Source organism: Coenobita brevimanus, chromosome 53 (genome assembly GCF_032717465.1).
Source record: "Coenobita brevimanus isolate Jiangsu-jjx chromosome 53, ASM3271746v2, whole genome shotgun sequence".
Lineage (NCBI taxonomy): Eukaryota > Metazoa > Arthropoda > Malacostraca > Decapoda > Coenobitidae > Coenobita > Coenobita brevimanus.
Genome location: NC_137006.1, coordinates 43,279,241 through 43,346,740, shown reverse-complemented (window position 1 = coordinate 43,346,740; position 67,500 = coordinate 43,279,241). Strand labels below are relative to the sequence as shown.

At 41.9% G+C, this 67,500-nt stretch overlaps 2 protein-coding genes across 2 annotated transcripts; both read right to left on the bottom strand.

Moving 5' to 3' along the window:
- Window positions 1–1,542: 1,542 nt before the first annotated feature.
- LOC145400821 (endocuticle structural glycoprotein SgAbd-8-like) lies at window positions 1,543–4,436 on the bottom strand. Its single transcript, XM_080273257.1, has 3 exons — window positions 4,419–4,436; window positions 2,000–2,181; window positions 1,543–1,672 (listed from the first exon to the last, which is right to left on the bottom strand). The coding sequence occupies exons 1-3, from the start codon at window positions 4,434–4,436 to the stop codon at window positions 1,543–1,545; spliced, it is 330 nt and encodes a 109-aa protein (XP_080129383.1).
- A 45,771-nt stretch (window positions 4,437–50,207) lies between these two features.
- LOC145400672 (delta(3,5)-Delta(2,4)-dienoyl-CoA isomerase, mitochondrial) lies at window positions 50,208–61,009 on the bottom strand. Its single transcript, XM_080273109.1, has 7 exons — window positions 60,941–61,009; window positions 59,014–59,200; window positions 58,030–58,246; window positions 56,832–56,958; window positions 54,687–54,840; window positions 52,753–52,879; window positions 50,208–51,785 (listed from the first exon to the last, which is right to left on the bottom strand). The coding sequence occupies exons 1-7, from the start codon at window positions 60,963–60,965 to the stop codon at window positions 51,690–51,692; spliced, it is 933 nt and encodes a 310-aa protein (XP_080129235.1). The 5' UTR covers window positions 60,966–61,009; the 3' UTR covers window positions 50,208–51,689.
- Window positions 61,010–67,500: the final 6,491 nt, after the last annotated feature.

Below are 67,500 nucleotides of genomic sequence, written 5' to 3'. Positions count from 1 at the left end.
AATGAGGAGAAAAGAATATGCAGAGAGAGAAAGGGAGAGGAGAGAGGAAGGAAAGGATGTGTTTTCAGAGTTCAAAATCTTATATTCTCTCCATTAAGTTTTCTCTCACCAGTAACATCTAAGAAGCCGAAATAAGATGTAATGGTTCAGTATACGTCAGCTGGTGTGGTTGGTGGATGGGTGTGAAGTGTGATTACAGCTGATCAATTACGGTCCCCTTCAAACGTTGACCATAAAATAGGCTGGAATTTTCCGTGTTTGTATAAGGTTCAGTTTTGAGAGTGAACCAGAGTGTGGCGTGGGGGTTCAGAGGAGGGTTCAAGGTGGTTATTAATGCAGAGTATGATTTGAATATTAATTTTGATGGTAACAAGGACCATTGTAATTTTGGACAAGGTGTTCGGAGGAACCCTGGTACCAGTAATGTCATTGTTGGTGATTTGAATGTACGGAAGTTTGTCAGGGCGTTTAAAGCAAGGCATTTAGAGGGATGAAGAATAAGAATTTGATAGATGAGTATGTCAGTGAATTGTTCCAGTCAGTTTTAGATATTAAGAAGACATTAGAAGGTATTTTGATGGATGAGTATTTTGGTAAAGTATTTTGATAGATGAGTATTTTGGTAAGGTATTTTGATAGATGAGTATTTTGGTAAGGTATTTTGATAAATGAGTATTTTGATCAGGTATTTTGATAGATGAGTATTTGGTAAGGTACTCTGATAGACGAGTGTGTTAGTGAAATGTTCCAGTTAGTTTAGATACCAAGATGTTCAAGGCATACCAGTATCAAAGAATAGACACATAAATCAGTGTATATTGAGTTGTAGATATAGGTATGAGTCACAGTTTCAGAAATCAAGCGTGTTTTGATGTGGAGAGAAGCTGTGAGAGATATAGAAGGCAAAAAGACAGACAAAATTCACAGTTTTCAGAAATCAAGCGTGTTTTTGATGTGGGGAGACGTGAGAGATGTGGAAGGCAAAGAGTTAGATAAAAGTCACAGTTATCAGAATTCCAGTGTGTGTTTTTATATATAGGGAGAAGATATGAGAGATGTGGAAGGCAAAGAGACATATAAAAGTCACTGTTTTCAGAAATCAAGCGTGTTTTTGATGTGGGGAGAAGATGCAAGAGATGTGGAGGGCAAGAATGCATCCCAGTAGATCATCAAACTGGTGCTAGGATGAGTTGTTTTGGGCTGGTCGTGGGCGCAGTGGTGGGATGGCGCGGTATATATCCTGCAAGTCTTGGTGGTTGGCTGTGTGGTGTTGTATTCAGTGGACGGGGTATGCAGGGTTAATGACAGAATCTGGTAGGTAGGAAAGGTAGGTGCATACTGTTTCTGTCTTGGTGGTTTGTTGTGTTGTGATGGGTTTTATGCTAAGGGTAAACAGAGGTCACTAGAAAGGGGTAGAGATCAGTAACAGGTAGAAATCATTAACAGGTAGATGTCGGTAACAGAATCAGGTAGGCGGAGCAGGAAAGGTTGGTGCGTAGTGTTTCCGTCTTGGTCCATTGGTGTGTATTGCTGTTGCTGTGTTTAGTGGACGGGGTAGGTGCGTTCGTAGAGGTCAGAGGGGGAGACAGGCAGGTGGGCTCCTTCAGGCTGGTAACCCCCGGCATCAGCGACGAAGCTCAGTTCAATCTTGTCTCCCTCGGGGGCCGTGTAGCTAGGAGGGAGGGGAGGGAAAGAGTTAAAAATAAGTGTACAGATTCTACCAATAATTCCGGATCGTACTCACAAACTTTCCTAACCCAAAGCTGTTTGTAAGATTGCTTGTGTACTCTTTTCACTCATACACCTGCCACACACTTCAGAGTCAAGTTAGAGCGTATATTAAAGAGAACAAAAAGGTCTGTGATAATAATTAATTGTTATGAAGCATTAACTACGATTCAATCTCATTCCTGACCATACTTTACCCTGCCCTACCCTAGCTACCCTTCCCTTTCCTCCCCTCCCATCTCTTCTCCTCCCTTTCCCTTCCTTCACTCACCTCCATCCTCCCTGTGAGTTCTGTCCATCGTTCTGTGTGCCCGCCTCGTTCCTGGAGATGCCGTTGCCAGTCTCGTAGTGGAAGCTGTACTCCCCGTAGGCGTTCTGGGTGCGATCGTCCTTCAGGATGGGGATGGGAGTCTTGTAGCTGTCACCCACCACCACACACACCACCACGGCGAGCTGGGGTGGAGTGGGGGATGGGTGAGTGGGTGGGTGGGTGGGAAAGTTGGTAGATACATAGATACCGGTAGATAGACAGTAGTTGAGAAAGTGGGAATGGGAGTCTTGTAGCTAAAATAAATGAACTGGTAGGGAGGTGGAGAGGTGGGGTGATGGTGGGTAGGTGTGTGGTTTGTTATTTGTGTTAGTGACGGGGATGAACAGAACATAAAGGAGGATAACAGTACGAGAATTTACTCATACTAGGCAGCTCTTATCTAGGGAGTGATTACGAGAATAGGACAAGGATAGTAAAACGAAGAGGGGTAGGTGTGTGGATGAGTGGATTGATATGTGAACGGGTGGATAGGTTAGATAGGTACTGTGTGTGATGGCTGGCTAGGAGAATATATTGGTAAGCGTAGCAGAAAAAGACTAGACAGGAGGTGGAGAGACGAGATGGGGAAATTTGCAGGGAAGACGTGGCAAAGATTGGCTCAGTCAAGGAATTCGTGGAGAAGGTTGAGGGAGGCCTTTGTTCAGCAGTGGACTTGTAATGGCTGATGATGATGATGATATTGATGGGAGGTTTAGTTGGTATGTAGGTGAATAGGTGGGTGTGTGGATAGGGAGGGGGAAGGTATGTGACAGGTAATGTGGTAGGTATGTGTATTGACCATTTACGTGAAAAGGTTTGTGGTTATATATGTGAGTGTGGTTAGGTAGGTGGGTGGGTGAATTATTTTTTGCGCAGAACATAAGGCTGGAATAATGAAAGAAATGGGGGGTATTGTATTCCCAGAGAAAATTGAACAAAAGAGAGCCAAAATCAAGCTCCGTTCATTTCTAAGTACCTGGACACGTTGCATTTAAAAGACTGGAGGACATAGGCAGAGGGAAAAAGACAGAATTAAGAAGTCAGTTTTAGCATTGACCAGTTGCATATATGAAAAACTAAGAGTATGGAGTCGGTTCAGCACATCCAGTCTCTGGGAAGTGGATTTTCAAAGGAATTCCGGTGCTCCTCCCATAGGTCACTAGAGAAAGATATCCCGTACATATTGAGAGATGATGAAGGACAAGCCAAGAGACATTTACAGCGCTGGGTGGTAACCATATAACTAACCCATACGTGTTCCTTACGTGTCAATAAGTGGGTTGGCAGAGGGTTAGTGCCCCTCCCTGCAAAACAACTCTAAGACAAACGGCCACCTTATACGGGATTATGGCGTCTGGCTGCAGATAGATGAAGGAGTGAATCATGTTTTGTTGAATGCCTTAGGGTGGGAAAAGGAGGTCCGGATGACGATGATGATGATGATGAATATTAAGGGAGATATTTGCAAAAGAATGGAGGGTTGAAAGATGATGCAATTGAGTTTTTGATGCTTGAAAAATAACAAGGATTATTTGACCGCAATCACAAGTAATAAGATTAGAAGCCAGGTGTGTACTAGATCCATCCCACGAATATTGAAGCAACTGCTGTGATGGACGCTGAGAAGGGAGGGGAAAGGTGAAGACGAGGCATCAGTACATGTGTGGAAAGGACTAGATGTGCAGGAAGGGAGTGGAAAGGTGAAGACGAGGCATCAGTACGTGTGTGGAAAGGACTAGATGTGCAGGAAGGGAGAGGAAAGGTGAAGACGAGGCACCAGTGCGTGTGTGGAAAGGACTAGATGTGCAGGAAGGGAGAGGAAAGGTGAAGACGAGGCGCCAGTGCGTGTGTGGAAAGGACTAGATGTGCAGGGAGTGGAATTAAAGGTGAGGACGAGGCATCAGTACTTGTGTGGAAAGGACTAGATGTGCAGGAAGGGAGTGGAAAGGTGAAGACGAGGCGCCAGTGCGTGTGTGGGAAGGACTAGATGTGCAGGTTAGAAGGTTATTGAATATAGGAAGACGAGAGGTGGTGGCAGGACGTAACCCTGAGGAACGCCACTAATATCTGATTAAAAAGAACGATGCCTGACTTCAAAAGCAGGTGTAGAACGGCCAGAAGGGAAACGAAAGATGAAGGCATAGAAAAGAAGAATATTAAAAGTAAGAGGGCAGTTTGGAAGTTAAAGATTTGTGCTGGACTTATAAGAACATGCGAGGATAACTAGTAGGTCAATTGGCCCTACAAGAGTGACTAAACGAATAGAATAAGACAAGGATAGTAAATAAGGCTTGGTCGAAACCCTTGGAGATCAAGTGCACCGAAAGGAGGATGACCAAGAATCTGAGAGAGAGAGAGATTTCAGTGGTCATTTACTTACAACGAAGAGACGGTACATGATGGAGGGAGAGTGTGTATCTGTACTCCTTGCAAGCTGGAGGTAACTGATGGTGAGTGGTAGGCTTTGTGGTTTATATACTCCTCAGCTCACCCTTCCTCCCCCTCCCCCCCATCTTCCTTGGACCCGCCCTCCCCCTAAACACCGTCTCTTCGTTTTTATGTGTTTGGAAAGCCACAAAACAAACATATTGTTAAAGATTTGATTTTCTTAGAATATTCTTGGGAGAATAGTTTGGTTGGTGATGGTGGTGATATTATTATCATTATTATTATTATTATTATTATTATTATTGCTATTATCATTATTATTATTATTATTATTGTTATTACTATTATTGTTATTATTATTATTATTATTATTATTGTTATTACTATTATTGTTATTATTATTATTACTATTATTATTATTATTATTTTTACTACTTTTACTACTACTACTGCTGCTGCTGCTATTATTATTATTATGAACTCGTCAGAGGGTTTGGTGGTAGGTACATAGGTAGGTAGGCAGGTAAATAGGTAGGTAGGTAAGTAGACAGGTAAACCTATTGGTTGGTGGATTGGTAAGTATGTAAGTATAGAGGGCGGTAGATGACCTGATTTGTAGGTAGGTTGGTAAGTAGACAAGTATAAAGGATTGCAGAGTAGGTAGGTAGGTAGGTAGGTAGGCGGGTGGGTAGATAGATGGGTAGGTAAGAGGGTTGGTTTGTAGGTAGGTAGGTAGGTGGGCAGATAGGTAGGTAAGAGGGTTGGTTTGTAGGTAGGTAGGTAGGTGGGCAGATAGGTAGGTAGGTAATCATTTAATAACTGGAGAGAGAGAGAGAGAGAGAGAAAGGAAACGTCATATGGTAAGTAGGGAGAAAGTTATGGTTAGACTTTTACCTACACACACACACACACACACACACACACACACTGATAACCACCGTCCATACCATATAGTACTAGAAGTCTGTATATCTGTGTGTGTGTGGAGACAGCCCTATCATTTATTCAGTATGGACGGTGGGTATTGGTGCTGAAGTGGTGACAGGTGAAGGTCCATGGCATTTAGGACTTCAGGGAACGAACTGTCGAGCCTATGCGCAGAGTTGGATACATAAAGAAAAATATGTAGTTTATAATAATAATAATAATAATGATAATAAAAATGACTGATGGTAATAATAATAATAATAATAATGATAATAATAATGATGATGATAATAATAATAATGATAATAATAATAATAATGACGATGATGATAATAATAATAATAATGATGATGATTGATAATAATAATAATAATAGTAATAATAATAATGATAATAATAATAATAATAATGACAATGATGTTAATGATAATAATAATAATAGTAATAATAATAATAATAACTAATAATAATTATAGCAATAATAATAATAATAAATAATTTTCATTATATCTAGTATTTGCTGGCCAGTATTATGCTTCCTTTGGCGTAAATAAGGAAAGCACATTGTCGAGAGTGAGAGACTAACTAGGAGAGTATGAGTGGGGGGGGAGGGGAAGACCGAAGATGAGATGGAGGGATGGAGTGTGAGAGACTAACTAGGAGAGTATGTGAGTCTGGTGGAGGGGGGAGAGGGAGGGGGAGAACCAGGATGAGATGGAGGGATGAAGTGAGAGACTAACTAGGAGAGTATGTGAGTGAGGTGGAGGGGGAGAAGGAGGGGGAGATCAAGGATGCGATGGAGGGATGGAATAGAGGGGGGTGTAAGTTGGGGGGAGTGCCGCGAAATGGCAGGGGACAGGGCGACATGGAGGCGATTTGTTTGTGGCCACTCCTTACGGGATGAAGGCGTTTGGCAATAGATAGATAGATAAATAGACAGTATCGAAGACCGCCATTGTTCAGTGTTTGAGAGAAGTACCGTCCTTATTTCCGGCTAAATCGAAAGCAAAACGGTGTTCAGGAAGTGCTTGACATTAGCCAGTATTCCCGTCAAGTAAGGAAGCTCCCTAACACCTTTTCCTAAGCGATTTATTTTGTTTATTACACCTTACTGTCCTGTGTTACATAAATCCATCCAATATCGTCATACTCTGCATAAATAACCTAAAAAAAAATATATTAATCAGCCGTGTCAAAAAATAAATCGCTAAGGGAGAGATGTTAGGGAGCTTTAATCGACGCAAAAAAAAAAAAACATTGTAGCCCCGTATTCTCGTAGGTAAGGAGGCTCCCTAGCACCTCTTCCTTAGCGATTTATTTTTTGGATGTGGCTGGGTAATACACTTTTGTACACACATACATAAATATATAAACACACACACACACACACACACACACACACACACACACACACACACACACACACACAGAGAGCTGTCACACACACACACACACACAGAGCTGTCACACACACACACACACACACACACACACAGCTGTCACACACACACACACTCTCTCTGTGGTTAGTGACAGTTGAGTATGCTTTGAACAGCTGCTTTGAATGTCGCTTTGCATAACTTAGAGACTTTGACAAAACGCTTCTTCGTGACTATCCCTTTCACATGAGGGTAAGGAGAAAGAGAGAGAGAGAGAGAGATATGGACAGATACAGTAGATAGATTGATTGATAGATAGATAAACATTCTTTTGATAGATTGGTAGATAGATGGGAAGACAGACAGATAGATAGACAGAGAGAGAGAGATGTAGGGCCCCGAGGCTAGGCTAGGACATTATAATATAAATTTAAGGGTAGATGACCAGGCTCTTCCCGTGGTGACTCCCTAACACCTCTTCCTTAGCGATTTATTTTTGGATACGGCTGACTGATATCCCATTGTCCATTATACATACAGAAAATGGTGATATTAGAGTTATTTAAAGTAACAAAAAAAGACGGGAAGGCATAAAAAGCAAAAATAAATCGCTTAGGAAAAGGTGTTAGGGAGCTTCTGTAACCGGGACGCCTTATTTCAAACCCTTTCAGTACGAGTTCGAATATTGTTATTTTTGTTATTATTATTATTGTTATTATTATTATTATCATTATTATTATTACTGTTATTATTATTATTATTTATTTTAACTTGACCTAAAATTGCCTTCTCTCCATCGTGAATTCTGAGTTGTAATAACAGACTAACAGAATATAATGCTATAGTAGGACTCGCCTACGTTTGCGGCTGTGGTGTAGCCCGCACCTGTGTACAGTGTTGCCACGTTTTCTATACCGTTATCTCTCTCTCTCTCTCTCTCTCTCTCTCTCTCTCTCTCTCCTGGCGGGAAATGTGAGCCACCCTGAGTACTTTTGATTCTTTTATAAGTTATTTATAATTGTGCTTTCATTTGTTAATTTGGTTTTGTTATATTTAGTGATGCCGACAATGCATTCAATGCATGCCCCTCTCCTGCCTCTCTCTCTCTCTCTCTCTCTCTCTCTCTCTCTCTCTCTCGCCGACTGGGTGTGGAAGTGTTGCCGCTCGCGAGTGAATAATTTTTTTTTTTTACTTCGGTATTGGCATATGCCTACTATTTTGTCCTACATATTAGCTTATGATTATAAATGTGATTATTCCTCGCCCTTAAAATTATGGTAAAAGCCAGTAAATGTGAGCATTTTTCCCTAGCAACACCTGTACAAGCTATGCTTGGGTATACGAAGGTACTTTACCGTAGGCCAGACTGGTAAGTGTTGCCACTCAGAAGAATTACATGAATTATTTCTTTTACTTTGGATATTGGCATATTTCTTCTTTTTTCAGGCTCATTATCTTATATCCATAACTGTAATATTATTATCCACCCTAAAACTACGCTAAAAACCATTAAAAGTGACTACAATTTCTTTTAGCAACACTGTACAATATGTATGCCATGTTTCTGTGTTACTGTATAAATATTTTATGCATAATAAGATTACTGTTGATTCATCCATCAAAATACACAAGTGTAAGTTTTATTCATCTGAATTTATCGAATTTGTGATGCCTTGTACATAAATAGCTTCCGTTTCACATCGCAAGTTGGGGAAACATGGCACCATCGTACACAGTTGCGAGCCACACCACAGCCGCAAAAGTGCGCGAGTCCTACTATAGTCACGAAGAAGTGTTGTGAGATGTAGAGCCGTTGTATATTCTCTCTCTCTCTCTCTCTCTCTCCTTCGGCGCTGCGTGTACCGTCGGCTCATTTGCATATGTACCGTACTTTTCCAAACACCGAAATCGCTAAGGGCAGCAGATCCATTCATTCATTCATTTCTTTCATTTTTATTCATTTCTAGACTATACAGCGTCCATTATTATTATTATTATTATTATTATTATTATTGTTGTTGTTGTAATGGTGGTTTCTTTTATTATTATTATTATTATTATTATTGTTGTTGTTGTAATGGTGGTTTCTTTTATTATTATTATTATTATTATTATTATTATTGCCATTACTGTTACTATTACTATTATTGTTGTTGTAGTAGTAGTAGTAGTAGAAGTTCAGAATCATGTGCTACCCTACCTCAACGCGCCATGATTCCAATCCCAGAGTTCACCAGAGGCGTTAGTATCATTTAAATACCGACAGGGACGTAGAGTGGTCGCCTAGTACTATATGGCAGTGTGTGTGTGTGTGTGTGTGTGTGTGTGTGTGTGTGTGTGTGTACTGAAGTGGTCTGCATTGCCTACCCCGGGGCTCTCTTCTGGGGTCTGAGAGGGAGATGGCCATGTTTATTATTATTATTATTATTATTATTATTATTATTGTTGTTATTATTATTAGTATTGTTATTAGTTTTATTAGTATTATTTCTTATTATTATTATTATTATTATTTTTATTGCTATTATTATTACTATTATTATTTATTATTTTTATTATTTATTATTACTGTTATTAATATTAGCAGTAGTACTCGTCGTCGTAGTAGTAGTAGTAGTAGTAACAGCAGTAGCGGCACTCGTAATATTAATAATAGGAGTAGCAGCATCAGCAGTAGTAGTAGTAGTAGTAGTATTCGTAGCAGTAGTAGTAATAGTAATGGAGTAGTAGTAGTGTCAATATTATTTTTATTACCGTACTCTTGACATTATTGCCTTTCCGTAGACCACAGTTACCAGAGAGAGAGAGAGAGAGAGAGAGGCAAGTTCCCACACCCACAAGTGACCTTCCCTTATGGAATCCTAGAAACCAATGAGGCAAGGAAAAAGGAGTGAGTGAGAGAGAGAGAGAGAAATAATAAAACCTCTCCTAACAGCCCACACATCACCCAACGTAACCTAACCCATAGCAACTTAACCCAGACCCAACCTAACCCAACCCATCCTAACCTAACCACATCTCAACCCATCTAACCCCACCAAACCAAACCACATCCATCCTAACCCCACCTACCCTACCCTACCCTACCCTATCCCAAACCACATTCCACTACCCTACCCTACCCCCACCTAACCCAAAGCACATCCAACTTCCCTACCCTACCCCAACCTAATCCAAACCACATCCCACTACCCTACCCTACCCCAGCCTAACCCAAACCACATCCCACTACCCTATCCTACCCCAACCTAACCCAAACCACATCCCATCCATCCTGCGCCAGTCTAGCCCCATCCAGCCTATCCCAGCGCTGCAGTATGGGTGTGGCCGACTATGGGTGTCTGCCTTCACTGCCTTAAGCAAGTGTTGCTGTGAAGGCCCTTGTTACCCGCCCCAGTGGTTAGTGGGGTTGCAGAAGGGAAGGCCGCTCTCCCTCCCTCCCTCCCTCCCTCCCTCCCTCCCCCCTCTCTCTCTCTCTCTCAAAATCGCATAGAGAAAGGATGGAGCCACATTTCTTATGCCTCCTCTCATAACCTTACTTAACCAAAACTAACCTAAGCAAATCTAATCTATCCTCTAACTTAGCCCTCCCTCCCCTTCCTAACCCCATCTAACCCTAATCTAATCTAATCTAACCTGCCCTTAGCAAATTTCGCCTAACCTAACCACACCTAACCCAATCTGATCGTTATAATTCGCTGAGAGAGAGAGAGAGGGAGAGGCCTATAGCTTGCAACATACCTATCATTTTCCACTTAACCTGTGAGAGAGAGAGAGAGAGAGAGTTAGCTTACAACATCCCTATTACTGAACCACTCATTACAAGACCTGAAGGACAGTTGTGGTCGCCTTCTGGTTGCTTGGTTGATTGGTTAATGGTTGTGTGGTTCATGTATGGTGATGAGGAGGATTGTGGTAGTAGTTGTAGTGGTGGTAGTAGTGATGGTGGTTGTAGTAGTAGGGAGGAGGAGGAGTGGTAGTAGTTGTAGTAGTGGTAGTGGTTGTTGTAGTAGTAGGAGGAGGAGGAGTGGTAGTAGTTGCAGTAGTTGTGGTAGTGGTTGTAGGCCTAATAGTTGTAGTTGTAATAATAAGGGTAGTGGTTGTAGTAGTAGTAGTAGTAGTGGTGGTGGTTGTAGTAGTAGGAGGAGTGGTAGTTGCAGTAGTGGTAGTGGTTGTAGTAGTAGTAGTAGTGGTAGTGGTTGTAGTAGTAGTAGTAGGAGTGGTAGTAGTAGTAGTTGTTGCAGTAGTTGTAGTAGTGGTAGTGGTTGTAGGCCTAATAGTTGTAGTTGTAGTAGTAAGGGTAATGTTTGTAGTAGTAGTAGTAGTGGTTGTAGTAGTTGTTGTTACCTTAAATTTCCCCTCCAGTGTCCGCCAGCTTCCTTTTGGTGGATAGGGACGTAGTTCAGGGACGCTTGTATAACCAGGCAATTGACCCACGTAGTTATAGCGATGCCACCAGGTGATTAACGCTGGAAAATGATGCTAGTCACGAAGAAGTGCTAGGGAAAGGGAGGAGAGCCTTAGTAATGTGTTTTTCTGCTACTGAACTGCTTGAAAATGATGCTAGTCACGAAGAAGTGCTAAGAAAAATGAGTAGCAATGTGTTTTTCTACCAGTGAGGTACGTGAAATAAGACGCAAGAAAATACTGTCATGGTTAAAATCAATCGCAAAGTAAGAGGCGTTAAGAGAACCCCCTTTAGCACATCGTGACTAGCATCTCATTCTAATGTTGATCTGTACATGAAGGGAGGGAGGGGGGAGAGGGGATGGAGGAGGGAGAGAGGGAGGAAAGGGGGTAAAGGAATTTCTGCCGGCTTTTTGTGGAGGGAAAAAAGTAGGAGAGAGGGGAGTAAAGGGGAGGAGGGGAGTGGAGGGAATGAGGAAAGGAGGTGGGGGATGGAGAGAAAGAGGAGGAAGGGGGAAAGAGGAAAGGAGATGGGGTAGGAGAGGAAGAGGAGGGAGGGAAGTGAAGGATGGAGAGGAGGAGGGAGGGAAGTGGGGGAAGGAGAGGAAGAGGGAGGGAAGTGGGGGAAGGAGAGGAAGAGGGAGGGAAGTGGGGGAAGGAGAGAAAGAGTGGGGTTGGATGAAGCTATACCTACTTCCATTAGACTTAGAGATTCAAAGTAAAATAATCTTTTACATACATATGCACACACGTGTTATTCATAATTATGTACGTATTCATATATTCCAAAAGCGAAATCGGCAGCCATTACCCAACTGTACGCTAACAGAGCAGTGGAAATATACCCACCCATACAAACACCATACATCAACACCTATCATACATCCCTATAAATCAGTATATATCTACACACCAAAAAATACGAAAATGCATAATGGCGAGGAATGGGGGCGGGGGAGGAGGGGTTGGAGAGAAGAGGGAGGGTAGGTGGGGGGGATGGAGGAAAAATACCCCCCAGCTTGCCCGATCATTCTGAGTTGGGCAGACCTGGCGGGCGGAGGGATGCTGCTCTGGGTAAGCAAAATTCCCCTTTTCGCACCTGTAATTTGCTTTATACTCATTAATTTGTCTTCTTTGGGTTATAATAAACACTTTTGGACTATGGACTTGCTGTATGGTTACTAAAAGGCTGTTAAACTGGATTTTGAGGCAATTTAACCGGCAGCGTTGTCAGGGAGTTAGCAAGGCTTTGTTCTATTAGGTAGTTTGCTGACCCTTTTCTCCGTTTGCAACTTAATTTCCCGTATCGCAGAGGTAGGATGAGACAGTAGTATCGCCATTCATACTTTTCATTGCACTTCTTCGTGACGAGCAGCATAGTTTGTGATAATCCAGTGTTATAGCCACAGAGCTCTATAGCCGAGCATTCAAGATGGCGGGGGTAGCATCAGGGGAAGTTGATGCGAATATTGAAATTACGGTCGTTTTTATTTTGTATTTAGCACCACATTTTAATATTCAGGACAATTTGGAGTTTCTTTAGTATTTTGTATTGCATAAAATGGTCTGGTAGTAGAAAGCATAGTTGGACGTGGGTTTGAATTGGTTTTCAGTTACATTTAAAATACTTTCGGTTAAGTTTTCGTCTATAATGATTTGCTTGGGATTTCATAGTACTTTGCCTGATTAATCAATATTTTTTTATATAGTGGTGTTATTTATAATACTTTCGGTTAGGTTTTCAGCGTTATTGATTTGCATGGGATTTCTTATTACCTTGCTCGGTTCATCTATAATTTTTTATGAATTGGTTTTTATTAATTTTTGCTTTTCAGTGCATAAAAATTTCAAGCGACCAAGAAGACGGGTGTTTGAATTCAGGCGACCAAGAAGTCGGGTGTTTGGATTCAAGCAACTAAGAAGACGCGTTTGGATTCAAGCGACCTAGAAGACGGGCGTTTGGATTCAAGCAACGAAGGCTTTTTAGATAAGTATTAGTGTGTTTTTCTAGCTTAACCATTCAGCTTGAGTGACTGCAGTGTTTGGAGACCGGATGTTCTTGGCTAGCAACCAAGGAGACACTACATTAGACATTTCTTGTAGGCCATTATTATTATTATTATTATCTTTTTCAGGTTTGACTATTAACCAGAGACTCGTTTCTTGTTGCCATAATATAGTTTTTAAGATAGTACCGGAGTTTAAGATGGAAAAATTGCAATAGTAACCAAGGAGATTAATATTATTTAAGGCTCAAGTTTCATGCAGCCGTAAGTCTTAGTTAAAAAAAAATAGCTGGTGCATTGAAGTAATTTTTGTTTTATGGTCTTTGATGTACATGATAGTATAGATAGGAAATGGACAGATAGTGAGGGAATAGTTTTAGTTAGTTGTTCACTGTCCCCCAAGAAGAGGATAATGAAGCCAGCCTGCAGTCCACCGGGTTTATTCAGAAATTGTGGCCATGTGCAGAGTGTCTAATCTCGTACACTGCGAAAAGCTAGGATGAGAGGTTGAGTGTTTTTCAGATATTGCTGTGCTTTAACTTTTTTTTTTGGTCCAGTTTAGCAAGGAATGGGGAACTGGAGAGAGTATGGTACTGGTGGCATTAATTTTGAGTGCTTCTTCCCTTGAAATAATATTCCTGTCTTTAATGTACAGTATTTTCTTCAGATTAGGAGACATGGATAGGTTAATTAAACCCATCACTACAAAAAACAGCTGTTTAAATGTTGATTGTAGTAAGGCCTGAATTGTCGGGTAAGGAAGCTGTCTATAACCGATTCTTAAGTACTTTGTTTATCTACCGTCTTATATAAATCATTCCAATAGCCATACTGCATATAAATAACCATCTAAGGCATATTAACCCTCTCGTTACTGGACGACACAGGCTGTGTTCAACCGTGGGCAAGTACTGTACTTAATATGTGGGCCAGCTCGGCCTTGGCCAAGTGCTGGGAGAATCCCCCCTGTTTCTGTACTCGTGGTATTTCATAAGCATTTTATCCTCACACCCTTAGTTTTGCTTCTGTCTGTGATTTTTTATTCCTCGTAATCTCGACTAGCTGTGCTTGCTTATGGTGTTGATAATAATGCTTGGCGAATATAAATTACTGTATCCACTAATTTATGATGTTTTTTCATTCCTTCATGTTTTCTCATAGAAATATATGTTTTATGGTAATTGTTACTGAGACAGAGTTTTAGGAAATTTCGTTAGCTACATTTTGGTATATAAACATTTACTGTAGGACAATTCAGGTTGGTTTTATGTACCGCAAAAGGAAATTATCTTACGATTGTGCTGCAGTGAGGGAGCAGTGTTTTGCATGACCAAAGTTGTAACTAAATTATTTTTTCCCCTGCCATTATTTATACCTTTATCTGCCTGATTTTTTATTCATGTAGTCTCGATTAGTTGTACTTGCTTATGGTGTTGATAAAAATGTTCAGCAAATATAAATTATGTGCCAGTTCACAATGTTTTTTCTTTCCATAAAGCACAAAAATCAAGGGGCGATTTTGTTCGACGCTGTTTGCGTCGTTCAGTAACAGACGGTTGAGATTAGGTTTGTCGCAGCCTTCGTCATCCAGTAACAAGCGGGTGACTTTTGCACCGCTGCACTAAGTGTCGAAAGGGTTAACCAGCCATATGCAAAAAAACTGACAAGGAAAATGTGTTTGAGAGCTTCCCTACTAGACAATAATATGAGCCTAAGAATGTTTTCCAATGTTGTAGAATCCATTGATGGAGGTGGAGGAATGGTGGGGTGGGGGATGGAGGAGGAGGAGGAGGGAGGAAAGGTAATGGAATTTGTCAGGGGAATAAAGAGGTTAAAGAAGGCTAAATAGTATGCTTTGACATGTTTACAGTAGTTTGCAGCCTTGAATAGGAAATTGTTACAGTATAACTGCATTGACCAGTTATTATGGGTGGGTACATGTCTAGGGTTTTCCAAAGTTCAAGCAACTGGTGAAGTAATTATCTAGTTCCAGCGCTTGCTTTACCTCCAGTCCATAGAAAACAGGTGTCCCTTTTCATTCAGTGTAGGGAATCCATATGAGAACAAGGCAACATTACCTTTAAAGGTAATATTCTTACCTATCAACACTGTACATGGGAAATTCTGGTGGGGGAGTAAGGTTTGACTCCCACCAGCTCCATGACTGTCCTTTCTCTAGTCAAATTAAATTGCTTACTTTTATACCTTATTCAGGGGCTTAGTTTATTGTAGAGCACAAGGCTTTGTATCGCAGGGGTGGTTTGTTGGTGTCAGTGCTGAGGATGAGATGGAGGATGGAGAGGTATATGAGAGGAGGGGGATATGAGCTGGGGCGAGGGCAGCAATATGGTGGGGGAACAGGGCTACGTGGCGATTTGTGCTGCCATCCCATACAGGATTAAGGCGTCTGGCAATAGATACTGTAGATAATGCCAGTCGTGTACAAACTGGCCACCCTCTAAATATCAGGCTGGAGTACCCTAGCAGCTGCTCATAGAAAAGGGTAACGGAATTGAAAATATGCAGTACTTTACATATGGTGCTTTAGAGGAAAATGTCAGCTATAATGGGAGGAAGATTGTTACAGAATACTGTCCACTAGACTGTTGGTTGGCAGGTTTACTTTAATAGCTAGATCTGGTTTCCATTTAGCAACAGTTTACTGCTGGGACCCGTTATGAGCAGGATATGTTGATAGAGGACTGCTTGGATAGCGGAACCTCGTATAACAGTACCTTGTGGAAGAAATACAGTAGGGTTAGGTTAACTGACCCTGCTCACATCACCGAATTTGGGTCTAAATTGCCCATTCTCGTGTCGGTTGTACATATAGTGAATGCGCTTATAAAGGGACCTGACTATTGGTGTATCTAGAACACCTCATCTTTGTGGCAGAGCGGACCCATCAACTGTAGGGCCGTTACATGCAGTGAACTGATGTTTGACCATTCTCACATTGGTTTCTCTTATCAGTTCTTATAGTGGATGCTTGTTGAAGGGGTCCTGTCAGTATTAGGGTATGTAGAACAACTTGATTAGCCAGTGTGGCCATGCAGACCTATCAACTGCAGGCAAGCAACCAGCCATGTAGAGCCCTCCCATACACGGCACTGTACCTTTACAGTCGACAGCACTTCGAGAGAGGCACGGGGAAATGTGGTTTGGTTCCTGGATGGATGCCATGATGGTCTCCACCCAGTAAGCAGGCACCATACAAGGCTCCATGTACCTTGTAATTTGGTTATGTGGTTACCACTCAGTGTTGTCAATGATTTCCTGAGTTAAAGGAAACATTAGGCAGCTAAGCTAAGTGTAGTGCCACCTGAAGTGGAGGGAGTAATAGGACAGGAAGGATAGGGCAAGAAGTAGGAAGAAAGGTGGCCAGACAACTGAAGGGGAAGGAAGAAGTATGCAGAACTACACTTTAGCAATATTCTATCAGTTAGAATTTAGAAATATTTACAGGTGCATAGCACTTGACAAATGAGCAGGATTAGTAATGATTTGGAAAGTAAATTTTGTATACCGTATTTGATAGCATGAAAATAGATGGGTAACAAGTGTTTACTATATTCCAGCTTCTCAAGACAACTACCAGTCAAGACCACCACAACACTATAACAGTCAAGACCACCACAACTACCATAGCCCATGTCTTCGTTCCAGGGAGGCAGTTGACTGGCTACAAAAAAGGTTAGCACTTTTTTTTTTTTTTTTTTTTTTTTTTTTTAAGGTCCTTGCTCTTGCTGCCAGTAGCAAAATTTTCCTCAAGGTGTTGGACAAACCACAAGATTAATTCCTCCAAAAAAGAATTGAATAATGTTAAAATAACTGATCTGTCAGAGGCTTAACTGTTAAATGGACTTAAATTATCCAAGTAGCAAGATTGGTGACCCAAGAGAGAAAAACAAGTAATGGAAAACAAAGACGGTGTACGGTATGAATTGTGGAAATTAACCCCTTCGTGCACGATGACGGAAATGAATCAAAACAGTGTTAGTCTGAAGGAGAACCAATGACGCACTTGTCAGTGATGGTCTGAAGGGATGTTGTTTGGACATTTCTGGACAAAAATATTCACCAAAAATTTTGTTTTTAGCATGAAATACGTCAATATTTGGTGTGTCTTAGTGGGGGGTGTCTATTTCCAGGCTAACACTCTTACATAGTCAGCATCCTCTTGGTTTTCGGTTCAGTGGGGAGGGGGGCTCGTACGTTTTTTGGTGATGTACTGGAAAAATATTGTCGTATCAGAATTCCGACAACACCACGTGAAAGCTCGTGAAGTAATGCATCTAGACATATGCTTAGCTCTTGCATTATGCAGGCAAAATGTTTTGCTAGTGTAGGGCAGTTATTTTCACTGTTGAACAACAGTATTCTCACCTCATTTTGGTTCACAGTACTTTTACTCATCAGTTTTGTGTGTTTTTATTAGCGTATTGTATAGTATAAACATCAGGGAAGATGATGGTATACAATTTATACCATTATAACCAATTTCTGGGGCAAATAAAATGCTTGGGAATGTTTTCCATTGTGCGCATGTCCAGTCTGCCCTCGTGGCATTTTTTCTGATCATGTCACACACACTTACAGAAAACTTTGGTGCACGAGGGGGTTAAGAGAAAAGAAAGTAAATGATCAGCGCACAGCATAACAAAGGATAAAGAGCAGGGTGCCAATACAAAGGTTATGCCCCACCTACTACTATTGCTGCTACTGCCCTAGCTTATTCCCATGAAGTGCTCTGAACAGTCAACAGAAGACCCTTAAGCTTACAGTTTTTTTCAGGTTCCATTGGTACTAAGAGTACCAGTGGTTTAAGCATAATCAAAATTACATTGAAATATTTCCTAAACTTGTTTCTCAACTTCTTACTAACTGTTTAGCATTTTTAAGAGGGGAGGGGTATGTTGGTGTTATTTTACTTTACAAATTATCTTAAATGAGTTTTATATTAGGCTTAACCTTAATAACTACCAGTAATTGCCAGTTTGGGACGCTGAGAGGGAGCTTCACCTGCCATGGCTCAAGGACTGTAGGTCTGTCAGGCTGCAGTGGCCATGATTATTTTTTTGTGCTCCTCCCAATGATGGTTTTATGTATGTCAGTCAGTTTTCGTTGAAAGTTAAAGTTATTGTAAGTTATGAAATAAGCATTGATGTTTGTAGTACCAGTACATATTTAGTATTTAGCCTTGTTCATCCTCTGTTGCTTGCCCTTATATTTATACTCGTGTAGCTGGTTTCACTCAGTCTCTTGAACAGAAAGAGGTACTTTGATTTGGCAGGGAATATACATGAACAAGTACCGAGCCATGTGGAGAGGATGGAGGGTGAAAGACTGACGAAGAGAGTGTATGTGAGTGAGGTGGAGGGGGGAAGAGGGAGGGGGAGGCCGAGGATGAGATGGAGGGATGGGGTGGAGAGGTATATGAGAGAGGGGGGTGTGAGTTGGGAGCAGGGCAGTGAAATGGCGGGGGACAGGGCGACTTGGAGGCGATTTGTTTGTGGCCACCCCAAACGGGATTGAGGCGTCTGGCAATAGATAGATAGATAGAAGTACCGAGCCCATCCCAAGGTATAGGAAGGGTGAGCAAAACCTATCACTGGTGCACCATTTTCAACCTTATGCCTTTTGTTCTGTGTATGTTATGCTATGATAAGAATTGATAGAACACTGTCTTTAATATGCCTCATAACTTACATAAAATCATGACTATGCAGGACTCAAGGTTCGAGTGGATATGAGGTAGGATCACTGGGCTTGAGGCTTGGGGTCATATACTAAGTGGCTTTGGAGATTTCATGACGGCTCTTCCTTAGTGTTTTTTTCTGCACATTATGCCTGATATCCTCTTGTATGGTTTTGATTTAAAGTTGATGGCAGTGGTGGTGGTTGGTGGTGTTGATCAATTCTGGTCTGTGTGGCCAAGCAGACCTATCAACTGTAGGGAAGCAGCCACCTCTGCATGGTCGTCCTATGCAGTGAACTGATGTTCCCTTGGGGTTGACAGTGTCCCACAACAGTGAGTCGCAGGGAAAAGTATGGAGAGTTAGTTTCTGGGTGGACGCCGCATTTGCATGTCTTCTCTCAGCAGAGGCATCGTAGCAGGCTCCACATCACCCCATTATCTGGTTACCATCCAGCATTGTAAATGGTTTCCTGGGTTCCAGGAAAACAGGCTTGTCATCTGGTATAGAACCAGCTAAGTGGAAAGAAGAGTACCTGTAATAAAAAGTGACAGGAAGGAAAGGGAGAAGTAGGAAGAGAGGTGATCAGACACAGCAGTACAGTGACCCTTCCAGTTACGCGGCCAGTGTATCTTTGGAATTGCACAACTTGTCTCTCCCCCCCCCCACCCACCCACCCACCCAAAAAAAAGTTAATTGGTATGAAATCCAATATTTTGACCTACAAATTTTTTGAACTCCCCCCCAGGTCATACATAATATTTATTGTAGTAAACATGCAACCTCTAGGAACATCACTGGCCATAAAGATGGTTACGTAGAGTGTACAAAGTGGTAAATAAGTGATCATTTACACGACTGGGGATGGAGCAGTGCATGGGTGTCAGGGAGGGGTGTATCAGAGGCAGAGGGGTCTCTCTTCCCCGCAGCAGAGGGGAGGAAGGAAGGAATAATGAAGAACTAACGCCAAGCTTTAGCATTGCTATATGGCACTTAGGCTGCCATTGAAGTGCTCTTAGTGTGAAACTGGTCTAAGGGAGAAAGGGTCGTTGTCAGTGGGAAGTCCTTAAACTATTCATGTAATGGAACTAAATGTCTAAGGTGATCGGAGGAGAGAGAAAATAGGGGCCAGAAGAAACAGGAAATTTCAAGAAAAGAGGCAGGACAGAGGAGAAAAAGAGGACAGTAAGGAGAAAATATAGGAGCCAAAAACCCTTTTTAGTCTCCTCCTACGACGAACAGAGATAATGGGGAAGTATTCCTTTACCCCCGGACGCAGTGTGTGCCTGCACGGCACCCGTGCTTGGGACTTCAAACTGTCGGTGCCCATCAGACTATGTTTTGAGTGATAATTTCTGAGATTTTCTAGTGCAAACCAGTTTCTTTCCCAGTGATGATTTCTGAGATTTTCTAGTGCAAACCAGTTTCTTTCCCATGTAACAGGAGCCAGGGTAGGGATTATCTCCTCGTGATGGTTAAAATCGCAAATGGAACCTGCATAATTGAAGGAGCCACTGTAGTAGCAGCTTAGTTGCAACCCCAGGATTATCTCAGTGTGAACACAGTGAACTGCAGGTAGAAATTACTTTTTCCCTGCAGTCCATGTTCCTTTTTAGGTAATAAGGAGGGAATTAAGGGATGTTTATGTAACTAAACTCTGGAGCCACGTGATCATATCAGTGCCACCACAGGAAGGTGGTGTCCTTCACATGCAACCTGTTGGTATTAATATGATGTAGCATACACAAATTTAAGGTTTAATATGCAGAAACATTCACGAAGTTGGTGCCATGAAGCCATCCATGCCACTTAAAATACTAGCCTTGGCTGGCTCTTTGAGGGTACCACACTAGATTGCCAGCTACCATTCTGTAGGCTTAGACTTTTCAATTTGGTGATGTATTTTGTTTTCATTCTTGCTGCCACCAGACAATTTTGTTTGCCTTATTGATGACTTTCAAAGCTGGAGAAGTTAGATATTCTTCGCTACTAGAGTTAATTATCAGTGGGTAATTAAGGCGCCCCAACTGGATTGAGCTGGTGTAGGTTCATATCCAAGGGATGGTTGGGGTTTATTGCTCACATAATGCCACTCAGGGATGAGTGAGGCTGGTCACTCTCGGCTTAATTGTCAGGACCAACTTGGCTATCCCCGGGCTCCTACGCTACTCATGGGGCGGCATAAGATTGGATGGTGGATGGATGGATGAATAGCAAGATTGAAATTGTTAGACTAAAAGGGATTTTTATTTTTAATAGGTGCAATATAAATGTGGTTGAAAAGATTAGGAGAAATACACTGAGGTGGTTTGGACATGTGGAGAGAATGGAGAATGAAAGACTGACTAAGAGGGTGTATGTAGGTGAGGTGGAGGGAGGGAGAGGGAGGGGTAGACCGAGGATGAGGTGGAGGGAGGGAGTTGAGAGGTATATGAGGGAGGGGGGGGTGAGTTGGGGGGAGGGGAGTCAAATGGTGGGTGACAGTGACTTGGAGGCGTTTTGTCTGCGGCCACCCTTTGCGGGATTAGGGCGTCGGGCTATAGATAGATAGATAGATAGCAATATAAATTGAGTTATTGTCAAGGCCTACAAAGCACTACAAAGTTTCCTGTGCATCCTTGAATGCGGCCATATGTTTTGCCAGATATCCAGTCCCTGAATACATCAAGATTAATTGGAACAAAACTTGACAACGTAGAGGCTGAAAATGGAAGCTTTTAAGATCTGTTTGGTACTTCATAATTTTCATAAGTTCAAGCAACAGTGCTAGTAAGTATTCACCTCTCCCTGTCCTCCCTAACAGGCTAAACTTCAGATGCAGATGGCGGACTTGGAGCTGCAGGCTGAAGTCAGAAGAGGAGACGACGACTTGAGAATCGAAGGAAATTATGGAGTAACACCTGCTCTACCGAACGAAGGACATCAACAAATTTGTCTCAGGGTGATAGTGTATGTTTGTAAGTACAGTCAACCAAAAAAAAAAAAAATACAATATAAAAAAATAACGGCCATCTTTGCGCACGTCATTCTTAAACATGGATGAAGCAATGTGATATATGGGGCATCGTGTAATTTTAAGTGCCTATATTGCCCATGGTACTTATTACGACTCAAAATCACTGTTACATATTGGATGGTATATTCTCTGGGACAGTATGCTAGTAGATTCTCAAACATGGATGAAACATTGTGATATATGGGGCACCCAGTAATTATAAGTGCATATATTGTTCTTGGTACTCATTACGACCCAAAATCACTGTCACATATTGGATGGTGTATTTTTTGAGACAGTATGCTAGTAGATGCATGTGCCTCTGCAAAACTCGCTCATTTTAACCTTTGAGCCCCTGGTGTGCCATACTTTTTTGGTTGACTGTACGAGACTGAAATAGTAGAGGAAATTTGTGAACTACTTTACTTAGTGTTCTGAGGTTTAAATACCCCTCTTTTAATGCTTCTCTGACTGCCCGTTCAAGTCACCTACGTCCTTCACTCATTATTATTATTAATTGAGGGATGGGGTCAATTCATTTTTGTCATTTCAATTCAATTCCAATTCAGAATAAATTTTTGAATTCCAGGTCAATTAAACTCATTCGTAAAAAAAGATATCTTCAATTCCAGTTCAGTTCAATTCATTATAGTCAATATTTCATTCAGTTAAAATGCTTTCAAATCGAAATTAATTTTAATCAACCCAATACCATTAATCTAACGGAAATAAATATAAATGAGGTTTCAAATTAACATCTTTATTTATCAAAAATGGCCACACAGTCCAATTACATTCTTTACCAGCTTAAGTTCAAATTGTTTAATTCTTTGAGTAAACAAAACGAGTCCAAGTTAATTATTGTAAAATATTGAATTCGCATATTACAGTAAAATATTTTAACAATTCAGTCATCACTTCTTCTGTTCATTGATATCAATTCCAATTCAGTTTAATTAATTGTATTTATATATTTTTCACAATTTCAATTCAGTTCTAATTCAGTTTCATTTAAATAATTTCCAGTTCAGTTCATAATTGACCCTAGCCCTGATTATTATTGTTATTATTATTATTATTATTATATTATTATTGTATTATTATTATATTATTATTATATTATTTGTTATTATTATTATGACACTTTTATACCTGTTTCTGAACCATAGCTCAACTCATCATTAACTAGGAGAAAATCGAGATGATGATCTATTACTGTTATTATTGTATAGTTTGGCATGAGATAAAGTTGGAAGTGACAGATGTGGAAATGGGGTTAGAGAGGAATATGTGTTGAGTTTGTAGAATGGATAGGATAAGAATGTTTTGTGAGAGGTATGAAGGAAGGAAGTCTGTAGACAGTAAGAATGAAGGGTGTGTGTGCTTGGTTGGTTTGGTTAGCTGGAGGGAATGTATATAAGGTGGAGAAAAATGTGTATGTGACTGATGGTGCATTTTGTTTTGTTACATTGTGGTCATACAATTTCATACACAATCATAGTTTCAAACAACTGAAAACAATTATGGTTTCAGTCTAATACAAACTCATTTCCAGTTTAATGCAAAATCATAGTTTCAGACAGTTAAATACGATATTGTCCGAAGTCAAAGTCCTCAATGGTGGTTTGGAATCTGTTGTCGGAGCCATTTAGTTTTCATAGTTTCAAAAAATGGAAGTGACGCCATGTTACTGCCAAACAGTTCATCCTGCCTTAATTCTGAGGGCTGCCACCATGGAAATATCTATCTGTCTGTTGCCAAATGCCTTAATGTAATGGGGTCTATAAACGCCCTTGTTGTGCAGAGGCAAAGCAGGGATTCTCTGTTTAGGTCAGTGGTAACATGCGCGTTTGGAGTGCGAGGGCCTGTGATTGAATCCCAGCCAGACCAGTGATTAATTTGTTGAGTTACTTTTCGGCTATTACATTAATCCCGTAAGGGTTGGCCACAAACAAATCGCCTCCATGTTGCCCTGTCCTCTGCCATTTCACTGCCCTCCCCCCAGCCCACACACCCCTTTCTCATACACAACTCCATCTCATGCTCGATCTGCCCCTCTCCCTCACTTTCATACACTCTCCCCGTTGTATCTTAACTGATGTATTGATATTACTACATTGAAAGCAGCCTAGAAATATAAATCAGTTCATTGATGTAAAAATGCTCATGGATGTTACCGTATTGTATTATTTCCTTGTCAGCACCAGAAGGAAAATTTTTTTGAACAGATTACCCATTTCACTTGCTTTTAAACACATGCCTTCCCTATAACACACCAATCAGGGGGAAGCCTTAATCGATAAAGCCAAAAATCCATTACTGCTGATGATCCCCCCCTCCCCGTGAGATGGGTTTTAAAGCAAGTTTGTGAAAAATGAATACTATACCATATTCTAGTACCTAAAATGAAATCTCCCTGTAATTTTGCCTAGTTGCAGTTTATTCACACCCTTGTTGGAGTAGGAAGGGTGGGGAACGTGACCCATTGTGCCTCATTTAAGACATTAGAAGCCTTTTGTCAGCTTGACTCCCCATCACTGTCAGTAGTTCCAGATTAGTTTCCCTGCAGAGAAAGTAAGGGTTTTGATGAGGAAGTCAGCCATGAACAGCTTAAATATGCAGTGTAATATTCCAATTTAGGGTCAGTAATTGAGCAACAATATTCTTGTAACTATGAATCTAAGAAGAATGTAGTAGATTTGTAGGAAACACCGTGATGGACAAAAAACAGTTTTTTTTTTCTGATGCTGCATGTCTGGCTTCGCAGCTTGGATTTCTTAAAAGAATGATAAATGCATGACGTGTATAAAATTGGGTGACTATGATGAAACATACAAAATGCGGCTTGAATTGAAAATGGTATCCCAAGAAGGTGTATGTATGGGGTCATGGTATAAAAAGTAAGTTATGGAAGGTGATTCTAGGGAAGTGATAGGGGTTAGAAGTTGTTAGATGATTTGTGTATGGGAAAGCACGTGCCCCCCTCCCCCCTTTTTTATAATCATCCATTTTTTTTTTTTTTTTTAATCCTGATCTTTTGTCCCTACCATCTTCCATTCCTTGCCTGCCCCCACCCCCTTCCTTCTTCAGCCCCTCCTCTCTTGCCTGCCCCACTTCCTCTTCCCAATCTTTTCAAGCATCCTCACCCCCTCCCTGTCCAGCTGCCTTTCTCCTTTCCTTCGTGTCTCACCTCTCCCTTCCCATCTGCCTGCTTCCTATCTTTTCCTCTATGTGCCTACCACACCCCCTTCCTGCCTAATAACTTCATGCCTTTCTCAGTTGCTCCTTTCAATTCTTTATCCTATTCTTAACCCTTCTCTCTGCCTTGCCCCCTTCTTCTCTCCCTGCCATCCTGCTGCTTCGCTTCCCCCCATCCTGCCTCGCCCACACGCTTCCTTGTCATCCTGCTATGCCCTCACACCTCCCTGTCATTCTGCCTCGCCCCTCACCCCTCCCTGTCATCCTGCCTCGCTTCCCCACCCCTTCCCTGCCATCCTGACCCTTCCCCCCTTTCCTTCCCTGCCATCCTGCCTCACCCCACCCCCCTTTCCCTGCTATCCTGCCTCACCCCACTGCCCCTTCCCTGCCTTGCCTTTCCCTGGCCTGTCATCCTGCCTCGCTGTGCCCCCCCCCTCCCCTCCCCTCTTCCCTGCCAACCTGCCTCAACACCCCCCCCCCTCCCCTCTTCCCTGCCAACCTGCCTCAACACCCCCCCCCCCTCCCCTCTTCCCTGCCAACCTGCCTCAACACCCCCCCCCCTCCCCTCTTCCCTGCCAACCTGCCTCACCCCCCCCCCCCCCCTTTCCCTGCCATCCTGCCTCACCCCACCTCCCTTTCCCTGCCATCCTGCCTCACCCCCACCCCCTTTCCCAGCCATCCTGCCTCACCCCCCCCCCCTTTCCCTGCCAACCCGCCTCACCCCACCGCCCCTTCCGTGCCATCCTGCCTCACCCCACCCCCCTTTCCCAGCCATCCTGCCTCACCCCACCCCCCTTTCCCAGCCATCCTGCCTCACCCCACCCCCCTTCCCTGCCATCCCGCCTTGTCCTTCCTCCCTCCTCCTTTCCTCATTTTTACCTGCCTCACTCCCACCCAGCCTACATGCCTCACCTCTTCCCTGCTACCTCTCATACCTTCTTGACTCACCTCCCAGCCTACCTTAGAGGAGTGTATTGAATGCCTAGGATGAGAAATATTGTGATTCGTTGAAGAAAGAAGTGTGTTTATGTGGTTGATGAGAGTGGATTTAGATGGTATGGTCATGTGGGGAGAATGGATGGAAGCAGTGGTGGAAAGGATATGATTGAGAGTTTGTAGGTGGGATGGGGGTATGGGTACACTGGTCTAAATTAACTCATGATTCACACCTTTCATGATAGCAAAGCACTTTTTGTAGGCACTTCATGTTTAGTGTAAAATATCTTTTTAATTGCATCGTACAGGTCATTGTAGTAAATAATAGTGTAAGCAGTGTCTTTCAGAACCCAGTATTGTGATTTTTACAGGCAAGCAAAACCCTCGGAACATAGGTAGGGGTCTGAATTATAGAGCTGTGGAGCAATACTATAACCTGACATTGTATATTACTGTACACTCTTCCCAAAAAGTATCGTCAGCCACGTGATTTGATGGTTACACAAAGTCTTGTTGCGGTGCATTTTTTTTTTTCCAAGGCAAATATTTCTGAATGGATTTGTGTGTGATATAAAGTTACTCATATTAAAAAGGCAGCCATAGTTTTTTTTTTTTTTTTTAACGATGGAAATGTTTGAGGTACTTTTTGGGCAGATTGTCTACAGAGTGAATTACTACTTGTATTATTATTTACTGATGTACCCCCCCCCCTCCACTCCTTACCTCTACATAATCTGCATTCCACCTCCCGTATTTCCTCTGCCCACCTCCTTATCCTTCTTGCTTTATTTCCTCTCCCCACCTCTTTATCCTTTATTTCCTTTTCCTACCTCCTTATCCTTCCTCCTTGCTATCTCATCAGCTTCCTAACTCATTGTACATCCCTCCTTCCTTCCTCGATACTCACTCTCCATTCCTTTTGCTTCCCTCCCTATTTCTCTCTGTCCCTTCCTTATTCCTATCTTCCTCCTCCCTCCTTTCTCTTCCCCCCCCCCACCTATCTTTACCAACAGTATTTATTTTTTCCCTCCTCCTTTATCTTTCTCAATGTTTCCACGACCACTACCTTTATGGCTCCTCACCCACCACCACCTTTATGCCTCCACACCCCCCACCACCACCACCACCTATACACCCTCCCCCCACCTATGTGTCGCCTCCTCACCCACCACCACCTTTATGCCTCCACACCCCCCACCACCACCACCTATACACCCTCCCCCCACCTATGTGTCGCCTCCTCACCCACCACCACCTTTATGCCTCCACACCCCCCACCACCACCACCTATACACCCTCCCCCCACCTGTGTCCCCTCATCCCTCACCACCACCTATACACCTGCTCACTAACTAAACTATACATCCTTCCCCCCCCTCCCCACCTATATGCTCTTTCACTCCCCCCTACCACCACCTATACTCCTCCCTTCACCACCCTCTATACTCCCCCTCCCTTCACCACCACCTATACCCCCTCTCCCTTCACCACCACCTATACCCCCTCTCCCTTCACCACCACCTATACCCCCTCTCCCTTCACCACCACCTATACCCCCTCTCCCTTCACCACCACCTATACCCCCTCTCCCTCACCTATACCCTTTGAAAAGGTTAAAGAATCTTTAGTAATAAAGTTTGGGTATTAAATGCTACACATTAATAACCAGTCTTCGTATTTGTGAGACATAAGGTATAGGGTAAACTACCTGTGAATGTAATAATTTGTGTTACAAGTTTCATCTCCAGATTCATAAGAATTTATTTATGTACGTAATAAAAAGATGCCCAAGTTGAGAAATGAGAATACAAAAAATCTTAAACAAATACAACCATATCAAAAATTTAGGTTTCAGATTGTGAAGTCACTTCTCAACTTGGGCATTATTATGTATAACATTGTAAATAAATATTAAAGTATTTAATGACAGGGTTGTATTTATGAGCCTTCCTTAGGGGACCCCCAACATATTTAGGTGGGATTTGCAGAGTGGAATGCACCAGTTTGCGTCATTTTGTCTCGTGAAGAAATCCATATTTATAAAGATTTTTAGGCCCATTATTTATAAAGGTTCTTAAGAATCTTTATAAATATGACTTAGTGATATTCATGTAGTGCACATGTATAAAGGTTCTTAAGAATCTTTATAAATGCGCACTGCATGAATATCACTAAGTCATATTTATAAAGATTCTTAAGAACCTTTATAAATAATGGGCCTAAAAATCTTTATAAATATGGATTTCTTCACGAGACAAAATGACGCAAACTGGTGCATTCCACTCTGCAAATCCCACCTAAATATGTTGGGGGTCCCCTAAGGAAGGCTCATAAATACAACCCTGTCATTAAATACTTTATTAACGTTTACAATGCTTCACGTAGGAGAAATTGGAAGTTAGTAGTAGAGTACTGGCAGAGGGATAGGTGGTTAAGGTACATAAGTTGGTGGTAGCAGAGTGGAAGAGGTGGGTAGGTTGGAGGTAGGGGTTGGTGGGGGAGGGGGAATGGGTGGCAGGTTGGGTAGTGTGGTAGTGATGGGAGTCAGGTTAGTATGGTGGCAGTGAAGAGGTGAGGCAGACAGGGTAGTATCAGAGGGGAGACAGGACAGGAGGAATGACAAAGAAGTAAACAAGGAATGCAGAGTAGGCGTATGGAGGGATGCAGATGAAGGTGGATGGGAATGGGAGAGGGGAGTGAGAATGGGAAGGAAGGGAGGGGGGAAAGGAGAACTGCAGGTCAAGTGATGGGGAAGAGAAAGGACTGAGATAGGTAGGAAGGAGAGTGAAAAGAGTAGGGCAAAGATAGCTAGGAGAAGGGTGAGGAAATGGGAGATGCAGGGAGGGACAGAAAAGACAGAATGCAATGAAAAGGCAAAGAAAGTTAGGGATGGGCAGAGAACAGAGTGGAGAGGCAGGAAGAAACAAAGGAACAGAGGGGAAAGGTTGGAAAGAGCAGGACAAGAGGAACAATGAGTACAGTACGTAGATGCATGGAAGTATAGGTCATGGCAAAGTGGGGAGAGGCACAGAAAGGCAGCGGACACCAAGAAAGGTGGTCGGAATGGTGAATGTGGTAAGACGGTAGCAGGGTGGTGGTGGTGAGGCTGGATGGGTGGTATGGATGAGGAGGAAGGGCAAAAAGGGGAAGAAGAGGAAGCAGATGAAGGGAAGGATCCTAATGCAGTACAATATGAACATGAAATAGTACAACAATGTAATACAATATAAACATGAAATAGTAAAACACAAAGAAAATAACAGTTTTCATTTGTGGTACAATGTCTACAAGAGGTGTCATTAAGCTTCATCTCTAGAAATTACTTGTTAGTTAAAAATTAAAAAATAAAAACTAACTGTGAAACCCATATCAGTAATTCCTCATTTAAGATAATTACACTAAGCACAGTGTATCAATCTATCAGTCATAATACACACTTTCACATAACATACTTCATTAATCACAAAAGCGTGCTGTAAATAATCACTGTTAACTGAACTGAGTCTGTGTGAATCTATAAATATTATTTTAAATTGTCTTCCCACTTAGCATAAATATATTGATGCTTTGTTGAAGTCTTGAATGTGAACCTTAACCCCTTGAGGTCTGACATTGTTTATCAAATCAACCATAGGGCAAGCACTTTTCGCAAAAAAACGGTGTTTTAAAAATCACTCCTATGAAAATTATTAAGCCTATCAAAAATTTTTATACCCAGCAAAGCACAACTGATTAGCTTTAAAATGAGTGGTGTTCCAATGTCCTACGATTATTTATTGTTGATCAGTGGCTGAGAACGTAAGTGTGTCTAAATGTTCTGGAACAGTGACCAACGTTGCCATGGCACGTTCCAAAACAACGACCGATCTTTAGGGGTTAAATACTTGAGAACAAATCCTTCTTGCTGGAACTTAGCCCTCACATAAAGGGATTTCCACCTAGCAGTAGTTTACATGAATACTGTATATACAAAATGTTAAATGAGGAACTGCTTTTTGTTTGCATTATACACAAATCAAAATTTTATATATTCAGTTTGTAATTGTGTGGAAAACGTGCCAGAAGTTCTCAATCCTATGGATATATATATACTGAAGTGGTAAAATTCAGAGTGAATGATGAGCTTGAAGAAAAAGTTTGGTATTTTGGTTATACAAGGGCTGTGTACATGCAAAGGTGGTGCTGGAGAAACCTTCAAGTGGTGACGCTGATGTTAGCAAGCCATGTCCAGTGAAAAGGGCAAGACACTCACTCGCTGACCATTTATCCCCTGCAATCCTGACTTCACCTCACAGGTCTATCTACTCAAAACTTTCTTTACATGCACACTTCATAGAATAGCATCTAATCCATGACTTTCCCAGTGCAACATCAGCTGGTGCAAAAGACCCCTCTGGGGTAAACACACAGACACAGGACAACAATGGGACTCTCAATAAAGACAAAGAGGAACATGCAACCATCCTAAACAACCATCACACCCAAACAAGACCACCACACAGATTTATAAAGTTGGTTCCTCCCTCCAGCCTCACTTTATGTACCTCTTCACAATACCATTCCAGATCAGGGTGGTGAGACAGGAATGAGCCTCTGGTTTCTAGTTAAACTGTCACTGCTTCAAAACATCTGTTCTCATCCTACACCTAACACTAAATTTCAAAGATACATATTCTTCTTCCCCCCCTTGTCCCCCATTCAAAATACACTGTGCTGTGAAAGGCTCTGACCATTCACAGACCGCCAATGACTGAGGTCGTCATCCCACTATCTTTTTTTAATTATACACTTTATTTTCTATTATATTAAACTGTACATACCCACTACCTAAACATACATGGCAACTACAGCCATCCAAAACTTTCATCTGAACAATATCAAAATAAACCCTATCTAAATGACGACTAGATGGAACTGTGCTCTGAAAAGCATTTGGTATTTCACAGCACAGACTGACCATCCATTAATGACTGTGGTCATCAACCTTCATCTATTAATTTATTAGTCTTTTTATTTCAGACTCTACATAGCCATTACCTAACCACACCTGCCCACCATAGCCATCAAAAAATCTCCAATCATACATGAGCCCTCAAAAGCCATCACCAGACATCCACCCTTCTAAAACAACCCTACCGAAAGAAACATGAGTACACCTATGCTATCTTTAACCCGGTCTAAAAATTCCTGTAGCTCTCTTATGAATGCTGAGTTGTAAGAATACTGTAAACAAGCACTAAATTACGATGCTTGTCATGGAATGAATGTATTCCAAATCTACACTACACACTGCTTCAAAAACGTCTGTTTGCATCCTCTACCCAACACTAAATTTCACAGACATACATATCCCCCCCCCCCAAATGACCCCCATTATAAAGGAACTGTGCTGTGAAAAGCATTTGGTACTTTTTCACAGTACAGAATATCGGCTACGACCAGCCGCATTCTGCCAATGACTGGTCATCATCCATCTCCCTCTCTCTTTTTTTAAATATACTTTTTCTATTTCAGAATGTACATTGTCACTACCTACAGTAGACAAACATGGTCACTACAGCCATCTAAAATTTACAGCTGAACAATATCCATCAAAATTAATCACCAGACATCCATCCCTCATAAACCACCCTAACTAAATGACCCCCATCCAAAAGGAACTGTGCTGTGAAAAGCACACACAATTTCACAGTACAGGTCATCGGCTCCGACCATCCACCAATGACTGTGGTCATAAACATCTTCTCTCTCTCTTTTACTCTTTTTATTTCAAACTATATAATCATTACCTACCCATGCAAGGCCACTACAGCCAGCAAAAAAAACTCCAGTTCAACAGGAGCCTTCAATAATCATCGCAAGACATCCAACCTTCACAAATAACCCTACCAAGAAAAACAAGAGTACACCTATTTCCCTCTCACTTGGTCTAGAAATGCCTTCTGCTCTCTAACGGATGCCAAAGTTATAAGAATACAGTACATAAGCAATAAAATACGACGCTTGCCAAGAAGAAATGCTACTGGTATGGAAAGAATGTAGGTCTGTAATATTTTCTTTTTAGGCAACCGAGCAATGTGAAAAAGCTACAAAAACATGAAAACCTGTGCCAAGTTAGAGTTACGAGTATAACCAGACTCCAACACAGCCACCGCCTTAGAACACAAAATAAAACTCACAGACAATTTACTATGTCCACAGTGTAATGCCTCCTCCCACACCACAGCACACCACATGTACCACACTATCATCCTCCCACACCACAGCACACTCACTACATGTACCACACTCACAAGACAATCGTTCAACATACATCTTTGGGGCTGCCAGGACTTCTGTACTTAAGTCTACTGCGTTGTCTACATGAACATGGAGCTGCAACCACCACCATCAACCAATTTACATCTATTTTATCAGAGGCCTGGGAGCGAGGGACATTAATGGTGCCAAAACACCAAAGTCTGAACTCATAAGGGACAGCAAACCAAGCCAATATTTACTAATATGTAGCAAATATTCTTCAAAGCTACATAAGCTTGATCTAATAGGCTTACCATCTACTGACAAAAGAATAAATATATGGGAAAGAATTTGTCTGCTTCGAGGGAGGGTGGAAGGAAAGACCGTCAGTACAGGTGATGGGAGGGTTTTTAGCACTAGGGCACCAGGGTCTCTCTCTCTCTCTCTCTCTCAATTTTTTTTTTCAGCTAGAGCCACTTGAGGTAGGAGCCAGGAACAAAGAATGAACAAACATTAAGTGGGAGAACTATCAGTAACCATGCCCAGTGAAGCAAACTAATCATCATCACTGTCACAGCCAAATCTTTTTCAATCATCAAAACCATTTTTTTCCCCAAGCAATCATCACTACCCTATTAATTTTTTTTTTCAGATATGGATGAAATGTACACGACCCAAAAAGCAAAAAGGAAACCCAACAGAGGGAGACACTAGCCACCTGCAAACCCACGGATATGGATCATACATTCACTCTGCTGAAGATGACTATACAATGGCACATATTCCCCCTCAATTACATATAACAGAAATGTAAAAACAACATATATATTACAATTTAACATGTACATAACTACAGTCAGTTCGTTTTTATCTGAGAATATCAGGGAACTTTTATAATTTCAATACTAAATCAAGAGTGTACATAATTCAATAAGCCTTAGTGATGAGGTACGGGTGAGTCTCCTTGGTTACTAGTCAAATTAACTCTCCAGTCTGACTGCACCTGGCCATAATCCAAGCTAAGACGTTATGAATTTCTGTCTGGTGAAAGCAAACTGACTGTAGTATATCATCATCATAGTATCAAAATACAGTAGTAGTATGGTATAGTAGTACAGTATAAATCAATAAAGACGCACCAAAAAACATTCCTACAGCACTATATAAATAAACATAGTCAGCCACAAGAAAAAATATATTACCAAAAAACATAAATCACAATACTGACCAATGTTAAGGAAAGGAATAAATTCAAGATGCTTATTAATCTCCGACATAAATGAAAGGAATCAACTGAGGATGTTTAATGAAGGGAATCAACTCATAACAATTATTATTCTCGGATATTAATGAAGGGAAACAACTCAAGATGCTCATTAATCTTTGACGGAAATGGATGATGAAAGGATAATTGCCAGTTTTTAATTTCTTAGTGCTATTCAGGGCAGTACTTTTTTTTTTTAATGCAGAGAAGAAACTGAAGGCTTCAAGAAAAAATAGAGTGAGCCAAATTAAAGATCCATTAATTTTGAGATTCCTGCACATACTGCATTTAAAAGACTGGTGGTCATAGGCAGAGGGAGATACAGATTGAGGAAGACAATTTCATAGTTGACCTGCTGCCAATTAACATCTCCCAAACAAGGACTATACTGTAGGTACATTATTTTTCAGCATATTTTTTCCTGTGGCAGACTGTGTAGTACATCACTATAACATGACAATGATAAAAATACAAAAATAAAATACATCAATACAAGAAAATAGGCATAAAAATATAACACAACCAATAACAATATTTCAGGTAAGATAATAAATGCAAAACACCTACTTTTATTGTTGGGTAAAAAAGCACTACGGCTTTTTGCGTAAGTCCTTTTATTTGCCACATTTATTTATGATCTTTTGGGCTGATAATACCTGCTGTTGTGGTGGTCCCAGGGGCATTTTAACTACTACGAATCACAGTCAAAGCTGGAGAAACTAAATACTGGAATTTAATGAAAGAAAAGAGGCAATATGAGCTTTTGGATGGGGAAGCTACCAAATGATCCTTACAACACAGATTATCCTCTAATAATCTTTTCCAGACATGTGTGTGTGCATCTTTAAGCAGTCTACTTTGGAAAATGACATGCATATATCCTTAGCAAAATTTCTCATTTCATTTAGCCACATCTCATTCAAGAGGCAAGATGATCAGCACACACAGATAAGCTACACAAACAACTGACACTGATTTACTTACAGTAGTCAGGGAGCAATTACTGTATCGGCAAAAATACTGAAACTGACGCTATATTGGTTCAGAGAAGTGGTTTGGTTACAGCACCACTACAGAGGAATACAGGACCACAGCAACAGCAGCCCACAATTTACTAAACCATAATACAGGGCTGCCCATATATCTGGTGTTGTCGGCTCAGTCTGCTGGTATGGGGGATGCAGGGATTTTGACGGCTTTCAGAAATAGCTATGCCATGCTCTGTCTAACTGGGGATTAAATTACTGTACCATCTTTCCTTTATAAATGCTAATTGGAAAAAAACTAAAATAGTGCTAGTCATGAAGACGTGCTATAGAAAGGTTGTTGAGCCATGGTGCCATCTTATTCTACCAGTGAGGTATGGGAAATGAATCTGCATAAGGACAAAAATCTCATGTTTGTGTGTGTCATATCGTCATGTTTTTGTGTGTCATTCCTGTGTCAAATCTTGTGTCATGTTTTTGTGCGTCATATTGTGGTTTATTATGTTTTGTGTCATGTTTGTGTGTGTCATGTCCCTGTGGTTGTTCAATTTGTATATGGATGGAGGTATAAGAGAGACAATGGGTAGGGAAATATGTTGAGTGTCTAATGAGAGAGGGTAAGGTGTGGAAACTTGCTGATGATACTATACTGTGAGGATGAATGTGAACTGCAAGGCTTGGTGAACGAGTTTGGGGATGTACATAGGGAATGGAAACTAAAAGAGAAAGTGTATATGAGTAAAGTTATGGTCTCTGAGGGAAATAAAGTCACAGCATACACAATGAGACTGGATGGTGAGGAAATAGAGAATGAGAATGCATCCACGTACTTACATAGTGTGACGGGCACAACGTGGTTATTGCAAGCAAGGGCTGCATGCATGTAAGGATGGAAGTGCTTGAAACGGTACAGCAAGGTAGAAAAGTTGCTGGATCACTGAAAGCTGTGATAAGGGGTAGGGAAGTGAGCATGGAAGTGTAGTGAGAAGTGTGGAGACAGACAGACAAATGAGGAAGTAAATTGTTGTTAAGTAAAATACTTTGCAATGGTTTGACCATGAAGAGAGGATGGAGAATTAGAGACTGACTAGAAGAGATGGAACAATGGAGTGGAGAGAGATATGAGGGAGGGTGGTGGACGTGAGCATGGAAATGAAGCTTGGATCCTGTTGGAAGGACACAAGTCAAGAGTGAGAGCAGTGGAGATGAAGCAAAGAGTGTGTTGATTTTTATGAACAGACAAACGATGGGATGGAAGGATGGAGTGGAGAAATATATGAGAGAGGGGGGTGGAAGTGAGCAAGGAAGTGAAGCTTGGATCCTGTTGGAAGGACACAAGAGTGAGAACAGTGGATGTGAAGCAGGGAGTGTGTTGAGTTTTATGAACAGACAGACAAATGAGGAAGTAAAGAAGTGTTGTGGTGCTGTTAGGAGAAATACTCTGAGAGGGTTTGGCCATGTAAAGATGAAAGGGGAGACTAAGGCTCAGATGGAAGAGTGGAGCAAACAGATATACGAGGTAGAGGGATATGAGCTGGAGGGAAGGCAGTCAAATGGCAGAAGACAGTGCAACAGGGAGGAGTCAACTTGTTAGTGCCCACCCCTTATGGGATTGAGGTGTCTGGCAATAGATAAATAAAAACTCAGAGGAGGACAAAAATTACTGCTTACTAAAATGAGTAAACTTTATGCAATTACTGGAAGCAAATGAAAGAGGAGAAATTTGATTACTTTATAAAAAACAAGGCAAGCAATGGATGCAAACATGTAATCACTATAATGTAAGAAAGGGTTATGGGAAACAGCAAATGATGCAGGGGAGACAATGCTACTGCTAACTAAGCCTTCACCACATCAATCATCATCATAATCAATAAAATAACACCACATATATTATACTCATCATTGCAATCATCATCATTCTAACATCTTCTTCCCACCTGAGGATGGGGTAAGGTATGGTTCAAAAGGCAAGGACAAAACACATGGAATCTGAAATACATGGGCCACCCTGTATTTTTCAGCGTCTGTGGCATATTACCAGGACATTGCGTCTATTTGTGATGTTCAGGCATGTGCAAAAGTATGCCAACAATACTCTGCCAGGACTAACTTGTATTTCATATTTATCACTCCTCCCCAAATGACAAGCCAGTAACATTCTTCTTCTCTTTACTGATGTATGGAACAGACACCTTCATATGGTAATGATCAGATATTGACGCTGTCAGGTTACACTAACATCCTTCAGTTCCTTTACAATTCCACTAAAGAAGGATGGTGGACTATGAAAGACGGGTGACTTTAGTCTCCAGTCCTTACTACATATTTCAAACAACACCTTCCACTGCTACAGCCGGCAGAGATGTGTCTACATACTTGTGCTCAAGCTTAGGACAGGAGTCTCGGACACATTTTATAGCTTGTGGCAGCATACGGTTGGCTAGTTGATCTAACCTTAGTCACTTTACTTGAATCTGGAGATGTCTTCTTTCAGAGATGACAGCAGGATGTAATGAAACTGGTTGTTTGATATGACTACTAATCAATGTGGGCATCTTGTGACTACGTTTAGTGACAAGCCAAGTGGCTTCTTGCTACCCAGGATATAAGTTACTACACTTGGTGGTAGTATACAACTAGACAGACACATGGAGGTGTAAGGAATTAGGGCATTCCAGCTGGATGGGGTCCCATTAGGTATTACATCAGTCAGTAGCTAGTCCCAGGTCTCTTCACAAAAAGGGGAAACAAAATTTGGTGAATGAATGGGTGGCTGTGAATGTGTAGTCCAGCATCTCATAGATGTGAACAAAGTGTGCAGCGTCCGGCTTGCAATATCCACTTAAAGGCGGATGCCCAATCCCTGAAGCATTGCGTGGGTTGTAAAAAATAAAGGAACAAAAGAACCGTGATAGCAACCCCCTCAAAAAGCATGCCGCCCCCTTACTGTACGGGCACAACGTGGTTATTGCAAGCAAGGGCTGCATGCATGTTTACTTATATAATCATCCACCTGTGTGCCACTTATCCTTCCAACATATGCAATGAAGACCCCTTCTCTTTGTCAAAAATTAGAACTCCAAAGCCCCGCACATACTGATGTTGGAACCGATATATATCATGGCACACACTGGTGGGTTGTGTGTACTGTGAAAGTAATTTACCCACCCACCCATGCACTCCCCAATCCCCGAAAACCCCACTAGTAGCAAAGGGACCTGGGGCCACACTACATGATTTACTGGAAGGGCAAGCCAAACAGTACGATAGCAAAAATTTCAACAATAAATTATTTTAATATATTTTTACGATGCAGATTTCTCGTTCATTTACTGCCAGTGCAAAACTTTAATCTCCTCAGTCTGATTTGGAACTTTTTTTTTTACATGAGTACTTAGCGTTCAAACTTCCTGCATAATACTTTAATGACTTATATATTACTCTGCTGCCTCATGACATAAATGGTAGTCGTTCCTACACCACACTTGCAACTAACCTTACTCAAACTTTTATTACATTTTTAAAGGTATGTCCACTTTCTATCTGATATAAAGAATACTGTAATTGCTTTTCCTGCAGCATTTGCTTTGAGAGAAGGACAAGGTTAATTACAGACATAGGGGAATCAATAGGGCCGAGGTCTGTAAACAATGAGCAACGCCGACATCGCAGGGTCGACTGGTGTGAGCGACTGAAACGGCAAAACACTTCAGCGACCCCAGAAAATTCAGGGAATAATCGCAAACACAGACAATACTGTGGGGAAATCAGAATGAAAAAGTATATTGGGAAGTGGAGATTTTTGGAAAACTGATCACTGGATAAGGCTGCAATATATAGGTACAGTATGCTAATCCACTACGTTAATCCACATGCTAATCTGGTAAGCTAATCTGAAGTGTTTGAACTGAAGCAATTGGGCAAACCACAGGCTATAAAAAACTCTGTCCACTGCACATCCATTATAATACAAAAATAATAACAATAATAATAATAATAATAATCAGTCAATACTCTAATCACATGCATAATTCACAGGGGTGTCTTTTAGGTGGCATAGGAGGCTTGCTAAAAAATCAGGAAATCACCACAGCAACAAGTAAGACAAGCCTCTTTCATAGTACTAACACCAGACAATCTTCAACTGAGAGAAATACTGTTCTTGCTGTCAAAGGCATCAATAACAATCTGCGGGAACTTTATGTGTATCTCATAATTCTAAATATGTCTACCTCCAAAATCCTAGCAATATATCTACCAACCTTTTCTCTAATGTATCTGTGTACCTATGTGATGTGTTTATCTATCAACTTGTACCCATCTATCTGTTTATCAACTTGAAAAAATGCTGAGTAGTTGCAATATTTTAGCAAGAAGACTGATGCTAATTAGGAAGTGCAATGGAATGGCTGCAGAACTTTATATAATACTGGGGAACAATATAATAACCTGGGGAATTTACTTACTGTGCTTGTTATTTTCATGTGACCTACAGTTACCATCTCAGTAATAGTTCAGCAAAAAGAATACTGCTAGACATGAAGCAGTGCAATGGGAAGGATGCAGATCAGGGGTACTGCATTATTCTGCTGTTGAATTTCATGAAATAAGCTGGTAAAGGGACAAAAATTTGGGGAAAATTAAGCTGAAAGACGTATGACAATTGAGCACAGACTAAAATAAGTTCAAAGTATTCATTCATCACCATCACTCATTATGTTAAAAGTAAAATTCACAGTTATCCTTAGACCCCCCAAGCATCCCCCTCAGCTGCATAAAACCATCTGGTGTTAGACGAAATAAAGCCAGCTGCTCCCCCACTTAACTAAGGACTTACCAGCTTGAGATTTTATTAGGCTTTGTGGTTACTGCCGTTCCTATGATGCCACAAGCCTCATAGTGCCAGAGATTGATTCCTGGCACATCATCACCATCATTGTTGCCTTTGTAGTTGATTAACATGTAAAATGGGTATGTATGTGAGGAAATTGGCCTTGTATACCTTAGTGGTGGAATAATCTGCCACATGGTCAATGGCCCAAATTATAAAGCTGATCATCACAATTATAAACATCTTCATTATCCATAACTATTCTCGCCTATCATTATCATCAGTCCAACCTCCCTTTCCTACCTAAGGATGGGGTGGGGAATATGCAATAAAATCCTAAGTATGGGAGCAACTGTTAACATACTCTGTCCACCTCAACTTGGCTTAAATGTGCTAGAAAGGATGCAGAGGTGCAGTATTGCTACCCTTGTCTTATTCTGCAACTAAGCTATGGAGATTAAGCCGCTGAAGAACAAAAATCTCAGCCAAGTCAAGGTGGACGAACCAAAAAATATTTAATTCACATATCTCAGTAGGGTGGTAGCAGCAGTAGGAGTCGGAGCTGAAGGGGCATAGCTTGGAACTGAAGACTGTGGTGGCTGACTTATGGTTCAGCTCCTTGGGCCAGCCACTCCCCCAGATATTTCAAGTGGCCAGTGCCCTGACAATTTCAGTTGGCCAGTGCTTAAAGATTTCAAGTGGACAGTACCCCAGGGATTTCAAGTGGACAGTGCCTCTGAGATTTCAAGTGGACAGTGCCTCTGAGATTTCAAGTGGACAGTGCCTCTGAGATTTCAAGTGGACAGTGCCCTGGATATTTCAAGTGCCCAGTGCCCCAGAGACAAAGTGGCCACTGCCCTGGAGAGTTCAAGCCACCAATGCCCCCTCTGGCCACACCAAGGAGACAGAAGCAGGAGCAGGTACACCAACAGCAGATCAGCAGCAACAGCAGGAGGAAAACATCAGTAGTACTGGTGGCCCCTGAAAAAATTACAAGTTTTTAAATTTACTCAGGCCTGTTAACAAATTAACTCTTTCACTGTAATGGATTTCAATATACTGATGGGTCTGTCTGATGAGGCTGGGATAACTCAACAACAACTCCAATCTGAAAATTCTACCAAAGCTAACTCAAATCAGGAATAAAAAGTAACACCTTCAAGGGGTTAAGTGAATTACTAGGCTATTTGGCACAATACCAATCTGATCACATCATACAATAATAGAAAAGTCTATATTCCTACTGGCTAAACCATAATAAACAGTTCATTATACACTGGTGATGTATGAAGTACCTGTATTGTATGACGCAAAACTACGGTACCAAGTCTTTGGAAACAAACATCATATATGTCTCAAGTTCTCATCATCCTAACCCAACTTCCCATATTCACAAGGGGTGGGGGCAGATGCTTGACAAGGCTCTTGGATCTGTAGGGGCATGAATAAGAGGAAGGAAGCCTAAGAACAGCATCTCAAAAAAGTATTGGGCCCATTCTTCATCGATGAAACATGGCACAATGGACAAGGGCTTCTGACTGGTAATACACCTGCATTGTCAGTGGGCCAGCCATCCTGGTAAGGGTGAGTTGCCAGTTTGATACATGTAATTATAACTGTGTCTTAGGGATCCATCTTCAGTTGCATACCATCTTGTGTTCATTTACAGAAATATTGGGTCAAGGGGGGTCAATATTTTTCTCAGAGCCAGTAACTTCCTTACCCACCTGTGCCTCAGAAAGTATAAGGCTGTTTGCAGCAAAGTGATACAGCCTATCCGACCTGTTTTCCCCATCTCACAATAAGGTTGCCATCCATCATCCAATCCTACACTGCCCCATGAGGAATGTAGGAGCCCGAGGCTAGGCATGTTGGTCCTGACATTTAAGATGAGAGTGATCAGCCTCACTCATCCCTGAGTGGCATTACAGTACATGAGCAATAAACACCAACCATCCCTTGGATATAAACCTTCACCGACTCAATCCGACTGGAGCGCCGTAATTACCCGCTAAACCACCAGGTGCCAAATTTGGTTTTATGGTTACCACCCAGCATAGTAAATGGTTTTCTGGTGTACAGGAAAACCATTTGGCTTGTCACTCAGTGTAAAGTCACTCACAGGCAGAAGGAAGAGGAAAGAATGAAGGAAAGAGGAGAACGGAGGGCAAGAAGGCAGACAGAGAGAAAAGGGCAGTCACCCGAGAGCAGCACTAGATCGAGTGAGTGGATAGTGAGTGCTCCCACCTCCATTAATAATAATAATAATAAAAATGCACTAACCCTGACCATCAAGTTCCTGCCTTGAAAAAAAGTCTGCCATCCTTGCCTCAGCCAACCATCACATTCCATTAGTATCTATTCTGTTGCTGTCATCTCCACTTGTCTGGTTCACCCACCACTGCCACAATCGGATCACCTGCAGATAAATATCAACAGTTAGGAAATAGCACCCCCACCCTCACCATGTCCTTTTTCCCCAACTAAGGAAGGAGTGAGGTACGCCAACTGACTAACTTCGTCAGCCATGGAACCTCTCTCTCTCGCTCTCTCTGCTTTTCTCTCCCCCCCGCCCTTCTCTTATTTCAATCGCTACATGAGATTATTTTATTAACTTAAGAGAGCACCCAGAGTTCAATTTGGTTAATGATTTTAAGGCTTCATCTCTCACCAGCTCCAAAAGTATCATCTAACCTGAATCAAATAGTCTGTAGTTACCAGAATAAACCAACAACTTATCTGGATTCAGTGATAAATAAACTGATGCTGGTGGCTTAACATCAGTCACCCTCTTCATACAGGACGAAGGAAAGTAAGCAATAAAGGATTTTTAAGAGGTACACTTTTTTTTTTTGTGAGGAAGAAGGAACCAAAGATCACGACCCCGCAAAAACTGTTCCTTCCAAGAGAAGAACAAAATACAAGAGAGAGCCAAATTCAAGATCCGATCATTTCGAGATGCCTGGACACACTGCGTTTGAAAGACTGGAGATCATTAGGAAGCTGAAAACTAGTGCTTATTAGGATAGTTGGTTGAATACAGATAAAAAGTTGTAACAGGAACCACGTTTATAAAACAGCTGTGAACATTCATAAGGGGCCTTATAAAATCACAAGCCAGTGAACCATCCACAAATTTGGTAACCATAAGAATTAATTATCCAGCTTGTGAAATGCTCCTAATGCTGTGAACTCATCCCAACTGTGTGGCAAGTCTGCTTGCAGTGAGGAAGCCTTTTATAGAGCTGGGAAGCATTCAAAAGAGGCGTCTGCGACAATACAAACATCAACAAAGTACTTCCGCATTTGCCAACTGAGGAATTTCATACAAAAATGGTGATCTAACATGGCATTTGCCAGTCTTCAGCATTATTAGGGATCACAAACAACGCTTTTCAAACACTTGTAACCACTATTAAATGAAGTAAAATATATCAAAACCAAAAAATTCAATCATAAATATTCAAAGAATCCCATGAACAGGTTTGAAGGAGGGAGAGGAGTGCAAAATAATGTGGTCCTACGTCTCCTTAAGGATTAGGTCAACAAAATAAAGTAAGGTTAAGGTGAACTGGGTTTGATTAGGTCAGTAGACAAATGATTAGTGAGAGACTGACCTTGTAGCTGAATCAACCTAAAAGTCTTTGGCTGGTGGCCACTTGCCAATTACCCCTTTCTGCGACTTTTTAAAACTGTCACAATAATAATTAGGTTCTAGTTTACTGGGCAAAAAATATAATTGTAAACTCTACACACAGGAGCTCTCCAGCAGTTTTGCTGCTGTTTGTGCCCAGTGTGGTTGGCAGAAACATACAGCTTTTGCATCACCAACAAAATTATGCAACAAAAATCCAGTCATTACCTGGTACAAAGCCCTGTGTGCAGTTTCAGAACTCCACACTAGAGCTTCGCAGCTCAATCCACTCTTGCATTTTTTTTTTCTTTTAATGCATGGAAGAAGGAACTACAGTGTAGAAGCCTGCAAACTGTTCCCACCAAGAAAAAATAAAAACAAGGTAAGAGAGAGCCAAATTCAAGATCCGCTCATTTTAAGCTCCCTGGGCACACTCCGTTTAAAAAACTGGAGGTCATAGGTACTGTACTAGGCAATACAGATATAGAAAGAGAGTTCCAGACCTGACTTGTTGCATACATGAAGGACTGGGATTAACGTTAATTCTTGCATTAGAGAGCTTGGCAGAAAAGGGGTGAGAGTTTGCTGCTAGACAGATGCTATGTGCCTGCTGTAAAGGTGGAGGGATGTAAGCAGACAGTTCAGAGGAGCAGTGACCACTGTAGTAGTGACAGAGAAGATAAAGAGGCAACAGTGCAATGAAGACATTGAGGTTGAAGGGAGCCAATACGAGAGTAGGCCTAAATGAGATGAAAAGCCTTTGACTCCGCCTTGTTGAAAACACCTGTATGTGGGGAGCCTCCCCATGACACTTGTACTCTACATGGGCAAATAAAACCCATGTATAAAGTCAACAACTATGCAGGGTTAAAAAAGGCACCAAGTTGGCTCAGTGCACCTAATCTCTTGGAAGTTGATTTTACGAGAGGTAATATAATCTTTCAAAGTTAAATCCTGAGAGAAGGAAACTCTGAGTACCAGTTCAAAGATGATGCTGGTTTGAGCTGAGTACCATTAAAATCCAGCAGGTATTCCTGTGACAGACTATGACAGGTCGAAAGATGTACGGTACGTACTGAGTTTTTGATGCGTTAAAAACAAGATTACTTTTACCCCAATCACAGATGTATGCCAAGTCAACATTGATATAGACACTATGAGAGCCAAATGGAAAAGTGAAGGGTGGAGTCATCAGCGTACGAGTGAATGGGGTCTAATGTACAGTTTAGGTCACTGATGAACAGAAAGAAGAAAGTTGTGATAGGACAGAGCCCTAAGGAACACCACAATTGATAGCTCTAGAAGAACGGTGGCCGTCTACAACAGCAGCTATAAAGCGACCACAAAGGAAGCTAGAGATGAAAGCACAGATGAAAGGATAGAAACGGTATGAGAAAAGTTTAGAAATTAAAGATTTATGCCAGATTTGACTGAAAGCTTTTCAGATGCAAAATGAAATGGCAAAACTTTTGCCAAAGCCCCAATAGGAGGATGACCAGTAGTCTGAGAGGTCGGTGAGAAGATCGCCAGTGGAGTGTCCCTCGCGGAACTCATACTGGAGATCAGAAAGGTTACAAGAGGGAACGTGCTTTAAATTTTTTGTTAAGAACAGATTCAAAAAATTTTGAAATACAGGTGTTAAAGCAATTGGGTGATAGTTGGAGGAATGGGAATGGGCACCCTTCTTTGGGATAGGCTGACTGAGAGCAAACTTCCAGCAAAAAGGAAGGTACAAGTTGACGGACAAAGAAGAAAGAGTTTGCCTAGGCAGGGTGTAAGCACAGAAGCACAGTTCTTGAGGACAACAGGAGGGACTCAATCAGGACCATATACCTTGTTAGTACTGAGGCCAGTGATGGCAGAAAATACATCAGCTGAAGACATTTTAATGTCAGCCATGAGGAAGTCCAAGTGATGGAGGAACAGCACTGAAATTGTTTTAGGTGGAATTGGGGGAGAAAGTCTGGAGTGAATATGTGCAGTACAGTACTCCATGTAATGCAAAATAAATGGGAATGATTAAGGGTCAAAACACCCCTTCAGAAAATTACAAATGATTTGAAAAGGAAACTGGCCCATCTGTGACCCGGCTGCAACCTTGTTGCAAAGTTTCATTGAAATCTTTCCCAATTTTGGTTGCAACACACACACACACACACACACACACACACACACACACACACACACACACACACACACACACACACAAAGGCCAGAATTATCTTGTGGGTTTGAGGGACATGGCCAGACAGCCCAATGAACTTTTGATGCAAACTGATTAGGTCCTCATGTAAGACACAGGAAAGCTGCCCAGATTTACGGATGAAGTCAGACACAGTGGCAGATTCAAGGGGGGGTGCGTTGGGTGCGGACGCACCCCCCTGTTGGGGGGAGGGAAGGGTGAATAAATGGAAAAAAAAAAAAAAAAAAAATGTTACAAATGTGAAAATTTTCTGGGCCCTTAAGAGGGCCCCATACTCCCAGCCACAGGCCTCGAGCCCTTTCACGTGCACGATCAAGGGCCTTGAGCCGCCCTTCGGGCCTTACAGGCCAAAAAAGCACCCCCCCCCTCTTCAAAATCCTGGATCCACCTCAGAGACAAATGCCGTAAATGCGTTCCTGCAGCCGAGGGTCACCATCACATCCCCCCAGAGGATGAGAAGAGACAGGTTGATGGGCATAATTGTATTTTTTTTTTTTCCAAACTCCTGGAGAGCTCCCATTAACAAATGAAAATTTTATAACAAGGATTATCTTTCATAATTGTAAATTCATTCAAGACACGCAAAGTCTGTAAAAATAACATGTTAAAGAGTAAAGAGTTAGGTTTGTTGATATAGCCAGTAGTGTCTTGCAGAGGGCAGTGGGTTGGTTTGGACCCAAAACTGTCCCTAAATTACTCAGGTTTGGTTTGGTTGAATTGGGTTAGGTTGTGAAGGTGTGCTAGGTCATATTAGGTTAGGTTAGCAGGGATGAATGATTTATGAGCGACTGACTCTGGGGCTGTATCAACCTGCAAGTCTGAAATGGTGAGAGGCTGCCTGCCATGGTTTGCACAACTCGTGGTGTTATATGGGAGATCTTCAAATTATGCCTTTCTGCAACTTCTGAAGGTCTGTCACAATGAAAATCACGTTAGTTTATTGAGAAGAAAAAAAAGTTGCAAATTTTATACACGGGAGGTGTCCTGCAGTTTCTTTACACCAAACTCGTGCCAGGAAAAACCAACAGTCTCCACTTATAATGCCTATTATTGTGCAATTTCTCTGATCCTCAACGTCCGTTAAATGACAAAAATTAATGCATATAACCTAGGCTGCTGGAGTTGCTGCTGCTGCTGCTGCTGGACACTAAAAATCAAAACAGGGATCCCTGAAGATAAATACATATATACTGTCCCTATTTAACCTGGTTTATGCAAATTTCCAACAAAAATACCGATTCACGATAAGAGAAGGAACGAATATCACTGCTGTCCATGTAAATCCAAAGATGCCAAGTCTGTCAAAATTCCTACCCTGGGGCCTACGGTAGTCCACGACCCTACGACTTAACACAGTACCTTAGTACACAGCAGTCAAAAGTAAATATTAACAAAACTCAATTAATTGCAAATTAGTCTTATTAAATACCTGTTCTAGTGAGAGGTGTGTGCAGTAGAATTAAACGCCCAGCATCAGTTCATCTGGCCTCAGCGTGTCATTTTGAAGTCTTGTAGAATACACTCAGTCAGTATTTCGGCTGATCTGGCATTCGTCGTCCCTCAGTAAATCCTCGTGGACTGCCAGGAGAACCGAAGTCAGCCATGATCTTCTCTAATGAGGAAGAATGCACGAAAATAATAGGGGTGACAATCCGCCATTTTGATTTCCTCCTTCCTCTTCCTCCCCGTCGCTCAGTCAATCTGCACATGCGCTGAACTCAATATGAGATCCAAAATGTTTTAGAATCTATTAAATCCAAATATTAAACTTGGATATCGCTTTAACATGCAATAACATATGAATTAAAGGTAGGGCACCAGTAATATGCAAGGGTATGAATAGAAATATGAATGCATTAAGCTGTTATTTGAGCACAGGCGCGAATTCAAACGTGTAACCCAACCAAAACAAGAAAAACTCATCCCTGTCTCTTCCATAATATGCTAAAATACTACAACAAAACTCTTGATTCACTTCCGCCACGACCTAGGGAACTATTCATGATCGATTTCCCGTCATACCTGTTACTGCTATTTTGTAGAAGGGTAAAAATAAAGTTTAGAATCTTCCCATGTATCTTGTTCTTTCAGTGATGATAAATTCTGGCTGAAGAGGAAGTATTTCATTATTTGCTGTTTATTCCTGGAAGGACAAGGAAAGAAAAGTGCAAAATATTCCTATAGCATCTGTTCTTCCTGCTAAAATAAATCTGGGTTATGAGGATATAAATCTTGTTCCACTCTTTTTGTGCCTGGTGCTAGAGGGACGCCTTCAAGAGGTGGTACCGATATGATCAAGCTGTTTCTGTCCTGTTTTACAAACGTCCCTCATATCCCTCCCTATTCCCCAGATGGATGATGGTTACTGGAGGGAAGGGCAACTTCAACCTTCAATCCACTGGGTTCAAGTCCGTACAAGTTTGAGATTGCAGCTACTACTACTGCTGCTGCTGCTACTACTATTACTACTGCTGCTGCTGCCATGACTACTACTATACTAACATTACTATGACTACTACTACTGCTACTAATACTAATACTGATGTTGCTGCTGCAACCACTACTACACTAATACTACTGCTTAAACTATTAATACCATCGTTGCTACTACTACCAATTTTACTACTACAACTACTCTTATTGCTTCTACTAATAATGTTATTAATACTGATGCTACTACTACTGCTACTGCTCCTATTAGTGCTGTTGCTGCTGCTGCTGCTGCTGCTGCTACTACTACATTGCTATTACCACTACTGCACTATTACAACTACTGGTGATTCTGGTACCCAGTTATGCAGAAGGGCAAGGTTAGCCTGAAGTCCACTGGGTTCCCATCCATATGAGCCTGGAGCAACATCAATGGCAAAGGCAGCAACAACAACAACCACACTGGGTAAATGTGGTTGGAACAGGTGACAGTGGTGGCAGTGGATGATTATGACAGGTGTGGGTGAATATGACAGTGATGAATGACTGATGCCCATAAATTAGATAGGTGAAAGTGACTGCTTTATCATCATCATTCAGACCTCCTTTCCCACCCTAGGGTAGAAAGAGGAGTAGCAACGTCCAGACAGCCCAAGTTTGCCCAGTCCAATGGGCCATCCTTCCATTCATCATTCAACCTCCTGGAATCTTGGCACTATCTGATACACTAAAAACATTCATCACATTCCGTAGCTTCACATAAACGTATCCAATAGTCAACCGAAAAAAGGTGCCAAATCCCTGATCATGCACGTCATCTCACAATGTTCATCCAGCCAGCTCGAGCTCGTCAATCCCCTAGCCTCACCGACTTCCAAACCTCTCTTCCTTACACACTCATCCACCATATCCCTCCATCTTCTCCTTGACCTAACTCGCCTCCTCCCTGCTTCAAATTCTCTCAGATATACCTTTTTCACCGCTCTATTGTTATCCATTCTCTCCACATGACCATACCATCTCAGTACACTCTCTTTGACTGCTTTATCAGATGAAGTGACACTGGTGGATAACTGACAGGTGTTGGTAACTATTACATATGCTGTCGTATGAGAGTGACTGTGAAAAAGGCAACTATGACAACTGTTTTTTTTTTTTTTTTTACATGCAAAACAAGAAACAATGGCTGGAAGCTAATTATAAAAAAAAAAGTCAAGATCCACTGTTGTGATGGGATATGATGGGTGAGATAAATACCTATGATGGTGCTGGGTGACTGTATTCTTTTTACTCTAACATGGCCTAAACTTGTCATCTCTCCATCTTGAATGCTGAGATGTAACACTAGATCAACAATGGATAAATGGCGGCAGTCGTGAAGAAGTGCTCTGGAAAGGAAATAGTCATAGCAGCACCTTATTCTGTCACTAAATTACATAAAATAAACTGCAAGGGAGACGAAAATGTGGGCCGAGTTATAGGTAAAACAGTGCTACATATGAATGACACAAGTTGGTGAAAGTTACAGTGACATGGGTGGTGGAAGGAATGGTGAGATTAAAAACTACAGCACTATGTAGGTGACTACAATCTGTACTCATCATCAGCTAAGGAGACTCCACACCATTACTTCCCCTTGAGTTTATCTGAAATTTTAAATATCTCTCGTGTGTTATTTATGCAGTCTGTTGATATTACAATGCCAACTGTTACAGAATTTTATGAATGGAAGACATCTGTGGTCTCTGTACTTAATCATTTATCCTATCTCTGTTCATCTCTAGTTATAAAAAGAAGAAAAAAGTAATATAAAACAGGATAAAAAGATAAAATACATCTTCAGTCATTTAAACAATGTGTCCAGGCATCTCCAAATGAACGGATCTTGATTTTGGCTCTCTTACATGTTTCTATTTTTTCTTGGAGGAAACAATCTTGTGGGCTTCTGGCCTCTGGTTTCCATGCATAAAAAATAAATGAATAATTAAGATGTTATAAAACCTCATAAGCTTACAAGAAGATGTTAGTAAGCCATACATATGACTGCTTGTTGTTGTTGTAGCCCCAGGTTCATCTGAAATGTAAACCTGGTGAACTGCTGGCTTTAGCTGTCCTTCTCCTACAGTCCACCATTCTCCTTTCAGCGCATAAGGAAGTGGCAGCTGAGTCGTCCAGTTATACAGGTGCCACCACACAAAGGTGCCTGCCTCCAATACCACATATAACTGCAACAGGAGGTTGTGGTGTATGTGACAAAGTGACTGATATGTGTAGGTGACTGGAAGGCTGTAATGGTGATGGGTAGCTGTGACAGGGGGTACGTGATTGACAGGGTAGGTAGCTGACAATTGTGAATAACTGTGGGAGGGATAGGTGACTGATATATGTAAATAACAGACAGGGTAAGTGACTGACAAATATAAGGTAGGTGAGTGACAAATGTAAATGACTGTGACAAGGGTAGGTGACTGACAGGCCAGGTGGCTCACAGATGTTAATGACTGTGACAGGGGTAGGTGAATTACAGGTGTAAGTGAGCAGCAAAAGTAGGTTACTGAATGTAAATAACTGTGACAGGGGTAAGTGACTGACAGATCTAAATGACTGTAACAGGGGTAGGTTTGACTGTGATATAGTTAACACCAGTATAATTCACTCCTTTATTACACAGGTACAAAACTATAATATTCTTCACCCATACAAAGACACTATATGCAAGTGACTATTCCAGGGCTAGTAATAAGAATAAAGGCAGCCCCTGGTTTGAGTCAGGTATGAGTTTTAACGTGTCAACTTTGTAAATGCACGCAGAAGAGTAAACTGGGAGTAAATTGGAAAATAATCTTTATAAGTACCAATGGCACTTTAATAGTCAGACTTTCTGTAACTTACTATGGACACAATAGCAAAAAAAAATTATACATAAACTGACAAATGAGTACAGTACTTGCGTAGTTAATTTGTACTATTATTCTATTATCTGTTATAAGGAGCTATACTGTATAAACTGTGAGCAGGCTATATGAAGTATCCCATAGAGGAATCAGGTAAGCATCATGAGAAAACAGAACTATATTGAAAATGCTATGTTGAAAAAGCTTTTTATTTTTATGAAATCTTGCATATTCATTTATTGAGCTGCACCCACAAGCTATTAACCAGTCCAACGATGTCTGCCAAGCTTAACCCCTTCCCTATGATGATGTATTTCTATGTTAATCTAGCAATCTCCTGATGATTGTATTAAGCATGGGGAGTTTTCCAACCGGACAGGTTGGATACAGCCTTCATTAATGATAACACCTCCAGTACTTGACAGCATACCGAAGTTAAATATACCAGATGTTGTCTCGTAGCACCAAAAATGAAATACTGTACAAATGATGTTTTTTGTTACTGTTACTTAACCTCAGTTTGTCTGGGTGAGTAGGCCTGTCAACCACAAATAAGCAACTGTTTCAATGGGACCATCCTATGGGTACAGTACAGTAGATATACCATGCATGGAACCAGCAATCCCTTATGTTTGTGGCTGATGACATCTTCCCAGGGTTGGGCCAGGGTCCTTCCCTATAGTAAGATGTAGGGTTATATGAGAAGGTCTGGTTTCCAAGTGAACACCACAACTACTTATTTCCACTCAGGGTGCACAACACCACCATATGTTGGCTCCTAAATGAAAGAGATAACTAAATAGGCTTACAACAATCAAAATGAAAGGGGGTAACTGCTGTACTTAAAACTGTTTCTAACTCCCCTGGCCCAGGTATGTCTTTCTTGAGTGAATAAAATAGTCTGGCAACAGCAACAAAAATCTTCATGCCGAAGGGGTTAAATGGAAGTACTGTTCACGTCTTGCCAGTGGTGACGTACGTACTTTTCCTTTTACTTAGGCTACCACCAGACAATTATACTCAAGTCAGGAAAGGGCCTTTAGCAGTGAAAGGATTAATAAAATCTGTATACGGTACAGTTTATATAAAACCTCTCCACTTCAGTCTCTCTCATTAAAATGAATATAAATGTTTAAAGATAACATAGGTAAAATGAAAAAGAATCTGGGTAAGTCAGTTGCAAGAGACAAAGTTACTTGCAAGAAGCACTAATGGACCCAACACAGATAAATGCCTACAGCTTAGCAAAAACAGGTGTCTCCTTCTTCATGGCAGCTATTGCAGCGATGCGAACATCTTCACTCTGAAGCATCGCCATATTCAGTGAGGCCTGCAAAAAAAAAAAAAAAAGGTCTTAGTTATGACAGGAAAGTTATCGTAACCCATTTTGTGTGTCAGCCTGGGTAACTTGTCTCAGCTGTGATTTTGTCCCTTCAACTTCTTTACCCACAAGATGACATTTATATCTTATTCTTGCTATCTCCAGACAGTTCTATTAAGCCTTCATTATCACCCTCAATATAAGTGGTGTTCCCCAAGCTAATACTGTAATCACGTCATGGGTGCCTCATTATGCTGCATTACAACACAAGCTACCTTTTTCAACATACTTTTTCACTATTAAATCCACAGTAAGTTTCTGAAACTCTGTCTATTATGCTTCCATCCTATATATTATAATCACTGGGTGTGTCTGTGTAACACAGCCAAAACTGGAAAAATGAGTTCTATGAAACTTGGCAGGATGGTTGCACCTGGGTTACAGATGGACATCTTCAATTTAATATCGACTGAAGTTTTCTAGTGGGATGTTCTGACTTTTCATTGTTCCCACTGCTGCAGGAGTCAATTATCAGGCTGTGAAGCATTTGCTCCTGCATATGACACATAAATTATTGGTTCAGAGCAAAACAAAGTGCAATCCAGAATTGGCTCTCATTTTAGCATTTGAGCAAGTGCGGTGCGGTCAGATAGGACTGTGGAGTGCTTGTTGCTATCTATAAAGCTGAAAAGTCAGTTTCTCCAAATTTATATTATCAATTGTGCTGATATGGCTGTCACATACTAGAACAAGTTCCTTACTTATAAGAAGGATTTACTGCATATGGATAGGGTTGGCAGGAGAAGACGTAGGTGGAAAGGTATGGGAAATAAGTGTGTGAGAAACTGAGGATTGTAATGAAAAATGTGTCAAGTGAATGTGTCAAGTGCTAAATGATGAACTACTGTCCAGACCTGATACACAACTACCACAACCAATATTATAAGTCCCAGTGTAAACAAGGCAGCAGACTCACCACATAGTCAAGGCCCTCTTGCACTGAATGGTCCCGTGCATGAACAAGGGCCATCTTTGATGTCTGAACTGCCACAGGGCTCTTGTTGGCAATCATGGATGCCATCTCCACTGCTCCTGCCAGCAAGCTGTAAAATAGTTGGGTCAGGATAAGCTGGGTTGAGCTAGGTTTACCCTATCCTTCCAATGACATACTTATTATTTATTTCTTCATTACTATCAGGGGCATTATTTCAGATACGAAATGAAACGATACCATAAAAGACCTTTTGAACTGAGAAGTCAGGCACAGCCATCATTAACTCCTTCAGTACTAAAGATGCAACCCAGGATATATAATATCATCTGGTTATGGACTGATTTAAATGAAAAAGTCACTGAAATGAAATGGCTATCACCCTCAGGTTCCTGTAACTCTAAGCAGAATCTAAACATCTGGCATCAGCTCGAACACAATACCACACAAGAGCTGTCCTGACCAAATGGAGGGTACATGGTGGCAATAATAATACTCTCAGGTTCCCATAATTTATTCTCTGACATGACCTGGTAAAAAAACAAGACAAGGGTTGCATGAGGCAGACCAAAAAAGGACCTGGGATGAGGTCATAGACTGTGACCTCAAAGATAAGGGACTGAATAAGGAGGCTGCCAGAGAAAGTAGAGCATGGAGAGCTGCCATTAATGACCATGGTCGACACATGCAAGCACGCAGGAGCCTTTATACACGATACAAACACAATCATGGGAGAGTTAGCCGGGTTAAGGTGTTCAAATTGTGCTGGGCTGGGCCAGGTGATGTAAAGTAAGGTTAGAGTAGGTCTTCTAGGGTGTCCTTGTTCCACCCATCGTATCTTCAACAGCCATACTCCCTACATCTCGAGTCATCTCAATCCCACCATACACAGCCCATCCATTCCCTATGTTCCTTGCCCAAAACCCAACCACTTCATTTCCATTACATACAGCCCCAAACCACCTTGTTCCTTGTTCCACCAGTCACAGCTTCAACCTCCACATCCCCATCTCATACATCTCAAGTCATCTCACTCCCACCACAACAATCAATCCATTCCTTGTGTTCCTTGCCTAAACAACCCAACCACTTCATTTCCACTATATACAGCCCCAAACCATCTTGTTCTCACCCACAATAGACCCAACCTTTGCAGTACTATCTCAGCCCCACCATAAAAAGCCTCCCCATTCCCTTTGTTACATTCTCACACAGCTATGACACCCCATTTTCATTATATAGCTGCACCTACTCCTGTCATGTCCCCTTGATCAGCTAAAATGTAAACTCAGTGGGCTACAGGCCTAAGTTGTCCTCCTCCTGCAATCCCCCCATCCTCCTTTTGGGGGATAGGGCAGTAGTTGGGGGACAATTATATAACCCGGCAGTTAAGCCACCCAGTTACATCAATGCCACCACATGAAGGCATCCCCCTCCAGCAGCTATCATCTACCAGCAGTCCTCAATGGAACCCAAGGATGTTTTCTACGATATCTCAGAATTTTCCATGCCAAGAGTGTATATGGAGGGGGGAGGGGGACTGGCAAATCAGCTTTATTTGTAGCACTGGAAGTTTATGGGGAAATTTATCTATAATTCACCGTGGACCTAACCCCTTCAATCAGATGACATATTTTTATAATCACTATATTCAACATACGACAAACTTCTAATGGTGATGGTAATAATGAAGCATGTATTTAACTCCTCCAGCTCAAATAATTAAAATAAAAAATTAAACAAAAGCAAAATAAAACTGGTTGCTAAAATGAAACAGAAAATACACCATCATATTCAAAATGTAGATAGATAGATAGATAGATATTCAAAATGTTAGTGGTAAAAATGAGCAACAAACAAAGAGACACCACAAACTGACTGTACCGCCCTAAACCACCTCATTCCAACCACACACTCACCTCTCCTTGTCTGGGAAGACACGTGACACCAGGCCACACTGAAGAGCCTCGCTGGAGTACATCTTACGTGCGGAGAATACCAACTCTCTCACCAGACTCTCACTGCCGAGGATCTTAGGGAGGCGCTGCAGTGTGCCCACATCCGCCGCCAGCCCTGTGGTGCAGAGGAGGGTGCAAGTAGACAAAAGACAAGAGGAGAGGTGTGGTAAGGGGAGGGGAGGGGAGGGAAGGGGAGGGGAGGGGAAGGGGAGGGCAAGGGAAGGGAAGGGAAGGGAAAGGAAGGGAAGGGAAGGGAAGGGGAGGACAGGATCAAGTTTACAGGTGGTTGTTGTGACCTCCAGCTTATCTGGATGTGAAACCAGTAAACTGCTGGCTGAACCTGCTCTTTTCCTGCCATCCACCATCCTGCTTTTGGGGAACTGGGTGAAAAATGAAGGATGTTTGTATAACTAGGCATCAGAGATATCTGGTTATACGTATGAAGGTGTCCCTCTCTAGCACTGGTTTTACAGGTAATAAAGGCAGGCATAAAAACTGTTGAAAGCTGTTTGTGTTTTTCAGATGTCTTATATGGGACTGGTTGCAAACAATATTTGTCATAAAATACATACATGAAAATATGTGTCAATGTAGGCACGACTATAGGCACTCTTCATTTTACTGTAAAGTAATAATTACAATCTACCACTATCTAATTAATTAGTGCCTGACAGCATATTCTGTCTTGTTCAGGATGGTCCTACATGGGTGTTGGATATCTTGCAGTCCTGAACATGTGGTTCAAGAATCCTGTAAGTGCGGTCATCTTGAGGTAGTAGCCAGGGCTCGTGAGCTTGAGTAAATCACCAATAATTATCTGATACACAATTAGGCAAAATAAAGTACCTAGTGACACGTGGCACAATGAGATAAGGTCCAACTTGTCACACACTGAGGCAGCAAGGAGACTACCTGCCTGGGCAGGAAGCAGGCAGTCCCACACTTGCAATAGTGTCAAATATACTGCAATACTGGCAATAACTGATTTATTCTACAGTTGGGTGCATGATATGATGTGTAACAAAATTTCAAGCCAATCAAACACAGCATAGCGGAGAAAATGTGATCCCATGCAAAAATGTGAGGGTTCTTAGGGACATCGTTTCCAGTTATACAGTACACCGCTACATGTCGGGCCTCTCAAACTGTTAATATTCTTGTATGTGACTGATGCAAACAACATCAACATTAAAAATAAATAGCGTACAAGAGGATAAGAAACTGAAATATACAAAATAAAACTCTGAGTATGAGATGTTATGAAATCTGCTATGCCAAGGAGAATATGGTCCCAAATCATGAATACCAGCTGACATCGACTTCCCTGACCCGTAAACAAGAAAGCACAACAAGAGGGACAATTACTGTATCTACATCACACCCTGTGAAATCAACCGACCATCCATAAAATAATGCAAAGAAAAATATAACGGTAGCGACTATGATCCGTTTATTTTCATGTGACAAAGATCTCTTACCCCTCTCAGCTCGACTGATGGCAAAGTATAGTTAGGTTAGAGGGTTAATTTCACTAGTAACCAAGGAGACCTATTCCTACCTCATGACTAAAGCTCATCAAATCTTATGCAATCACAACCTAGCACTAAGGTTGTGAAGGTGGCTCATTTCCCTAGGATGAAAACTTACATCAATTTCCCTGACCTGTAACCAAGACAGCACAGAAAGAGGGACAACTATCAACACCATGCCCAGTAAAATAAATAAAAAACTCATTCATATAATAACACAAACAACAAAATAAAAGATAAACATAATAAACGATAATGCCCTATGAGACTAACTGAACATTTATTCACAGTAAAAATAACCTATCTATCTATCTATTGCCAGACGCCTTAATCCCGTGAGAGGCGGCCACAAACAAATCGCCTCCATGTCGCTCTGTCCCCCACCATTTCATTGCCCTACTCCCAGCTCACACACCCCTCTCTCATATACCTCTCCACTCCATCCCTCCATCTCATCCTTGGCCTCCCCCTCCCTCTCCCACTCTCCACCTCACTCACATACACTCTCTTTGTCACTCTCTCTCTCTCCATATAATAACAATAATAATAATAATATAAAAAAATGGCAGCTACTAACCTACTTCAACCTCCTTGACCTGGAACCACGCATCAGAGGAGCAGTACCTCATGTCAGCGGAGCATATCAGGTCCACACCCCCACCTATACAAGCATTGTGTACTGCTGCTATCACTGGCTTCACACACTGTAAATCATCATTATTAGAAAGGAGGGTAAGGTAGGGTGAGGAGAGGAGGTGAGGTAAAATGTAAATCACCATCATCATCATCATTCCTGGAAGGGAGGGTAAGGTAGGGGGTAGGGTGAGGAGAGGAGGTGGGGTAAAATGCTTAACACACTGTAAATCACCATCATCACCATCATTACTGGAAGGGAGGGTATGGTAGGGGGTAGGGTGGGGTAAAATGCTAAACACGCTGTAAATCATCATCATCATTATTAGAAGAGGGGATAAGATCAGGTGGGTGTGAGGAAAGGTGAGATAAAATGCTTAAACAGGGAAAAAGACAGTATAAAAGTAGCATATCCATCATCATCATCATCATCACCACTGACTGCTCCCTCTTAAACACATCAATAGCAGAAATATGTTCATGAGACATTGTACTAATATAATAACTTTCTCTCATGCTACTACTTGTGTTCTTTCCTCTTCCTTGTCTCTCACTAATAAAAACAACAGGCTCCTATCCCTCTCTTTCCTTTTCCTTCACTCTCATGAACACACAATCACAGGCTTCCATCCCTCCCCCCTCCTCTCTCTCTCTCTCTCTCTTTCTCTCTCTCTCTCCCCTTTTCCAATGTTACCTTTATTTTTACCTCTACAGCCTTTCTTTGGCATCCTAACTACATAAAGTCTTTGAATAAATCCAAATCACCTCACAGTAAATTTCTTTCCCTATTCAAAATTTTCACATATCTCACTTTTTTTCCATACCAAAATTTTCATGCCAGACTCCATTACTGATGTTATTTACCCTGCTTATCAACACAGCTGGTCAGAAATTGGTATGTTGTATTTCTTACCTGTGCCAAAGGAAGGTCTTCTTCTGCAACAAAGGAACATTTCATTTTTCACAATCATCGTATTCAAATGATGATGATGATGATGATGATGAAGACACATGATGATGATGATGACAATGACGAAGAGACTATGAAGTTGATGATGATGGCAATAATGATATGATAATGATGGCAATAATGATACGAACGAAAGCACAAAATATCCTGCCAAACGGAGACACCTACCTACCTTCTCGGGGGCTGTAAATGAGGCCTGGAAGGAAGCAATGACCCCCTTCAGCGCGCGACACTTGCGAGCCACATCGTTTTCCCCGAACGCTACCCCCGCAATCTCGGTCAAGTCACTCAGGTCAATACCGGCGGTGAACATTCGGCCCGCCCCACTCAGCACCACCGCACGGCACTCAGAGTCGTCCCCCAGTTGATGGAACACCTCACCAACTTCCCTGAAAATATAGGACAGAAATTCTCCCTCTCTCCCTATCTCTCTCTCTCAAAATGCGTCTCGTGTGAACTTTACATTTACATATTTCACATGACTCTCTCTCTCTCTCTTTCTATACCTCCCTATCTATCTATCTATCAATCTCTGTCTCTCAGCTACAGCATTTAAGTACAGACTAGAATATTACATGTCAGTCATCTATGTGCCCTAAGCAAAAATAAAAATAGTACATTATTTGGCATTATCGACAATAAAACATAACCAGCATCATACTGCTAAGGCTAAGCTGCCAGTACAAGTATGAAAGCATAAATACATCCCTTTATCTGATGGTCATTTGTGGAACACCTACATGCAAAACTGTGCTCAGCTTGTATGCACCACTACACAGTACACCATCAGCCACAGAAAAACGCCAAACGTGTCTTCTCATCATAAATCATCATCATCTTATCCCAATCTCACTAATATCATGGTGCTGGATGTACTGTTGTGAGATTTTAGGTCTATGCTACCTTGAGAGTAGGTACATGTAGATAACCTGACATTAACTGCTAACAGGAAGGGGATACCACAGTAAAATTCTTAGGTGTGGGAGGATATGCAGTGTAGGGGATTGAAAGTGAAGGTGAGGAAGACTAAGGTCATGGTTAGTGTGGTGGATAGGTGCTCATGGGTCAAGAGTGGCCAGTAGCCTTTTACTTTATGAAGAAGGGGGGGGAGGGGAGGGGAAGGGAGGGGAGGGGACAAAAGATATGTCAACCTTACCTCCAAAACACTTTATTCATAGAATTGAGCTTGTCAGGTCGGTTGATCTCAACCTGAAAGACATGTTCCTTGGGTTTGGTGATGGCCAGAGTTTCATAAGTGTAGCCAGGAGCTGCAGATGACATACTCACACCTTGGCTTATCACTGGGGACACTGACGCTATATGCCGTCTTGCCGTTCGCAAACCTGTCAGTAAAAGTTGGTGTTTTGAAGAAAATCTTCATGGGAGAAGTCTTACTGTTTGGAGAAAATTTGCATTTAAGAATTCTTTACCGTTATGGGAGGGAGAGGTCTTCTTACTGCATTACAGGAAAATCTGCAGGGGAGAATTCTTATAGATTGCAGCTACTGTTTTGAAGGGAATTTTTTAATGTGAAAAGTCTTTCTGTATATGAGATGTGTTTAAATGCAAGAAGTCTTTCTGTATACAATACGCATAAAAGCTGCATAAGAAACCTTACTGTTTATGGAGAAAATATGCATAACATGTCTTCTCATGGAAGGTCTTATAGTTATGGAGATAATCTGGATAATCTGTTTGGCAGCTTTACAGTTTATGGAAAAAATTTGCACTAAATAAGTCTTGCTACTTTGAGAGAAAACTGGCATAGGAAAGTCTTGTACACTATTCTCATCTTTGGGTGACATCAAACTTTTGAGGGCAAATCAAACTTTGCACATGCAAATTCTTATACAGCCACTAACTGGGGGAGTTAATATGCATGGAGAAGGTTTAGCAACTGTTTAGCAAAATGAATAGCAGCCAAATGATAATGCTTTCTCTGATAGGTAAAATCTCAGGTACGGTATTTTTTTTTTACTTTGGCTCACCACGGCCCCACAGTTTTTTCAGTATGTTCTACGATATTTTCTCATTAAATTAAGGTTGTTTTCTCTGTGGCACTTCCTTTGGAAATGAGTCTTAATGGGGGTACTGCACTTGTCCTGAAAGTACTTCCCATAATGACTGTGAATCCAGCACTGGTTGTGACAGTCTGTTTAAAGAAAGCTCCAAGTTAGCCTCTTCAGGAATAACACACAGAGGATACAGTAAGCACCTCATATACGCCATATGAGCACCTTAAATATGCCATACTGAGGTAACAGTGACAACAGCAATAACAAATGAGGAACAACCTAAACATTCAGCCTGGTTTCCCAGCAGTCAGCAGGTATAATAATGGTCTGGCTGGAGTAATGAATTCCATATTTTGATTCAGATTTTCCAGACTGATATTTAGTTGCTTCATAGCATCTTCTCTTAACAGTATCGTTTACATGGTCTGAGAATTTCACATCACCCCACTTCATTCCATGACCAGTGTATAATCTGTTTTATCATGGCATTATTCAAATTAATGATTCTCTTACCCCGTTTGTGTTCCTCAATTCTTTTCTATCTGTTCTATTACATGAGATGATAGTAACAGGGAGGAAGGGGGGGGGAATCAGCAGGTCAAAGGTCATTTACTACACTGGAAAGTCAGAAAAATACAGAAAACTGGAGGATTATAATGTGAATCAGTAAGGTCTTTCTGCTAATTAACGTAAAGAGTACATCTGCTCCTTCTGCACTGGCAAACTGTGTGCATACGACATCACAACAGCAACAGGCGAATACCCGATACCCTTTTAACCATTACCACTGCCTGTATGAGGTGGTGGGCCCCAGGACTCAAGCCCTAATTCGTGGAGGTGACTACAGCCTTCCCTGGTGGAGAAGCTGGCCCTACAGAAGATCTAAAAAAAATATATACCCTGATACATGGTAAATTACAAAGCTGTAGGCCAATGGCTGACCTACGGATAGCCAAGGACTGGTAGGCCTAGGGTATACGGGGCTATCTTCTATCTCTATACGAAATGGCGGGTCAATAGTCAAGTAATTCATGGTATCCTGCTTTAAATTACAGGCTGGCCCCTTACCTGACGACACCCTTGAGCTGAACATTGCTATCAATGGACAGATAACACCTACGCCTTGCACTGGCAACTGTTGTGGACTTTAACCAGCTGATTTACTGGAGAGTTCGGAATATTCGCCTTCGAAACATTTATCGTTGTAAAGGTATGCAGAGTACAGGTAGATAGCTTATAATTCCTCAGCTGATGCAGTAATAATGTTAAGAAATTCCTCAGCTGATGCAGTAATGATGTTAAGAAATTCCTCATTACACTATCAAATCCTAAAATTGCCGAATCGAATACTCGAAACAATATATTTCTTCCACTAGAGAACGGCCAGGTGGGGTAGCCCAAGAAAAACTCTTCGCGAGGGAAGGGGGGGGGGACGGGTATTCCCCTGAAATATAGGGTGGCGAGTGGGGCAGTAAGCAGGAATACTTCAAGGAGGGTCAGTGCGCTCTCTCTGGCTGCTAAAGACCCAACTTAACGGACCTATTGTAATGAAGAGCTTGATAAAAGGCTTACATTTATTCTCTCCAGCTCTAATAGTCCACTTAAGCTGAGTGAAATCGTCAAAAGACTGCAAAAATATAAATATACGTTCTCGGACTGAAGTTGTTAACTATCTATCTATCTATCTATTGCCAGGCGCCATAATCCTGTAAGGGGTGGCCATTTGACTTTGTTTTACGGGGAGGGACGCTAACCCTCCACCAAACCACTTGCTGACACGTAGGGAGCAAGTGGTTAACATGCAAGAAATTATACCCACATATGGAGGAATTAACTGAGAGTATTGCTAGCCCTAGACTCTTACAGGTATGAATAAAACTAGTCTCTCTCTCTCTCTCTCTCTCTCTCTGTTTCCGCCACTACTCATACCTGAAGAGGATCAAAGTCGGGCCGAAACTGTTCTCTCTCTCTCTCTCTCTCTCTCTCTCTCTCTCTCTCTCTCTCTCTCTCTCCAGGAAGTAGCTAAAGATGGGAGGTGCACAGTAAGTCAGCTTAGAGTATTATTACATATTCAGTAGTTTTATTACATATTTACAACGGATATACAGGAGAAAAAAAAAAACTGAAAATTTTGAATCATTGTATTATACCCTTTTTACTCTAACTTGGCCTAAAACTGCCATCTTTCCATCTTGAATATAGAGCTGTAACAGTAGATTAGCACTAGATTATGGTGCTAGTCACGAAGAAGTGCTGTGGAGAGGATGTGGAACCGTAACATTGCCTTTTTCTACCATTTCGCTACAAAAGGAAGAAAATCTGGGCCACGTTTAGGTAAAATGGGTATTATTGAGTCAGAGGATAAGAGACTAACTAGAAGAGTGTGTGTGAGTGAGGTGACGGGGCGTGGAGGGAGGAGGAGACCGAGGATGAGATGCAGGGATGCGGGGGGTATAAGTTGAGGGTAAGGCATCGAAATGGCAGGGGGACAGGGCGACATGGAGGCGATTTGTTTGTGGCCACTCCTTACGAGACTGAGGCGTCTTGGCTATAGACAGACAGACTGATGGATAGATAGATAGATAGATGGACAGAATTAGAAGGCGGGCTGTGGTACTCTGGCCAGGTTGTCAGCTCCCTTCTTCACCACCCTCTCCACCACGTCCGCGGCGGCCATTTTGAAGTTGGTGCTGCCCTCTACCACGTCCTGCACGAAGTTGTCCAGCGCGTCACCCGCCTCCGCCACGCCCTCCACCACCTGGGACGAGCCACCATTGGCAAATAAATAAATAAAATAAAATAAAATGAAATGAAATAAAATAAATCAATAAATACAATAAATAAATCAATAAAATTAAAAAGGGGGAGGGCTCCATCGGCCACCCACCTGACTGCTGATGCCCTCAACCCACTGGCCCGTCGCAGCCACGGCGTCCCTGGCCACATTGAGCGTCGCGTCCACCATACCCCCCGCCAGGCGCTGTGTGGCCCGTGCGCTGTGGGCCACGAAGTCAGAGGCGGCCCTGGCAGCATCCCGTACTCCAAGTAGGACCTCCAGGAAGGAAAAGGAGGGGGAGGATTAAGGTTCTTATTGGTAGTACCACTGAACTCAAGTAGGACCTCGAGGAAGAAGAGGAGGAGGAGGATTAAGATTCTCGTTGGCAGCATCCCGAACCCCAAGTAGGACCTCGAGGAAGAAGGACTGAGGATTAATATTCTCGTTAGTGGTATCCCAACATCAAGTAGGACCTCGAGGAAGAAGGATGAAGGGAGAGGAGAGGAAGAGGAGAAGGATTAAGATTCTCGTTGGCAGCATCCAGAACCTCAAGTAGGACCTGGAGGAAGGAGGAGGTGGAGGAGGACTGATATTCTCGCTGGCAGTATCCTAAGCAGAACCTCGAGGACGAAGGAGGAGGATTAACATTCTAGTTGGCAGTATCCCAAAATGAAAAAGAGAAATAAAATCAAAAAGAAAAAAAAAAAAAAGAAAAAAGAAGCTAATATGTTACTCCTCAATTTGCTGATGGGGTGTGTGGCAAAACCGTTTACTTTCTTTCTTTCTTTCTTTTTTACTGTATGCACAAATTTATAACCAGTGACTGTGTATAACTGTTTACTGAAGAAGGTGTATGGCATTACCCACCACCTGCTTTTTGTATTATGTACCCTGTATACCTTAAAACAACAACCATTTCAACCAATCCATCAGTCAGGAAAATACAAAGCCTATACAGTACTACCTCTCCTTGTATGTCCACCGCCTCATCGTTGAGTCTGCGTGTTTTTGTGCTGGAAAAGAAAAATAAAAGAGGAAGACGAACAAAATCATCTCTCTCTCTCTCTCTCTCTCTCTCTCTCACAGTCGTACCTCTCCAGCTGCGTCCACCGCCGCCCCTTTTGAGTCTGCGTGTTTTTGTGTTGCGAAGAAAACGAAAACAGGAAAACGAAGAAAATCATCTCTCTCCCCCTCTCTCTCTCTCTCTCTCTCTCTCAGTCCTACCTCTCCAGCTGTGTCCACCGCCGCGCCGTTCAGTCTGCGTGTCGTCTGTACTGCTGCGTGCACTGCGTCTTGGGCTAGCGTGCGCACCCCGCTGCTCACCACCCTCACGCCCTTCACCGCGTCAGCAGCCACCCCGGGCACCGCTGCACCGCCCTCCAAAGCCGCCCCTAACGGAACCTGCGGCCTGCACTCCACCACACCCACCACAGCCACCACCAAAGCAAGAATTCTCAGTCCTAGGGGCATCATACTCCTGCCGGGGAGGGGGGGGGATTACTTTCAAAATCACGTATCACCCAGACATCAGCACTACGATTACTGCCAACGTTACTGCCAACAATACCAACATTACTACCAATACTGCCAACATTACCACCAACACTGCGTTAGTCCTAGAGGCATCATACTCCTGCTGGAGGGAGGGAGAGGGAGGGGAAGACCGAGGATGAGGTGGAGGGATGGAGTTGAGAGGTATATGAGGGAGGGGGGAGTGAGCTGGGGGGAGGGCAGTCAAATGGTGGGTGACAGAGCGACTTGGAGGCGTTTTGTCTGCGGCCACCCTTTGCGGGATTAGGGCGTCGGGCTATAGATAGATAGATAGATAGATAGAAAAAAATTATCAGCAAAACAAGAACACAAATATTACTACCAACATTACTACCACCACTACAGAAGCCCTCAGTAGCATAGAAGAGGGCAGTAGGGTGTCATAAACAAAACAAATCGCTTAGAAAAAGGTGTTAGGGAGCTTTCTCAACTGACGAAAATACGGATCCTAATATTAATCTCTTGAAATTTTTAGGCCAAGTTAGTGCAAAAGGAGTATAGCATAAAAGAACGTGAATTTTGTACATAAATATTTTAGAATCTTGTGTTCAGGATTTTCACTTAAAATACGAAAAATAATTGATATATACAGGTAAAAGGTTCAAAATGAGAGAGAGAGAGAGAGAGAGAGAGAGAGAGAGAGAGAGAGAGAGAGAATTCCAATATTTTCAGGGAAGTTGGTAAAGAGAGAGAGAGAGAGAGAAAGAGATTCCAATATTTTCAGGGAAGCTGGTAAAGAGAGAGAGAGAGAGAAATTCCAATATTTTCAGGGAAGTTGGTAAAGAGAGAGAGAGAGAGAGAGAAAGAGATTCCAATATTTTCAGGGAAGCTGGTAAAGAGAGAGAGAGAGAGAGATTCCAATATTTTCAGGGAAGTTGGTAAAGAGAGAGAGAGAGAGAGAGATTCCAATATTTTCAGGGAAGTTGGTATAAAGAGAGAGAGAGAGAGAGAGAGAGAGAGAGAGAGAGAGAGAGAGAGAGGGAGAGAGACCTGTTCGTTGTTGCTGACTCTGGGGGACGAAATATTCTGGAAAGACGAAAAACAAAGAAAATTGGTTGATTTGATGAGTGTTAAATATAGTCACACACACACACACACACACACACACACACACACACATACACATACATGCACATACATACATACACACACACACATACATACATACATACAAACACACACACATACATACATACATACAAACACACGCACATACACATACATGCACATACATACATACAAACACACACACACACACACACACACACACACACTGCCACACCTACCACACCACAACACCTCCTACCACACCATCTCACCTCTTACCACACCACCACATTTCCTACCACACTACCACACCTACCACACTACCACAGCTTAGAACGTCAGCCACAGTACGTATCCTAAACCATCCCTTATATACCCTTAACCCTCTGTCCCCCCTCCCCCCCTCTCTCTCTCTCTCTCTCTCTCTCATACCCACATCTTTCCCACCCCTTACCTTCCCCCCCCTCTTCCTTCACTAACTCTCCTTCCCCTCCTTCCCCTCCCTCCCTCTCTCCTCTCTCCCTCTGTTCACCCCTCCTCCCTCCCTCCCTTCCATACCCTTCCTTCCTCCCTCCCTCCCTTCCATACCCTTCCTTCCTCCCTCCCTCCCTCCCTCCCTCCCTCCATTCCATACCCTTCCTCCCTCCCTCCCTCCCTCTATTCTCTCCTCCTCCCTCCCTCCCTCCCTCTATTCTCTCCTCCTCCCTCCCTCCCTCCCTCCCTCTGTTCTCTCCCTCCCACCTCCCTCTATTCTCCCCTCCTCCCTCCCTCCCTTGCATACCCATCCTTCCTCCCACCCTCCCTCCCTCTATTCTCCTCCCTCCCTCCCTCCCTTCCTGCCTCTACTCTCTCCTCCCTCCCTCCCTCTGTTCTCCCCTCCTCCCTCCCTCCCTCCCTCTATTCTCTCCTCCTCCCTCCCTCCCTCCCTTCCTGCCTCTACTCTCTCCTCCCTCCCTCCCTCTGTTCTCCCCTCCTCCCTCCCTCCCTCCCTCTAAGAAGTCACTAAGAAAAAAGCAGTTGTTCTTCTCTTCATTTTTTTTTTACATTGGCAGGTCTGGGGTGGACGTGTGGGTGTGGTGCTGGGTGTTCATTATTATTATTATTATTATTATTATCATTATTATTATTATTATTATTATTATTATTATTATTTACACACTGTCCTCCTCCTCCTCCTCCTCATCATCATCATCATCATCATAATCATCATCATCATTATTATCATTATTATCATCATTATTTTCACATTATCTTCTCCGTCACATCATTATCATCATCATCATCATCATCATCATCATCGTCAAAATCCAGTAGAAGTAATAATCATCATCATCATCATCATCATCAGTATCATTATTATTATTATTATTATTATTATTATTATTATTATTATTATTAAGAACAAGAAGGAAATGAACACAGACTGATAACATTATTATTATTATCATTATTATTATTATTATTATTATTATTATCATTATTGTTATTTTTATTATTATTAAAGTATTATTATTATTATTATTATTATTATTATTATTATTATTATTACTGTTTTAACCCACACAGACGAAACTAAGTGATTAATGAAACAATATGGTCCGAAGAAATATAGATAGATAGATGGGTAGATTGGCTGATAGATAAACAGACGAATGGATGGATGGATAGATATGTAGACAGATAGATAGATAAATGGAAAGATGGATGGATGAGCGAGAAAGAGAGAGAGAGAGAGAGAGAGAGAGAGAGAGAGAGAGAAAGAAAGAAAGAAAGACCGAAAGAAAGAAAGAAAAAAGAAAGAGAGAGAGAGACAGACAGACAGACAGACAGACAGACAGAGAACTCGGGGTGAAGGGATTTATTTACTTCACTACTAAACTCACAAATAAATAAATAAACAAAATAAAACACCTCAGTAAAGAAAATGAAACGAAAAAAACACGTCCTCGATTTGAAGCGGTTAAGGAGTGACTATGAATGGAGGAGTGTGTTTTTTTGGCGCGTTTTTCTTTGTGTTTTTTTCCCGCGTGGCTCGCCTCACGTACTCCCTCCCGCCCGCCACTCCCTCCCAGCTTTTTATCCCTCCCTCCCTCCCTCCCTCCCCTCCTTCCCTTCCCCCCTTCGATCCTCCTTCTCTCCTCCCTCCCTCCCTCCCATCTTTTTATCCCTTCCTCCCTCCCTCCCTGCACTCCTCCTTTCCTCCCTCCTCCTACCCCTCTCTTCCTCCCCATCCTCTTCCTTCCCTCCCTTCCCT

Bases quoted from the DNA above. Each gene is read 5' to 3' on its own strand.
- LOC145400821 (XM_080273257.1), bottom strand. The intron at 1,673-1,999 runs GTGAGTGAAGGA...CCTCCCTCCTAG, and splicing joins AACTCACAGGGAGGATGGAG to CTACACGGCCCCCGAGGGAG.
- LOC145400672 (XM_080273109.1), bottom strand. From the start codon at position 60,965: ATGTTCAGCTCAAGGGTGTCGTCAG. The intron at 58,247-59,013 runs GTAAGGTTGACA...CTATATTTTCAG, and splicing joins ATGAATAAAGTGTTTTGGAG to GGAAGTTGGTGAGGTGTTCC. The intron at 56,959-58,029 runs GTAGGTAGGTGT...GATGATTTACAG, and splicing joins CATTTACAGCCCCCGAGAAG to TGTGTGAAGCCAGTGATAGC.